Below are 71,669 nucleotides of genomic sequence, written 5' to 3'. Positions count from 1 at the left end.
CTGGACTCTCATTTGGCCTAATGCTTTCAAGATATCACCCATGTAGTTGTATACATGAGTAGTTTATTCCTTTGTATTGCGGAGTAGTATTCTATTTACCACAGTTTGTTTATCTATTCACCAGTTTTGGACATTGGGGTTGTTTCTAGTTTGGGACTATATGAATCAAGCTGTACTTGGGTGTAAGTCTTTATGCAACCAGAAGCTTTCGTTTTTCTAGGAGTTCCACCTAGGAGTAGAATTTCTGGTTGTGTGGCAAGAGCATGTTTGACTTTACAAAAAGCTGCAAAACTGCTTTCCAAAGCAGTTGTACCATTTTGCATTTCTACCAGCAACATATGAGAGCTGCAGTTTCTCCAAACCTTCTCCAACATTTAGTATGGCCAATCTTTTTAATTTTAGCCATTCTAGTATGTGCGTAATGGTATCTCATTGTGGTTCAACTGAAACTTTGATGATGAAACTAAACAGATTAAGAGTATATATGTAAGACAACAAAAGCAAGCTATGTCCCAGTAATACATGGGTTGTTTAACGTTACAAAATCTATAAGTATAATTGAAATAAGCACATTATTTCAATAAATGCAGAAAAACATATGGTAAAAATCAATATAATTATAAAACAAACAAAAACAAAAACAAAACAAAACCTCTTTGCAAACAACAGAGAACTTCCTTACCCTGATAAGCTGTATTTTCAACAAATATCATATGTAATGTAAAATGTTAGAATCATTCTCTTTCAAATTAGACAAGAATATCACTATCATCACTTTTATGTCATCGAGTCCCTAAGTGCACCAAGACAAGAAAAAAAAGAGGTATCAGAATTAGAATGAAAAACTACAAAACTGTCAATATTCACAGGCTATATGCTCATCCTCATAGAAAATCCAAAGGAACATTATGTAGCAAAGTTACTAGATACAAGACCAACATATGTAAATCAATAATAGTACAATACATTTAATTTAAATTTAAATTTAAGAATGTCTCAAAAGTTAGCATTAAAAAAGTGAAAAGTCCAGGTGCGGTGGCTCACGCCTGTAATCTCAGCACTTTGGGAGGCCGAGGCGGGTGGATCACAAGGTCAGGAGATCGAGACCATCCTGGCTAACATGGTGAAACCCTGTCTCTACTAAAAATACAAAAATTAGCCGGGCGTGGTGGCGGGCACCTGTAGTCCCAGCTACTTGGGAGGCTGAGGCAGGAGAATGGCGTGAACCTGGGAGGCAGAGTGCAGTGAGCCGAGATCGCGCCACTGCACTCCAGCCTGGGTGACAGAGCCAGACTCCGTCTCAAAAAAAAAAAAAAATAGTGAAAAGATTGGGAGGCTGAGGTGGGTGGATCACTTGAGGTCAGGAGTTCGAGACCAGCCTCGCCAACATGGTGAAACCCCATCTCTACTAAAAACACAAAAAATTAGCCAGGCATGGTGGTGAGCGCCTGTAATCCTAGCTACTCAGGAGGCTGAGGCAGGAGAATCGCTTGAATCTGGGAGGCGGAGGTTGCAGTGAGCCAAGATCACGCCACTGCACTCCAGCCTGGGAAACAAGAGCAAGACTCCGTCTCAAAAAAAAGGAAAGAAAAAAGAAAAGAAAAACTGTAGACTGTGCAGAACGTTTCAGCACATACATATGGCAAAATATTAATATCCACAACACCTCAAGAACTCCTATAGATGAATAAGAAAGAAGATGAAGAATCCAATAGAAAAAAAAATGGGAAAAAGACATGAACAGGCGTTTCACAGAAAAGGGAAGAGAAAAATAGCCAAACATAAAAAGATACCCCATATCACCGGCAATCATAGAAATGCCAGTTGAGATGACAATGGAATATCATTTGATTCTCACTGTGATTGATAAAAATTAAGATATGTGACAATACCAAATGTTGGTGAGGATATGAAGGCATGAGAATTCTTACATACTGCAGGTGGTAGAACTACATTGAAAAAAAATGGCATTGCCTAGCAGAATAAAGCCCATTTCACCCCTCAAACACCCCCCAATACAGGGATCATGTTATTGCCACCGTTTAACATTTTTACTGAATGAGACTCAGAAAGCTCAAGTGTCTTGTCAGAGTTCACATAAGCTACAATGTTCCCGATTCTTTTCTTTTTTCTACTCTCTTAACAGGCAGCGATTCTCTGAGTGGCTTTGCAGCAGGAATGGGAACCCTAAATCTGCCCTTAATTGGCCCCAAGCCGGGGAGCTCTGTCCTGGCTGTGCCTTCAGGCTCTTCAGGACTCTGGGCCGCACCACCATGTTCAACCGACAGGGGGCGACCTCTTCCCTGGTTGGGCATTGCCCCTTAGCTCCAGGAAGACAGCTCCAGGAAACTCCTTAATTTTAAAAAGAGGAATGATCATTATGTCATTAAATAAAAAAGTTGTGCATATGTTGTTTTTTTTTTTTTTGAGACAGAGTCTCACCCTGTCACCCAGGCTGGAGTGCAGTGGTGCGATCTCGGTTCACTGCAACTTCTGCCTCCAGAGTTCAAGTGATTCTCCTGCCTCAGGCTCGGACCACGCCTGGCTAATTTTTGCACTTTTAGTAGAGACGGGGTTTCACCACGTTGGTCAGGCTGGTCTTGAACTCCTGGCCTCAGGTGATCTGCCCGCCTCGGCCTCCCAAAGTGCTGGGATTACAGGCGTGAGCCACCGCACCCGGCCATGCATATGTATTAAAAAAAATCGAGGAAAAGAAACTAAAGTAGAAAGGATAGACACATTCATCCACAATCCTATTATCAAAGCAACTATTATTAATATTTGTACACTCATCATCCCACATTTTAAAAGATTCTTTTTTAGGAATTAGCAAACAAACTATTGATGCTTTGTATCCCAACATTTTGTTGTTGTTGTCGTTTAACATTACCTTGCCACATTTTCCGTCAATGACTACATAATAGTCCCTTGAGTGGGTAAACCATAGTTCCTATAACTCCTCTTTGCAGAGAGGCATGTTGGTGGCTTTGAGCACTGTGCTATTATCAACAACAGTGAATCAACATTTTTGTGTATTTTGTACTTGTGTTTATATTTTTTTAGTAGCAATTCCCAGAGGTAGAATCACTGGAACCAAGAGAGATGAAAATGCTTAACGTTCAACCAAATTGCTTTCCAAAAGAGTGAAATACTTTTATGCTCCTGCCAGCAGAGAATGGAAGTTATTGTTTCAGAGGTGAAATTTTTTAAATAATTAAACTTTTGATTTTGAGATACTGTAGATTCACATGCAGTTGTTGGAAATATACTGGGAGACTCAATGTAGTTTTTTACCCAGTTTCACCCAATGGCAACATCTTGCAAAATTATAGTACAAAGGGATATCCTGGTAACCAAGATGCTGACATTGATATAGTCAAGGATATAGAAAATTTCCATCATAACAAGGATCCCTCGTGTTGCCCCCCCGCCTTTTTTTTTTTGAGACAGAGTCTCGCTCTGTCCCCCAGGCTGGAGTGCAATGGCGCTATCTCGGCTCACTGCAATCTCCGCCTCCCAGGTTCAAGCAATTCTCCTGTCTCAGCCTCCCGAGCAGCTGGGATTACAGGTACATGCCACCATGCCTGGCTACTTTTTTGTATTTTTAGTAGAGACAGGGTTTCGCCATGTTGGCCAGGCTGGTCTCAAACTCCTGACCTCAGGTGATGCAGCTGCCTCAGCCTCTCAAAGTACTGGGATTACAGGTGTGAGCCACCACACCTGGCCTCGTGTTGTCCCTTTATAGCCACACTGGCCTCTTCCTCTCTCCCCTCTCTGTCCCTGACCCTAACAACCACTAATCTGTTCTCCATTTCTTTATTTTTGTCATTGCAAGAATGTTATATAAGTGGAATCATGAAGTGAAGTTTTAAAGAAAATTATCATCAAAAACAAACATCAATAGAAGAAATATAGAAAACACATTTTTATTTCAATTTTTAAGTTTTTTTTTTTTTTTTTTTTTGATAAGGTCTCACTCTGTCACCCAGGCTGGAGTGCAGGGACACTACTGCCTCCTCCTCCCCGTGGGCTCGAGGGATCCTCCTACCTAGCCTCTCAAGTAGCTGGGACTACAAATGCATGGGCTAATCTTTAGATTTTTTGTAGAGACAAGGTTTCACTATATTACCCAGGCTGGTCTTGAACTCCCAACCTCAAGCGATCCTCCCACCTTGGCCTCCCAAAGTGCTGGGATTATAGGCATGAGCCACCTTGCCTGGCCTGAGAACACAATTTTAAACTGGCTGGTCCGTACACCAGCACTGTCCAGTAGGAATGTAATGCAAGCCACATGATGTAACTGAAAGTTTTTTATAGCCACTCTAAAAAAGTATAAAGACACAGGTTAAATTAATTTTAATAATATATTTTATTTAGCCTAATTTGCCATTTCAACATGCGATCAATGTTTTTTAAATCACTGAGATAGTTTACATTCTTTATTCATACTACATCTTAGAAATCTGGGGTATGTGTTCATACTTACTGCATGTCTCACTTTGGACTTACCACGTTTCCAGTGCCCAAGAACTACCTGTGGCTGGCTAGTGGCCGCCGTGTTGGGAAGTTCCGCTCTAGTCCAGAGTAAACCAAAATCAGATCATGAGTGCGTGGTCTGCATATCTTTAGGCCTGTGGGGGACCTCACGTTGGCTAGTGGCTCTTAGCCTTGGCTGCACATTAGAATCAACTGAGAGTTTTAAAAAACACTAACATCAGGTCCCAGCCCACTCCATCCCACCCCCAGAAGATCACATATAGTTGGTCTCAGAAGCAACTCAGCATTGGGATTATTTTAAATCCCCCCAGATGACACTCATGGGCAGCGGGGATTAAGGACCATTGATATATGGGTTTGGGGTTGGGTTCTATCCAATCCTGTCTGGGCATGGGCTCCTGGGAGAGGTCATGGGCACACCATGCCTTTTCTCCTCTCAGTTCCTTACCTGACTTCTTGGAAAGCAGACACTTTCCTCTCTAGCAGCTTCTGGGAGGTTCTGGGCTTTCTGGCCTTGCAACATCCTGCACCTCCCCGGCCCACCCCAAATCTCTGCCTCCTTCACCTAGAGGCAGTGAACAAGGCTGGTTTTAGACTGGGGTGTGCACAAGCTTCCCCACCCATTGCTCCCAACCCATGAGCACCATCTTCTGAGGCCCAGTATTTTCCACCCTGGGCTCAGCCGGCCTGGTGGTCAACCTTGCCTCCTTTCTGGACCCGGGAGTGAAGACGGCCATTTGATGACAGCCCAGGGCCTACATCCTCATAGCAGCTCTGCAGAGGGGCGGCCATTCCTGTATTATTGATAAGGCTCTGAGTGGCTGAGTGAGTTCCCCGATGGCCCCAGCTCCTCAACTCGCAGGACTAAGAGTCCCAGGCCTGGGCCTCCCCCACCCGCCACGCTCTCCCCAGCACCTCTGCATCTGCCTGATGGGATCTCCAGCTGAGCGGCAAGCAGGAGGGGTGGCATGAGCCAGGCTGAGGTTAACGCTTGTCCTGCCTTGCACTTGTTTTTCCAGACCAGTGCTCTCCGATGCCCAGCAGCACGTTGCTGGCTGAGGAACAGAGCAAGCTGCAGCCTCCTCCCTCCCCCCACCTTCTCACCAACTGTCTCCCAGGGGCCCCCTGAAGAGTGAAATCTCCCCCTCCAATAGGCAGTGGGGTCCCTCCCCAGGCCTCTTATTCTGCCTTCCAGTCAGGAGATAGTAACCACTCTTTAAAGTGACTCTTGAGAGATGAATTCAAGATACTCACAATGTTCTTTAAAGAGAGGTGGTCAAGCTGTGAATACCTTGAATTCATCACTCAAGGGTCACCAGTCATCTGCCAAGGCACAGCCTTGTGGTGACAGCAACTGCACCCTCCAAGGGCCACCTTCCAGGGCCATGAGAAGCGATGGCCTTTGCTGTGGCTCCTATATGACCTTGGGCTTCCTCACTCGTAGGGACATGCTTCAACCCAGGCAGCCAGGCGCTCAGCTGTGCTCAGACACCTTTTCATCTGAAGTCACGGGGGCAGAGATGGGGAGGAGAAAACACCAGGTTGAGAACTGATTCCTCTGAGAAATACATCATCCATTGTAAAGTTTTTTTCTCTCCTTCTGCATCTAGTTCAAGAGCCTCGCCCTGAAGTAGCTGGTACATCATTTCTCTTTTTGTACTCACTTTTGGGGGGTTAGAACTCAGGGCTTATGGCTGTTGTGTCTGGACCCCCAGCAACCTGTCTAGTTCCTCTGTTTGACTCAGCTTTGGGGGAGAAGCAGAGGGATAGAGTGTGGTGGAGGGAAGGAGAGGTTTGGGTATGTGTCCTACATATCATTAGAATCCTGGTTTACAGTAAAATGTGCTGGAGGCAGGAAAACGATGCTAGGAGGAGGTATTTATAGAAGCGCATCACAGTGCTTTGTAACCTGGCAGGGCCTTATTTGGTTGTCTTGTGAGAATCCTCCTTGGGCAGCACCGTGTTTCTCTTGAGGGGCGTGTCTTCTGCACGGCGCCGAGGCTGGCTCCAAGAACATCCTAGAGAGCTTTGCTAAAGCCAGATGGGTTTCCCTCCCCAGGCTTCTCCAATCCCTTCTTCCTCCCTTCACCCCAAAGGAAGAATCAGCAGAAAAATACATTTTCTCTTAAAACAGAAATACTAGCTCTAATCATGGAGGGGGCTGGGCATGATCAAGAATAACTCAGTGTCCAGCAAGAAACACTCGGTTACTTTCTCCCCTCTCCCTCCTTCTTCTCCTCCCCCTTCCCCTCTTCTCTCCTTCTCCACCCTCTCCTTCCTCCCTTCTTCCTTCTTCTCCACCTCTTCCATAATCACTATTTTGTAAGGAAAATGCTGGGTTCGTCCATCCACCTGCATGATGCAAAGGCCCAGGAGAAAAGGACTTGAATCTTTAGCTCACTTATCTTAGGCAAGAAGCTGATACTGTTGAGAAAAATCAGGTCAGAGTTTCCATTTGCCATTCAGGAATCTCTGTTTTTCAGAAGTGAGAGTTTTCAAGGTGGTGAGCTAAGCATTCTGTCCAAGCTTACCTATGCAACCCCATGAGAACCAGGCTGAGAGGTGAATGAGAGACAGTTTAGTATAGCAGATAACTGGGCTAGATTGCTGGGTTCAAATCCCAGCTCCCCCAGTTTCTAGATGGGTGACCTTGGGCAAAAAGCTTTACCATTCTGTGTCCCAACTTCCTTATCTGTAAAGTGGGGACAATAAGCTTGATGAAGATGAGCTATGCCATACCCAGACACATCATAGTCAAAATGTCAAAAGACAAAGATAAAATCTTGAAAGCTCGGAGAGAAATGTGGTTCATCACACACAAGGGAACTCCCCTATAAGAGTAAGAACTGACTTCTCATCAAACACACTGGAGTCAAGAAGGCAGTGGGTCCGTCTATTTAAAGTGCTGGAAGAAAAAAAAATATTGTCAGCTGAGAATCTTATAGCAACAAAACGATCCTCCAGAAATGAAGATGGAATGAAAATACCCCAGATAAACAGAAACTGAGAGAATGTGTTGCTGGAAGAGCCACTTGACAAAAAAAAAAAAAAAAAAAAAAGCTAAAAGAAGGTCTTCAGACTGAAAGCAAGTGACATCAGACATTAATTTGAATTCTCATAAAAAACAGAGAGGACCAGTGAAGATAATTATGTAGATCAAGCTTGTCCAACTCATGGCCCACGGGCTGCATGTGGCCCAGGACAGCTTTGAATGCAGCCCAACACAAATATGTAAACTTTCCTAAAACATTATAAGACTTTCTTGACTTTTTTTTTTTTTTTTTAGCTCATCAGCTATCATTAATGTTAGTGTATTTTATGTGTGGCCCAAGACAATTCTTCCAATGTGGCACAGGGAAGCCAACCCTGATGTAGATAATTGGGTAAAAAAGTAATCATATATAATACATAAGCATGTTATATATTGTGCACATGCATGCACACACACACAACAGAAGTACAATTGCATATTTCTTCTTGACAGATATAAAAAGCCATTGTATAAAAATATGTATATAATTGAATTGTTGGGCTTATCACATATGGAATTGTAATATATTTGACAATAACAGCACAAAGGAGTTGGGAGAAGGAGAAGCCAAGCTGTATTGAAGTAAGGAAATGACATCAAGTGGTAACTCACATACACAGGAAGAAATGGGGAGAACCAGAATAATTAATTAAAAGGTTAATGTAACACATTTGTTTTAAAAGAAGACCTATGTGCACTTACCATGTGCCAGGCTAGAGTCTCTATTTTAAGCTTGTTACATGTGTTACCTCGTAACCCTTTAAAGAAGATGCCATTGTTATCCCTGTTTTAATCATAGTGCCTACTGCAAAACGTTGTTGGGAGATGGTGTGAATTAATATGTGTAAATTGCTAGAACAGTGTCTGGCACGTGGTCCTGGTCCAATAAATGTCCTCCTGCTGGAATAGGGGTGCAGACATACATGGGTGAGGGAGGCTGAGGAAGGGTGAAAAGGCCCTGGCCTGGCTTCCTTGCAGGCTTCTGAAGCCTGGGTCTGATAGATGACCAGTGTCACTAGAATTAGATCAAGTCTGAACATTGTTTCTGTCTACAAATATTAACACACAGGGTACCAAATTGCTTTCCATTTCTCGCTGGCTCTTATTGCACCTGGTAGCCGTGGGGGCAGTGAACATTGGGTGTTCAGCTGGAGCTGCCAGAGGTGGTGGCCCGAGCAGGCTCGGGTAATTGCCAATAGTTAAGACTTCACGTCACTGAATTATGAAGTTTGCAACCCCCATTGCCACTATGTTTAAGTGGAATCTAAGGAAGAAGAAAGCATGCAATCCTGCCTTTTCTAAAGGGTGTTTTGCTTTCTGCAAATGCTGAAAAATAAAAATCAATTTCTGGTGTGGGAGTTGGGTGGTGGCTCCCTTCATCTTGGGGCTGATCTTTGGGCTGGAGTGTTTCTCCTCCTGCTGAGGTCCCTGGTGTGCCCTATGGCTGAGTTGTGACTTGGCATGGCAGAGAGTTGGGTTGTATCTGCAGGGCATGGCTGATGGTGGGACCGGGAGTGATTCGAGTCATTAGTTGGAGGAGCAGAAAGCCCCAAGAAGCAGAAATATTTGCTCAAGAACTCATCTCTATGTTGTTGGAAAAAGGCAGAATTTTTTAAATGTATGGATTAAATGGAAGAGAAAGCTGGTCTCTATCTCTTCATAGGTACAGGTGTTGGGGAGACGTGAATAGGGTCTGTGCTTGGGGGCTACACACGCCCAGCTATGAATCCAATCCAGCTTGTGTCACTTACAAGTGTCACAATCCAGCTTGTGTCACTTACAAGCTGCCTTAGAGAGCTCTCTGTCTCTCTGTATATATGTGTGTGTGTGCACACACGCACACGTGTGTATGCGAAAGTGCACATACATAAACACATATATATAATATATAAAATGCTTATGTAGCATATATGATTACTTTTTTACCCAAGAATATCACACTTCCCACATTGAGCATATGGAACTTCCTCATATGTAATAGTTACAGAATATTCCATTATATGGTTGAATCCTAATTTATTTAATGAGCATCGCCCGCCCCCCTCCCCAGCATTGGTCATTGAAGCAGCAGAGATATGCTTCCACACGCATCTTAGCATAGTTTTCTCAATATAGCCGTAAAGTACATTCGTAGCTATGGAATTACTAGGTCATAGAATAATTACATGTTTAATTTTGGTGGATTCCACCAAATAGATATGTACACTCACTCCTACCAAGAGTATATGAGAGTGCTGTGTCTTACAACCTTGTCTGCCAGCATATTCTCTCTCTCTCTCTCTCTCTCTCTCGGTGTGTGTGTGTGTGTGTGTGTGTGTGTCTCAGAAGGGGTTTACCAGTTCTACTGGTGGATATTGTATGTTTGTTTTTTATTCATTAATTTCTGCTGTCTTATTATTTCTTTTCTCCTATTATGGGGTTTATTTGCATTCTTTTTCCACTTTCTTGGGCTAGGTACTTAGATGGTTTACTTCTAGCCCTTCTTTTTTTTCTAATATATGCTCTTAAGGTTATAATTTTCCTTCTAAGCTAACTTTGCTTTACCCAACAAGTTTTGATAAGTTATGTGTCTATCATTATTCAGTTCAACAGACAAAGAGAACATCTTAAATTTAGTCAGAGAACAAAAGGCACATTAACTTCAAAGTAATTCTACATATAGTTCAAACCCACAAGATAATATTATTATTCCTTTTTCCTTTTCACACTCACTGTTTTTTTTGTTGTTGTTGTTATTGTTGTTGTTGCTGTTGTTGTTGTTGTTTTGAGATGGAGTCTCACTTTGTCACCCAGGCTGGAGTGCAATGGCGCCATCTTGGCTCACTGCAACCTCCGCCTCCTGGGTTCAAGCAATTCTCCTACCTCAACCTCCCAGATAGCTGAAAATACAAGCATGCACCACCATGCCCAGCTAATTTTTGTATTTTTAGTAGAGTCAAGGTTTCACCATGTTGACCAGGCTGGTCTCAAACTCCTGACCTCAGGTGATCTGCCCACCTCATCCTCCCAAAGCGCTGGGATTACAGGCATGAGCCACCATCCCTGGCCTACACTCACTATTTATTGAGATTTATACACATAATCACTCTTTTCATTGCTTCTCTTCTCTTCTGCATTTCTATGCTTCAATGCTGATCATTCTGCCTGAAGACTCTGTTTAGTAATTTTTTTGATTCAAGTCTGCTGATAACAACTTTCCTCCATTTTTGTTTGTCTGAAAATATTTCTATGTTGCCTTCAATGTTGAAGGATATTTTTACTGGACAGGACATTCTAAGTGGATGATTACTTTCTTAAAGCATATTAAAGGTGTTTTCATGTTATGTTCTGGCATTCATCATTCCTGTGTCTGATGTTTTCATGCCTCTTGATATGTCCGGTAACTTTTGATTGAATGCTAGACATCTATGTGGAAAACAATAGAAGTTTTGGCATTGTCATCTTCCCCAAGGTAGGATTCACTTTTGCTGTTAGAATCCTACCTTGGGGAATCTGTTAGATATCCTGTTAGAATCCTGTTGGCAATCTGTTAGATAGCAGAAGGTTGCCTATATCCAGTCATGAATTGAGCTGATTTGAAGATGAGTTTCAGTCTTTGTGAAGGCGGATCTATTACTTGCTCACCTAGAGTAGGAGTCTTCCCAGACCCCCATTTGAAAGATTGAGCTATTTACGAGACCTGTCCTCTTTGGCAAGCTCTCAACTCCAATGTTGAGTCCATAGCATCATAAGATTGCTGTACCATCTGCACAACCTTTTGTTCTGCCTCTCAGACTCTCATTCTGTGTGAACTGACACATACCTCAACTGCAGAGGTTGTACAAAATGTAAGTCTTGTCTCAATGCATTTCCTTCATCTTCAGTTATTGACCTCTAAACTATTGGTTTCCTTGATTGCTCTCCAATGTCTTCAAATAGATTTAATCCAACTGTTTCAATTATTTTCAGCAAGAAGCTTGGTCCATGCTACATAAGCTAGTTCATTATCACCAGAAATGGAAGTCTGAACTCTCTTATTTCCATTGATTGATTTATTTTTTCATCAGCATCAAACTGTTTTAATTTTTGTAGCTGCTCAATAAGCATGAATAGCTGGTAGTTCCCACTCATTTATGTTCATCTTTAAAAGAAATATCCTGGTTATTCTAAAATGTATTCTTTAGACTAACCCCAGAACCATGTGTCCTCTTCTAAACCAAACTCATTGCATTGAATTCACAGGTTAATTTAAAGAATAGTTGATATTTTTATAACATTGTATTCCTATTTTAAAATGTGATATTTTATTTATCAGTCTTGTTTTATGTTCATCAATATATATTTTTAAGGTGAGGTCTCACTATGTTGCCCAGGCTAGTCTTGAATTACTGAACTCAAGCCATCCTCCCGCCTCAGCCTCCCAAGTGTTGAGATTACAGGCATGAGCCACCATGCCTTGGTCGTTCAACAGTAGTTTCAAGGTTTTCTTTATGTAGCACCGGCATATAACTTATTAAGTTTATTTCCAATAGTTTACCATTTTGTTACTATATAGATATTATTTTTTAATGCATTACATTTTCCAACTGGCTATTTGTGTGTAGCTGTTTATTTTTTAATGTTATTTTTGTGCACAGCCATTTATCTCAACTCTTGTACTATTTTTATGTGTTTTTTTCAGCTGGTTTTGATTTGAGCATGCATATGTTTACAGTGTGGCACAAGTGGTGATGATGCACCCCAGAAAGTTTCAAATCGCTGATGTAAGACATTCTGCTTTACATAGGAGGTCTTGGAATTTTCTGGAGTATCATCAATAGTATAGAGCTCTCAGTCTAGCAAATCATGTAGCTACAGCAAACAGAGCTGAGCAGAGCCCAGGTTCCAAATTCTCAGTAGAAATAGGGACTCTTCTGTTGTGGGGTTGTTTCAAATTCTCTCTGTCTATGTAGCAGGACATTTGTTGTACCTCAGGCATCGGGGTAAAAATGCCTTTAAAATCTTTCAAATCAAGTCTGACAAATTTTTTTTTTTTTTTTTTTTTGAGACAGAGTCTCGCTCTGTCACCCAGGCTGCAGTGTAGTGGCGCGATCTCAGCTCACTGCAAGTTCCACCTCCTGGGTTCATGCCATTCTCCTGCATCAGCCTCCCGAGTAGCTGGGACTACAGGCGCCCACCACCATGCCCGGCTAATTTTTTTTTTTTTTTTTTTTTTTGTATTTTTAGTAGAGACGGGGTTTCACTGTGTTAGCCAGGATGGTCTCGATCTCCTGACCTTGTGATCCATCCACCTCAGCCTCCCAAAGTGCTGGGATTACAGGCATGAGCCACTGCACCCGGCCAAGTCTGACAAAATTTGTAAGAATGCTAAAACAATTCATATTGTTTAATCCAGGAATTCCACTTAATTACACTTGCAGAATTTATCCTGAGAAAATTCTTGCAGATGCCCACACATATTTAGCTGTAAGTATGGTTATTTACTGTAGATTACAATAGAGGAAATTTTGGAAAAAACCTAGATGTTCTAGAGTAGAGAAATGGCTACATCAATTTTGGTATATGCAAATCAGAGACTATATATATTCTGCAGCTACTAAAAACAGTGCAGAAAATATTTATGCTATTAAGTAAAATAAAACTAGGCCCCACTATGGATGGTATGTGCAGTATGGTCCCTTTTTTAAATATTTTTTTGACAGGATCTTGCTCCGTCGCCCAGGCTGGAATGCAGTGGTGTGATCATAGCATAACCTTGAACTCCTGGGCTCAGGTGATCTTCTCGCTTCAGTCTCCCAAAGCACTGGGATTATAGCACTCCACCACACCTTACCTTCCATTTTATTTTATTTTAAATTTTATTTTATTTTAAGTTCCAGTATACATGTGCAAGGTTTGTAGGTTTGTTAACCTAGGTAAATGTGTGTCATGGTGGTTTGCCACACCTATCAACCCATAACCTAGGTATTAAGCCCTGCATGCTTTAGCTATTTGTCCTGATGTTCTCCCTCCCTCTACCCCCTGCCCCTCACACTGACAGGCCCTGGTGTGTGTGTTTCCCCTCCCTGTGTCCATGTGTTCTCATTGTTCAGCTCCCACTTATGAGTGAAGACGTGCAGTATTTGGTTTTCTCTTCCTGTGTTAGTTTGCTGAGGATGATGGCTTCCAGCTTCATCCATGTCCCTGCAAATGACATGATCTCATTCCTTTTTAAGGCTGCATAGTATTCCATGGTGTATGTACTACATTTTCTTTATCCAGTCTATCATTGATGGGCATTTGAGTTGATTCCATGTCTTTGCTCTTGTGAATAGTGCTGCAATAAACATATGTATGCATGTATCTTTATAATAGAATGATTTATATTCCTTTGGGTATATACCCAGTAATGGCATTCTTGGGTCAAATGGTATTTCTGGTTCTAGATCCCTGAGGAATATCCATACTGTCTTCCAAAATGGTTGAACTAATTTACATTCCCACCAACAGTGTAAAAGCACTCCTATTTCTACACAGCCTTGCCAGCATCTATTGTTTCTTGACTTTTTAATAATCACCATTCTGACTGACATGAGATGGTATCTCATTGTGGTTTTGATTTGTATTTCTCTAGTGATCAGTGATGTTGAGCTTTTTTTCATATGTTTGTTGGCCAAATAAATGTCTTCTTTTGAGAAGCGTCTGTTCATGTCCTTTGCCTACCTTTTTATGGGGTTGTTTGTTTTTTTCTTGTAAATTTGTTTAAGTTCCTTGTAAATTCTGGATATTAGACCTTTGTCAGATGGGTAGATTGTAAAAACTTTCTCCCATTCTGTTGGCTGTCTGTTCACTTCGATGATAGTTTCTTTTGCTGTGCAGAACCTCTTTAGTTTGATTAGATCCCATTTGTCAATTTTTGCTTTTGTTGCAATTGCTTTTGGTGATTTCATCATAAAATTTTTGCCCATGCCTGTCCTGAATGGTATTGGCTTGTCCTGAATGGTAATGTCCTGAATGGTATTGGCTTGTCCTGAATGGTATTGTCCTGAATGCCCATGCTTGTCCTGAATGGTATTGGCTATATTTTCTTCTAGAGTTTTTATGGTTTAGGGTTTTACATTTAAATCTTTAATCCATCTTGAGTTAATTTTTGTATAAGGTGTAAGGAAGCGGTCCAGTTTCAGTTTTCTGCATATGGCTAGCCAGTTTTCCAAGCACCGTTTATTAAATAAGGAATCCTTTCCCCATCGCTTGTTTTTGTCAGGTTTGTTGAAGATCAGATGGTTGTAGATGTGTGATCTTATTTCTGAGATATCTATTCTGTTACATTGATCTATGTGTCTGTTTGCGTACCAGTGCCATGCTGTTTTGATTACTGTAGCCTTGTAGTATAGTTTGAAGTCATGTAGCATGATGCCTTCAGCTTCGTTCTTTTTGCTTAGGATTGACCTTCCATTTTAAATGCATAGAAAATTTCTGCAAAGAAAACAATGATATAATTGCTATTATCACTACTTGATTAGTGCTACCTGGTTAGACAGCGCTCCTACTTGGTGTTTATGTCCATGCCTTTGGGGAAGTATTGTGATATTTATGAGACATCTTGTTGGACTTTCAGTAAAGGCACTGTCAGCTCTCTCTCCAGCTGGACTTCTTCTTTTGTTAAGAGCAGTGACCCTTGCTGGGTGCCTGTCATGCCCCTTGGTCCCTACGGAAACTGGACCTTCAGTTACCTCCTGCCAAACCAAGGATGAGAGGAGTTGTATTAGACACTGACCTCCACTCCGGGAAGTTTTGGAATGCAGTGTGGCAGGGGTGTGCCAGAGCTCTGTATCCTCATCTCTGTAGCCTGGACTCCTGGCAGACAGGCTAGCTGTGGCTTTGCTTTTAGTCTTGGGGCAGAGAGAGCCTCACACTCCAAAAGCATAATCCTGGGGTTTTGTTTTTGTCAAAGGACAGGAATCCCTGCCTGGCAATGCTTACTCTCCAAAGGGCCTCAACAGTGTGGCAGAGAGAGTTTGGTGGGGTCAGCAGGGAAAACAGGCCACTCATCAGGACCTCCATCCCTCATTAGCTGGCAGCTTCATGACCACTTGTTGGGGGCCAGTGTCTCTAACTAAAAGGATCCCAGGTTGGAAGAGCAGGACTGTAATGACACCTAGAGGTCTCCATTCTCCAGGTGACACATCCCCTTCTGATGCTGAGTCCCTGCTGTGCTTGACATGTCCTTAGTACACACTTGACCCATGTTTGCTAACATCATATTTATTCTTCGTCTACTGAGATGCCACTGTGCCCACCATGAAGACACCTTTTATATCATTAAACAGAGCATTTTATCTCCTCACATCAGAAAAAACTAAAATCTCTCCAATTTGTTGATATGGAGATGAGAGAGGAGACAGGAGGGCTGAAATTTGCCAGCGATGGAAAATAAAATTCTGCAGGGAGCAAATGCCATGGAAGTTGGAGAGCTGGACAAAGAAGAGAAAGTCTGAGCCATTTTGCCCTTTTCAGGGGCAAATTTACCTTATTAAATCTGTCTTGTTTATTGTTCTTTGGGTATCAGGTTGTGCTTCTTTCTTTCTTTCTTTCTTTTTTCTTTTTGAGATGGAGTCTCGCTCTGTCATCCAGGTTGGAGTATAATGGTGCAATCTTGGCTCACTGCAACCTCCGCCTCCCAGGTTCTAGTGATTCTTCTGCCTCAGTCTCCCAAGTAGCTGGGATTACAGGTGTGTGCCATCATGCCAGGCTAATTTTTGTATTTTTAATAGAAACAGGGTTTCACCAAGTTGGCCAGGCTGGTCTCAAACTCCTGACCTCAAATGATTTCCCTGACTCGGCCTCTCAAAGTGCTGGGATTACAGGTGTGAGCCACCTTGCCTGGCCAGGTTGTGCTACTTTATGATTGCAGCATTGTACTGAGATGGCATGAGGTAGCCCAGACTTACTTGATAAGTCTTTCATAAGTCTTCACAATAACTCTTACGAAGTTATCCCTGTTTTACAGATGAAGAGACTGAGGTTCAGAGTGGCCATGTGACTGGCCCAGGATGGTACATGGGAGAGCCAGGATTACATCCCAGATTTGCCTACTTCCATGTGCCATTCACTCCCCCATGTAGCTGTAAACTCCAGGGACTAAACTATGACCCTCAAGCCCTCTGTCACTGTCACATTCTGGACAAGGCCATGCCTGGAATTTATATCACATCTAGGTAGTGAGAAGGAGCTAAGTAAGTGAATAAAGAAGTTATTTTGGTAACTTCTGTTGTGTATCAAATTATGTTGAAACATAATGGTATAAGGCTGGGCGCGGTGGCTCATGCCTGTAATCCCAGCACTTTGGGAGGCCGAGGTGGGTGGATCACGAGGTCAAGAGATTGAGACCATCCTGGCCAACATGGTGAAACCCCGTCTTTACTAAAAATACCAAAACTTAGCTGGGCGTGGTGGCAGGCTCCTGTAATCCTGGCTACTTGGGAGGCTGAGGCAGGAGAATCACTTGAACCCAGGAGGCAGAGGTTGCAGTGAGCCGAGATTGCGCCACTGCACTCCAGCCTGGGCAAAAAGAGTGAAACTCCATCTCAAAAAAAAAGAAAAAGTGTAAAAGAAAGATAATGGTATAAAACAACAACTGTTTTATTGTGCTCATGATTTTGTGGGTGTGGAATTTGGGAAGTGCTCAACTAGGCAGTTTTTACATGGAGTTTCTCATGTAGGTGCAGTCAGATGTTGGCTGGGGCTGCTGTTATCCGAAGGCTCGACTGGGCTGGACATCCATCCAAGATGGCCCAATCCCATGGCTGGCAGCTAGTGCTGGCCACTGGCTGGAAGTGTAGTTGGGCTGTCAAGCAGAGCACCTGCACATACTCTCTAAACAAGTGGTTCTCAACCGGAGGTGGTTTTCCCCTCAAAGGGACAATTTTGTCTGTCACAACTAGAGTGCTACCAACATCTGGTGGATAGAGGCTAAGGATGCTATAAAACAACCTTCAATGCACGTGATAGCCCCCAGCAACAAAGAAATATTCAGCCACAAATGTCCATAGGGCCGAGGTGGAGAAACCCTGTTCTAAAGCATGGTGGTCCCAGGGTGTCAGGTTTCTTACATGAGGCTGGCTTCCCCTGAGTTAACGCCAGAGAAAACCAGGTGGAACCTACATCTGCTCTTGTGACCCAGCCTCAGAAGTCACATAGCGCCAGGTGTGGTGGCTCACACCTATAATCCCAACACTTTGAGAGGCCGAGGCAGGTGAATCACTTGAGGTCAGGAGTTCAAGACCAGCCTGGCTGACCTGGTGAAACCCCATCTCTATTTAAAAATACAAAAATTAGCTGGGTGTGGTGTTGGGCACCTGCAATCCCAGCTACTTGGGAGGCTGAGGCAGGAGAATTGCTCGAACCTGGGAGGCAGAGTTTGCAGTGAGCGGAGATCATGCCATTGCACCTCCAGCCTGGATGACAGGGTGAAACTCCATCTCAAAAAAAAAAAAAAAGTCACATAGCATCACTTCTGTGTACTTTATTTGTCAAAGCAGTCACAACGCTGCCTAGACTCAAGGACAGGAGACAGGGCCCCCGCCTCTCAGTGAGAGGAGTGTCAAAGATTTTGCGGTCATTTTTTCACAACCAAGGAAGATAATGGGGATTAGCATGGTGGGAAGCAGGCAGGGCCAGAGAAGCACTGGGGGTTTTCCTCTGGTCACCAGCCCATCCTGCTGGACACTGGCCACGCTGACACTGAGTCACTGGACAAGCTCCCAGGAGCAGCTCTTGTCACTGGCTCCAAAGCTTTGTCAAGAACCCCTACACCATGAACCCTTTATCAAAGCACTCTGAGTTTTCTCTGAGCCAGTAGGAAACTGAGATCAGGGTGTCTGCATTTGACTCTCTTTCCACTTCCTTCCTCCTTCTCTCCAATTAAACCCCATCCATCCTTCCCAGCAATTGATAACTGGGCTCTCACTTGCTCCTCTAACCTCACCTACCTCTGGGCACCTAAGCACTTCATTGCAAGTCCTTTTATTATTGGCTTGAGCAGGGGAATGTGCCATTAATGATTTAATCTCCACAAGACATTTCTCCCTAATTGCTAGTCATGGATGATAATTAGCGACTGTTAATTCCTGATAATTAACAAGCTAATACTTAGAGGTAATGGCGCCTGGGTAATCATCTTAAAAAGCTCCCGTCTCTACTAAAAATACAAAAAAATTAGCCGGGCGTGGTGGCAGGCACCTGTAGTCCCAGCTACTCAGGAGGCTGAGGCAGGAGAATGGCGTGCACCTGGGAGGCGGAGCTTGCAGTGAGCCAAGATCGCACCACGGCATTCCAGCCTGGGTGACAGAGCGAGACTCCGTCTCAAAAAGAAAACAAACAAACAAACAAAAAACTCAAGAAGGCTGCCTGCTTCCGGAACCCAGCCCTCAAAAGATGACACTACATGTTGGCATCTCTAGCCCAGGAGTTTAGCTGGAGCCCTGCACTTTTGTATACGAGGACAGTGATTGGAGAATAGATCACTCTAATCTTTAATTTAGTTTTCTTCTCTGATTCTGGAAACAATACATGTTCTTTGAGAAGCTTTGTTGAGCACAGAGAAGTATTTTAAAAACCATGCATAACCTAATTACCTGGAAGCAGCCATCATCAACATTTTGGGTTATTTCTTTCCAGTCTGTGAATTTTGTATACGCTTGAGTCTAAGTTAAAAGTGTGATGTTGCATTCAACTTCATTAATTTACTATTATAGTGTAAACATTTTCTCTTGTGATAGCAACTTATAAAAAATGGCTCGTCTCCTATAAGAAAAATCAAATGAACATGAGATTCATGGGATAGAGAAGGAACCATGTAAAAGCAGAAGCTCGAAGAAGGGTCTAGGAATACAGTTCAGACTAGGGTGTCTTCAAGGGCCTTCCTGTCCCTACTGAAGACACTGGGTGAGAGAATATGTACACACATGCACAACTACGTAGGAAAAAAGACTAAAAGGCAATGAATTAAGATATTAATGATGATGGTGTTCTCAGAGTGGGAAAGTGCAGGTAATTTTCATTTTCTGTGTTATATAATTTTCTGCGCAATACAGAAGGAAAAAGCACTGGGTCAGGATCTAAACTATTGCTGGTGCACACTTTTATCTTTTCAAGTAACTGTTTGGGTTATCCCAGGCACTTCTCCCCTCCGGATCTCGATTTCGTGTGTGTGGTTTGAGGAAAGTATTAGTCCTGCCACCCCACTAGGTGGGTTTCAGAAGTAGAAATCCTGGGTCATAGTGCACCTCCAAGAAGCTACTAGAAGATATGACTGGATGACTCCCAACAATATGCCCTGTAGTATCAAACGAGAAGCCTTTATGTGACACTTGACCACTTCTAAAGAAACATTTCTGAATACCGTGTCTCGTACATTTCTAGATTGCCTGAGTGACCTACTTTGCATTATTTTCCTTCTTCCCGACACTCTTTGAGCCCATATTTCTTCAGTAGGGAGATGATGTTGTCCAAGCATAGACTTTGGAGTTAGACCTGGGTTTAAAACCAGCCCACGGCTCACCTATGGTTTCCTGTAAGCTACTCCACATCTCTAACCCTGCATTTCTCCATCCACAAAGTGGGGCCGATCCCACCTACTCACAGGGTTATCGTGAGGTCCTGATGAAACCCTGTACATGAAAGGTTTTGCACAGTGCCTGGGAGCTAACCCTACTCGGTCAATAATATGATTTATTTATAAATAAATAGGATTACATAATAGAAGCATAGATATAAATTTGTAATGAATAAGATTGCTATTTTCCACCCCAGGTAGCATTCCATAAATGTATTACATACTGTGGAAATAGATGAAACTTTTTGGTTTTCCTAGGTATATTCCAGGCTTTAGGATCTGCTATTGTAGAGTTTGGCAGGCAAGATCACTTTCAGCCTCTTTTATTTCTCGCTTTTGTAGATTAAGATCCAATCTCCTCTCCACTTTCATCTTTCCCAGTCTCCAAGACATGAATCTTTTTCATCTCCCTGCCAAGCTTAACATTAAGATTGGCTGCTCAGCTTCGACCAGGCAACAGCAGTCGTGCTTCAGAAGCTCTGATCCATTCTGTCTGCAAGACTCAGGGGCTTAGTCCACTGTTGCTTAATAACAATACCTTATGCCAGGATCATGCTTTAGACTTTTTTCAAAGCATAGTCATATCTGCTGTCGTGTTTAATCACACCAGCAATTTTGTGGAGTGAGCAAGGCAGGTCTTCCTATTCTTCCTGGCAGGCAGTGTGGTTCCCAAAGTGGGTTTCACAGAACGTGATGTCTTTTTTTTTTCTTTGCTCAAATAAGTTTGGAAAATACAGAAATAAGCAAAGCTAAGCAGGCTTTTCAAAGCCTTTACCATAATGTGCAATGCGGTTCTGCAAGAGCTAGGTGCAGTGCTTCTCACAAGCTGTTTTTTTTTTTTTTTTTCCTTTTAACCAGAGTCACTTTTTCTAGAATATTCCATGGAATTATTGCTCCATGGACCCCACTTTGGATAAACTCATGGGGTAGGAGTTTGAGAATGCAAGCCTTGAAAAAGGGCTTGGGAGTGGGGCAAGGTAAGGTTCAAATGCAGGCACCAACATTTGCCAGCTGAGTGCTCTTGTGCAAGCTTCTTAACCTCTCTGATCCTCGGTTTGCTCACCTGTAAAATGGGTGTGGTAATAGAATAGCCAGGATTAAAATGGGGAGTAAGGTGCCTAACAGGATGCCTAACAATGATAAACGTTCAATGAACTTTGGTGTTTATTATTAGTCTCTTCCTCCATGTTATCCAGGAGAAAATCAGGCTTCAGAGAGTGTCTTAGTTTGTTCTGTGTTGCTATAAGAGAATACCTGAGACTGGATAATTTATAAAGAAAAGAGGTTTATTTAGCTCTTGGTTCTGCAGGCTGAGACGTTCAAGGCCATATCCCTGGCCTGTGATGAGGGCTTTCATATGGCATCACGACAGAGCAGAGAAGGGCAAGAAGGAAACGGAGGAAACCTGAGGCTTTATAACAACTGTCTCAAGGGAACTAATTCATTCCTTCAAACTAATCCAGTCTTCGAGGGTGAGAACTCACCACCATGAAAACAGCACCAAGCCATTCCTGAGGGATTCCATGATCCCAGACACCTTCTGCTAGGCCCAGCTCCCAACACTGCCACATTGAGGATCAAATTTCAACATGAGCTTTGGTGGGGGCAAACAAACCACCTTATCTGAACCATAGCAGAGAGGTTAATTTCCCAACCTTACATGGATCTTTAGTGGCACGGTTGAGTGTAAGTTCAAGGCTCTGTTTGCCTTTGGGAGCCATATCCCTTTGTTCTCCACTGCTCCCCTTACTCCTGCTAACCATCCTCGGTGTTTCAATTCCATTTCCTTTGGCAGATGTTGGGACTTTATGAGCTTCAAGTGTAAATGACAGGGTTTGGCTAACTACTATTAATATAAAAATACTATCATTACAACGTCACTAGCACTTCCCACCAGTCGGCAGCAGCCTTGCTCTGGGCCTCTGCTGGGAGTCGGCTTCTCTTCCCCAGGACCTGGGTTCTGCCTGTTATGATGCTACCCCACCTTCAGTCAGAATGGGATGCTGTGGTTTCCCATTTTTCCAGCTCGCAAACTCTGCAAGCGGCAACACCTCTGATTTTGTTGCCTCTTCCTCAGCTGCAAGCACAGGGCTTATAGGCGCTTTACTAGATACTCACGCTAGATGCAAACTGTCCTGCTCCCCTCTGCCCACGCTGTTGCATGGAGAATGACTTGGCTGGGTGGAGAGGGCTGTTTGGCGTTTCATTTCTCCCTCCTTTGTCAAAGCCAACACAGGAAGGATCATTGTGGCTTAAAGCCCTGTGCTGTTCAGCCTTGCAAACATGGACATAGACTCACACATGCCTCCAGGAAGCCAATGTGTGGCTCACTCTGTAGATCAATCAACTTTCCTATGATCAACTGCTAGAGCAGGGCCGGTGCTGTGGAATCAGGGCCAGTGTGCACCCCTCAACCCCTTCTCACAAAGAGGCTCTAAACTCTCCCACTCTCCTCCTACAGTCAACTCAGACTCTGCAGACAAATCTGGCTTCTGTCCATTTTCAGCTGTCTCAATACCCACCTGTGCCTCAAATCTCAACTGGAACATGATACCATCCCTGGGGCAGGGCCCTAGGACTCCACTGGAGCCCTGATATTGGTGGACTGCACCGAAGCACTGCTGCACCTCTTTCCCAAACATCACTAACATCCAGTTTCAAAAGTTCTGACTTTGCAATATTGCAAGGTGCCAGTGAAAGATGCTGACAGGGTAGCAAACTTGCAGCCAAGGCTGGCTTGGGTGACACAACCTTTCTGAGTTGCCCCAGGCCTCATCCTCTTCTAGAGATGGCTCTGCCTGCCCCTTCCAGCCCCACTGGATGACCCCTTCTGGGCCCTTGTCATATCCTGGGCTTTCCCCATCATAGCAGTTGCTACATTACAATGCCATCACCTGTTTGCTTGGCACAGCACCTCTCAGATTTTAGTAGGCAGACAACTCACCAGGATCCTGTTAAAATGCAGATTTCAATTTAGGATGTTGGAGAGGCCAGAGAGTCTACTTTTCTAACCAGCTGCGTGATGATGCCTACATGGCTGGTCCATGGACCATACTTTGAGTAGCAAAGACCAATTGTTTTGAACTTTGGCTACACATTAGAATCACCTGTCAGAATTTTAAAAATACCATTGCCCAGGCCCCACTTGAGCTCAATTGTATCAGAATCTCTTGGAGCAGCACCAGGGTATCAGGGATTTTTAGACACTTCCTAGGTGATTCTAGATTACAGCCAGAGCACAGAAGCCCTGAGACTGGCTATGGGCTCCACAGGGGCTGGCATCCATCTGCCTTGCTCTCCACTGTCCAGTGTCCACTGTCCATTGTCCACTGCCCAGTGCCTGACCCTGGCAGATATCAGCAGGTGGGGCTTGTGGTTGACCTTGCTTAGACACTTAGCTTCTCTTTTTCTCGTTCATTGCTGGCCCCTGCCGATACAGTGTGCTGAGCACGTAAGAGTCAGCCCATTTCTGATTAGGTGGATTTAGGAGGCTGTTGCACTTGGACTGTGGTGTGGCTTCTTTACTTGTGTTGACCAAGTCCTGCAACTTATTAGAGTCACATGAGGAGGACACTTTCCTCCAAGAAATCTTCCCTGCCTCTCTACTCCTTCCCAAGGCTGCTGCCATTTTCCTGTCTGGAGCTGGCATCTCTCACAGAGTCTATTTGAGCCTCAGAATCCTTTTCAACACAGAGAAGCTCACCCAGCAGAGTTCTCTCCTCCATTCTTCCTCTCTACTTCCTGGACAGGTCTCTACCACAGCCCTCAATGGGTCGCATTTAATTGCTTTGGGGGTGCCTTTGTTCTTCTAGATGGGAAACCCTTCAATGGCAAGGATAGTGTCATGTTCATTTTTGTATCTCCCATGTCTGGCACAATGGGTTGCTGAATGAATAAATGAATGAATGAATGGCAGTACCCAGCAAGGGGACTCCCAGAGAGGACAAGGGGGTCCTTGCAGTGGCATGCCAAGAACGCTCTGAATTGCTGTGGGGTTAGGGGGAGGGTGGCACCTCTGTTGCGGTGACCTGGTGTCCAGGGGGTTGCCTGGTGGTCTTTACTCATCCATTGAGCCAGGTTGGGGGTTGACTTTAGTTACTGGCTCCTCATCTTGGTCTTCTCAGAGCCGTGGGTACTGCCACCTGCTCACCCACTCTCCCTAGCCCCAGAGCGCAGTCCGTGCTGGTGGGAGCGTGGCGACTGGTTGCGCAGCAACGGTCCAGGAAGATGAGTGCCTGCGGGAGGAAGGCCCTGACCCTGCTGAGCAGCGTCTTTGCTGTCTGTGGCTTGGGCCTCCTGGGTATCGCGGTCAGCACCGACTACTGGCTGTACCTGGAGGAGGGTGTGATTGTGCCCCAGAACCAGAGCACCGAGATCAAGATGTCCCTGCACTCAGGCCTCTGGCGGGTCTGCTTCCTTGCAGGTAAGGGTGCCCAGGGTTGGGGACAGCCCTGCCTCCTGACATCACCTGCCCCAAGAGGTCCCTCCCTGGGGAGAGATGGCCAAGAGATGCTGGAAGGAGACCGTTCACCACGGATGATCCCTATATATGGCGGGTGGTGCTCCCTGCAGTGACTGGGACCCCATTCCAAACTCAAGTCCTGATTCTCGATGTCCATTTGAGCCAGTCTTTTCACCTCCCAGGTCTTCCTTCCTGAAAGATGAATGTAACTATGCCTTCCCCACACTCTGCTCCCAGGACTGGATGCAAATGACACTGCACAGATCTCAAATGTTCATGCATGCTTTAGCTCATTGAAGTATTGATCCCATATAATTCTCCCAACAGTACTGCAAGACAGGACTTGTTATTTCCACTTTGCAAATGCAGAAATGAAGATTCAAAGAGGTTCAGTCTCCTTAACTCAGCTTCCTTGCATCCACTAGTTTATAGATTAGAAAATACTTGGCAGTTTCTCTGTTCCTCCCTCCATAAAATGGCACAGAGGAAACACATGAGCAGGAAGAGGAAACACATGCTATGAGAGGAAACATGCTACCAGCTCTGCAGCATGGTAGAGGTTTTGACCCCACTTATCTGGGCCTGCCTTTTTACTCACTAGGGCTTCCCTGTAACCCTTCAAGTTACCACTCCAAGAATTCTATCCTTTATCCCTTTATCATGACCCAAGACCAGCCTACACAAGAAAAGCATTTCCAAGTCATACAAGAATAGCTGCAAGCTGGGCTGGCCTGGATTGCCACAGTGTGGTCACTGGGCTTTTCTTGGTAGGGGCTTGTAACTTATGTGTGCACTGGGAAGAGACACAGTTTGGCTCTCCCAGCCTTTTTCCTCCCAGCTTGATAGTACAGCTTTGGGGGATGGAGTGGGTATTTGTTCCTACCAGTATTTAGCAGAGAAGACACCTCAAGGTGTTGAGTCTGCCATGGGAATGACATCCAAATCTGGCTTCTTCTGCCCCAGACTGCGTGGCATTGGTCTGTGCTTAAATCTGGAGTTTGAAGTCACTAGGATCTGATTTCCAGGGTGGTTGACAGGGCTTTTGGAGTTTTGCTCCATGACACCCACACTGGAGAATCTAAGTCAGCTATGCACCATTGTCAGCCCCATCTGGCCAAACGCAGTGAGATGGCACCAGATGTTCACTCAGCATGGAGAGTTTGCAATACCAACCTCTTTTCATGTGACTCTTGGTGCTTGGGTCCATCCTCACACAGGCGCTTCTCCAGGAAGGTTGTCATGTCAGGACATGCCTCCACCTCTGCTGTGGGCTATGAGCCAGGGACAGGACCCCCATAGGGTTTGGATCCAGCTCAGGTGCAAAGACACAGCAGGTCAAAGATCCTAAAAACACACTTGGAAATACCATTTGTATGGACTAACTTCAAATCCATGTTCAAGAGGTACCTGGAAATGTGATTCTTGTCTCCACAGGTGAGGAGCGGGGGCGTTGCTTCACCATAGAATATGTGATGCCCATGAACACTCAGCTGACATCCGAGTCCACGGTCAATGTTCTAAGTAAGTGCCTTGAGTCTGGCAACCTGGGCCACTGGCTGGACAGAGAGGAGCAAGGCAGAGGGAAGAGTCAGTGTGCCAGCATATTTCTCAAGAGGAATGCCCTTAGACTCAGCTGGGTGTGCTGTCCTGTTAATTAGAGATGATCCACTAGAGCTTAATTTTCCAGTAGTGAAAACAGGTTGCTGGAGTCTCCCAGTCTACTGACCCAGGCATCAATCAGGGAACTGAGCTCTCTGGACCCCAGGGAGCCTGACTTCATGGCCTTGACCTCAACAGAGTCGGTTCTGCCCCCAGTATGAATTTGCAATATTGCAATGCAATTCTGATGCTAATCACCTGGAGTTAACAGAGACTCCACAGGTTTAAGGTCTCAGTCCCCAACGAGACTACCCTTATTTCAGATGCCAGCTGCAAGTTCAGAGGTCCCTGGCCTCCTGCACTTCTGACCAATTAGCTCCAAATATGGGAGCTCCCATAACTCCATCAGGTTCAATAATTGCAAAAATGACTCACAGAACTCGGGCAAGTGCTATACTTACCATTCCAATTTTATTACAAAGGACACAAATCAGGACCAGCCAGATGAAGAGACACATAGGGCAAGGTCTGGGGGTGGGTCCTGAATGTGGACCTTCAGACTCTTCTCTCCATGGAATCAGGTTGTGTCACCATCTTCACACACTGATGTGTTCATCAACCAGGAAGCTCAACTGAGCTTTGGTGTCCAGAGTTTTTATTGGGGTTCATTACATAGGCATGATTGATTACATTATTGATCATGTGATTGAACTCACCCTCTAGCCCCTTACCTTGCCTAGAGGCCAGGCTGATATCACCTGGCTCAAAACCCCAATATTCTAATCCCATGGTTGGTGTTTCTAGCCCCCATCCTGAGTCACCTGGTTAGCAAAAACTCAGGTGTGGTTGAGAGACCCACCATGAATAACAAAGACACTCCCATCCTTGGAAAATTCCAAGAATTTAGAGGTGATCTCTCAGGAACCAGGGACAAAGACTAGCCCCAACAGAATTGCTCCCCAAGTAATTATAAGTTGAAGAAAACAGAGGCTGTAACTGTCCCCTGTACCATTCAGAGCAACCCCTTGCCCAAGGAAATGGTGAATCTGCCTGGAAGAGGAAGCAAGATGGAATGACCTGGCCCTTCCACAGCTGCCATATTTGCAGGTGGTATGGACTCCATATTGGCAGACAGTGTGGACTCCCAGCAGGGTAGTAGCTTATGCCTGGAGGAAATGACAGAGGCCCTGAAGATGCTGGCACTTGAAGTCAGACCTTCCAGGCCCACCTCAGGGACAAAAGTCCTGCTAGTAATGGGAGATCCCTAGGCCACCTGATGGGGGTAGAGTCTGGGGAACCCCTGCAGGGTGGGGCTTTGAGGACCTGTTGGTAGACACTGCCAGGAACACTCAACTCGGGATGATGAGGAATGAATCAGGCCTGGAGGCTGACAGGCCACCCTTTTGTCCCGTTAATTAGAGATGATCCGCTCAGCCACACCATTCCCTCTGGTCAGCCTCTTCTTCATGTTCATTGGGTTTATCCTGAACAACATCGGACACATCCGTCCCCACCGGACGATACTGGCCTTTGTCTCTGGCATCTTCTTTATCCTCTCAGGTAAGTTGTGTTGTTTTCTTTTCTTGCACCCTGGAATTTTTTTTTTTTTTTTTTTTTTTGAGACAGAGTCTTGCTCTGGCACCCACGCTGGAGTGCAGTGGTGCGATCTTGGCTCACTGCAACCTCCACCTCCCGGATTCAAGCAATTCTCCTGCCTCAGCCTCCCAAGTAGCTGAGATTACAGGTGCCTGCCACCATACCTGGCTAATTTTTGTGTTTTTAGTAAAGATGGGGTTTTTCCATGTTGGCCAGGTTGATCTTGATCTCTGAGCTCAAGCAATCCAACTGCCCTGGCCTCCCAAAGTTCTGGGATTACAGGCATGAGCCACTGTGCCCAGCCACCCTGGACTTTTGCTGTTTAACTCCTAAAAGGCTCTGCATTGGAAAGTCCCGGAATTAGGATAGGCTGAGTCAGTTATTCAGACAGAATTGAGTCAGAGATGGAGGAAACATCTGAGGACCCTGGGCCCATTATTACCTTCCAGAAGAGCAACAGAGGCTCCACAGGAGGGGTGACTGCACAGACTCCCCTCTGGCAAATCTGGGATTGGAACCCAGGGTTCCTTCCTCACTCCACACATCACTGCACCTAATGACTTTTTAATTCCCACCATCTTGAGTATTCCTATTTTTGAAGGGGCTATGTCTTCATATTTGTGCATGAATATTAAACACAATCTGCCTTTGGAATAATGGGTCCTTCACCCCCCATCCCCCAGCTGTCCTCAGGAGACTCCTGCTGTCTCCTTCCCTCTCCAGTCACACCCCACACCATAAACCCTCCTAGACCACTTCAACATGGACTTGTCTTCCTGGACCGATGCCAGGTTGTACTTCATTCTTTCTTCTTTTTATTCATTCATGATATCTACCAGGCCTTATTCTGGCTGCTGGCATCACTGCCTACAAAAAGGGCAGTGCAATGGGAGATACAAACAGTAGACAGAAGATAGGAACCCAGTGTGAATAGGACTATGAATGGTGGCCAGCAAGGACTGCAAGGGGGCCAAGACCAGTGACTGAAACTCAGGGCAAATGTTGGTCATGGAAGACTACCAGGAGGAGGCAAGCTAAAGGATGAGTAAGAATTAGGCAAAGAAGTGAGGTTGGGGGTGGGGGTGGAAAATGGGCCTGGAGGAAAGTGGGAGGATGAAGCACTGGAGGAACTGAGTGTAATCATTGCTCATCATGGCAGGTGCAAGGAAAAATGTAGTGAGAAGAGAGACTGGGGAAGGCATCTGAGGTCGTCTTATGGATTCGGGACTTTAGGAGAAGACTTAGATGGCTTTTGAGCCAAGGGATGACACGATTGGGTTTGGATTTTAGAATGACCATGCTGGGGAATGGAGGGAGGGAGGGAAGTAAGACAGGAGGCAGGGAGACTAGGCAAGAGGCTATTCCAATAGTAGAGGCGATGGCCCAAACAGGGGGTTGATGGTGGAGAAGAGAGAAATGAGAGGGTTCGAGTGACATTTGAGAAGTAAACTCAACAGAACTAGGATGAGGCTTCCAGGGAAGAGTCAAGGTAAGTGTCAATTTCTTGCTTGAGCACTGGGTGGATGGCATATCACATCATTGATTCAGGGATCACAGGAGGAACAGATTTGGGCAGATCATGAGTTTAGTGTGGGAAATGCTGAGTTTGAGGTGTCCTTATGACATCTGGGAGGAGGTGTCCAGAAGGCTGCCAGAGGTCAGTGTCTGGGGCTCATGGGAGTGACTTGGACCAAAGATAGAGATTGGAGAGCTATCAGCCTAGGGAGTGGGAGAGGAATCCATGGACATGGATGAGATTACTCATGGCTGGTGTGTAGAGTGAGAAGGAGAAAGAAAACAGCAAATAAAGGTGGGCTCTTTCTCCTTTTCAAGGTGACCTGTGCATTTTCATGGAGACCTTTTCTTTTGGAGATAATGACTTGGGCCAAAGGAGTGGCTCTCGGGGCATGTAATTTAGGTGCCCCAGACTGACTGACTGGTTAGGGATCCTGGGGAGAAGATGCTTGGATGGAAAATGGATGGGTGAATGACTTGAATAATTGATAGATGGATGGATGGATGGGTGAGTGGATGGGCGGATGGGAAGAAAGGAAAAACAGCTATTGGATACCAAGCATTCTGATTACCACCTGACTCCTAAGTAATTTTAGGATCCTTTTCCCAGTATTTTCTTGTCAACGTAGATTGGGAGCCAGGTGGCAGTCAGAAAGTCTGATGTCCAAGAGCCACTCTTTCTTTCTCCATCCATCCATCCATCCATCCATCCATCCATCAATCCATCCATCCACACACCTACCCACTCTTCTTTCCATCCATCTGTCCATCCATTTTTCGATCTACCACCAACCCATCATCCATCCATTCTTCCATCTATCAACCCATCCTTCCACCCTTCCATGCATTAACCCAACACGTATTTATTGAGCACCAGGAATGTCATCAGCCCAGCTTTTGCATGGTGATATTTCCACGAAGTCTATGAGGTACAGACTCAGGGTTAGTTAAGCTTTTTATTTTTCCTTCTGTGAACTTCACGATAGCCAAAGCTATAAACAGTAGCTTTGACATACGTGAGGTTTTTCAGCAGTGGGCTACCAGATCAGAAATCTAGGATTGAGATGGGCCACATGAAGTCATTTCAATGATAACAATAAAGAGGGTTCATTTAGTGCACCAATGATTCAAACATAAGTACTAGGAAGGTTTCGGTCACACCAATTTTCCTTTGGCATTCATCCTTCCAGATGCCCTAGTTTCATAAAATAATGTGAGTGGAATTAAACCTGAACAACTCAAAAGAGAGTAATTAATTATGTCTTGATTCAATTACAGCTACTAATTGATAGAACTGATGCCTGAGGCAGTCATTTGCACAATGGCAGTAGGAGGTCGGTCCCCCTGGCCTCCTGATTTAAAGTTTGCCAACATCTGGACAAAATCCCTTTACCTCCCCTACCTAAAGATCTCAGACAGGCCACACCTTGTGGTCAGGTGGGTTGGACAGACCATGGGCCACATGAGGGAACTTCGCAATGATAGATGCCACCTACCACCTTGGCTATCTCTGCCCACGGGGCGTATTTTACCCTTCAGTTCTGTAAAAGCCACTTTCTAGCTCAGTGGTTCACAGCCCTCTTAAGAAAATGCAGTGCCAGGCGCAGTGGCTCACACCTGTAATCCCAGCACTTTGGGAGGCCGAGGCTGGCGATCACTTGCGGTTAGGAGTTCGAGACCAACCTTGCCAACATGGAGAAACCTTGTCTCTACTAAACACACAAAATTAGCTGGGCATGGTGGCAGGCACCTGTAATCCCAGCTACTCAGGAGGCTGAGGCAGGAGAATCACTTGAACCCGGGAGGCAGACGTTGCAGTGAGCCGAGATCGCGCCATTGCCCTCCAGCCTAGGCGACAAGAGTGAAAATCCACCTCAAAAAAAGAAAAAAAAAAAGAAGAAGAAAATACAGTGCCAGGTCCCATCCCAGGCCAGGTGTATCAGAATGTCCAGAGCTGGGGCTCAGGCCTGTGTGACAGATATGCACAGCAGGGTGAGAACCACCGGGCTTAGCCCATGGCTTAGGAGGGCAGCTATATAGGAGCTTCTTCCCTCAAACTATCTGCTGTCTAGAAGGTGCTGGTCTACACAGGGTGCTTGGGAGGAAAGTTTCTGCTCTCCTTTGAACTCCACTGAGAGCATTGTTACCCCAAGGCTGGTGGCTTTGCTCCTGAATTGCAAAGGGAGGTGGGTGCCACCTCAGCAAACTTCCTGGGCCTCTGGGCTGAGCATCCCCTCTCCCCTGCTGCCCGACCAGGCCTCTCTCTCGTGGTGGGCCTGGTGCTCTACATCTCCAGCATCAACGATGAGATGCTCAACAGGACCAAGGATGCAGAGACCTACTTCAACTACAAGTATGGGTGGTCGTTTGCCTTCGCCGCCATCTCCTTCCTTTTAACGGAGGTAAAGCCCGTCACCCTAAGTATGGATAGGCTGGGCCTGGGCACTGCCCCACTGAGCCGGGGAGAGTGGGGATGGGGGAGAGGGGAGATTCCACAACCATTTTGGACCCCGGACCACCCACTCTACTTCCCTTCCTCATCCCAGAATGTGTCACTGTCTTACCTTTCTGGGTCTCCTCCGGCCAGGATGTCCCCAGGGCCCTGCTCCTGTCCCCACGTCCACTTCCCACCCCACTCGAGCTGTGTCCTGTGCAGACCCCAGCCAAGGGAGATGAGGCAGGCCCCAGCAGCGAGCCCATTCTCTGTTGTCTTCTCCCTGTAGAGTGCCGGGGTGATGTCTGTGTACCTGTTTATGAAGCGGTACACCGCGGAGGACATGTACAGGCCCCACCCTGGCTTCTACCGCCCTCGGCTGAGCAACTGCTCCGATTACTCAGGCCAGTTCCTACACCCAGACGCCTGGGTCAGGGGCCGCAGCCCCTCCGACATCTCCAGCGAGGCCTCCCTGCAGATGAACAGCAACTACCCCGCCTTGCTCAAGTGCCCCGACTATGACCAGATGTCCTCTTCGCCCTGCTGAGCCTCGGCCACCCCCATCCCTGGACTGTGGGTGGCCAGACAACCCTTCCTGTTCTCTCCAGGTGACCCCTGAGCCCCAGGCCTGTGCTTGACAGGCCCAGGCCACCCATGCTTAGCTGTTGTCACTTGACCCCAGTCCTCTCCCTGCTTCTCCAGAAGGGCTCTAACTGCCCCAGCGTGGGTGTGGGAGTCTGGAGTCTGTGGGCAAGCTGATTGTCTGGGAACATGGGAGAAGCCCCGCCCATGTGAGTGCCAATCACAGCAGTGGCTCCAGGAAGCCAGCAGCTCCCCCCAAGCCCAGGAGACACCGATGTTCCCTTTGTATATTCTTCCTGCACCCCCCCAACTTCATGGCCCTGGGCCAGGGCCAGCTCTGAGATGCCAAGCTCCTTACACAGATGCAGCTGGACTCGTGCACTTGCCAACTGGCCTGGCCATTCACATTCAAGATCTGCACCATCTGGCCGAAAGGTGACTCTGATATAGATGTCTGGCTGACTTAGACATGTCAAGCTGTCAGTGTTCCTTCTGAACTCCTTTCTCCTTGTCACCCATGTCCCTCCACATGACACACCTGTCCACGCTCTTCCCTCCCTGACACAGGCTGTGAACTTTTTCTCCTTTCCTCACACCAGAACTCAGCTGCCCTGGGCCCTGGCACTAAGGGACTAAGGGTGGCTCTGAGGCCACACTGATGAAGTCACAAAGAGGTGTTAATGGCTGAAGACATCCTAATATGTATGGCCCTTTGATAACATATTTTACAGGAGCCTTTTATGCCTTAACCCAAATAACTGATTCTGACAATGAGAATTTTAGAATTGGTCTGGTCTGAGTTCCTATTATCAGACACTGTTTCTGGTCCTGGGGATACTGTCCCCTTACAAGGGTAATATTTCCAGACCAAGGCCCTAAGATGGAATCTTGTAGACATCTGTCTAAACCACCTAAGTGGAAGGTTGCCTTCGAACAGGCTGCCTGGGAGTGGGAGCTGGATTTGATGACACCTGGTGCATCTTGAGTTCAAACAAAGGCAGACTTGGAATAATCCAGCTGCTCTCCAAAGGCTGCCTGTGAACATTGGGGGTTGCCAATTTAATCCTAATATAGAGGAGTGTCTGCTTCCTGGGTGTAGGACAGATGTGGGCAAATCAGATTTTTCCAGAAGACCAGGCAGTGTGACACCCATTCTTCTGGTGGGAAACCGGAGCCAGGAGGGTTTCAATTACCCTCCGTAAGTCCACAGAAGCCACTGCAAGCCATGCCCCCCTTCAGCTCTCCAAGTGTCAGCTTAGCTTAGATGTTTTTGGTTTTGAGATTTTGAGTAGCAAAACAATGCTGTGTGTCGCTGCTGTGCCCGCTCTCTTCTTGCCCTCTTTAAGACGCTGTTAGGTTCTGAGAACAGAAAGCCATGGTGGCGACACGTGGGCTCCAGCACGTAGTCCAGAAAGCTGCACGTCTGGTGTGCGCAGCCTTGGAGGGGCGGTGTGTTAGGCAGCCGGGCTGCCGCAATGAACTACCACAGACTGAGTGGCTTAAATAACACACATGAATTTTCCTACAGTTCTGGGTACTGGAGTCCAAGATCAAGGTGTTGGCAGGATTGGTTTCTTCTGAGGCCTCTGTCCTTGGCTTGCAGACGGCTACCTTCCTGCTGTGTCCTCATGTGGTCTGTGTGCCCGTGTCCCTGGTGTCCCTCAGCGTGTCCAAATTCCCTCTCCTGGTGTCCAAGGACACCAGTCAGATTGGATTCGGGTCCATCCCCAATTAATTGGTGGTTAATTTTCATGAAATAACCTCTTTAAAGGCTCTATCTCCAAATACAGTCATATTCTGAGGTACTGAGGGTCATTCTACAAATGAATTTAGGGAAGACAGAGTTTAGCCCATGACAGGTATTTTGTTGCTGGATTCTTCCATTTGTCTCACAGCATGGTGGAGGAGAAGGATAAGAGAAGCCAGTTCTGGTCCCAATTCAGCCACTCATTCACCACGAATCCTTGGGCAACACCTCCACTCTGAGGGGCTTGGCCTAAATGGTTTCCTAAGCCCACTCGCCTCCCACCCACCCACAACTCCAATGACTCAGCCTCCTGTGGGAGGCTCTCTGTTGCTTTTGTATGTGACTTTTCAATCCTTGCCTATAAACTGATAGCAACTGCGAGGCCCCCCTCCCTCTCCACTGGCACCCTTGCAATGACTGTTGTATTCTTCAGTTACTGTTTACAGAATAATACCAAAACCATGTTCTCCTCACCGCAAAGTAAAGGAATCAGTTTTTGTGCTTGGAGACAGATAGCGTTTCCAAACTGGACAATCATTTAGGTAAGCGCTATTCCAATTTTTATCAATGTAATTAGCTCCTAATTGCACTTTTCTCTCTCTAGAACACTCTTTCTCTGTCACTGTGCCAGGCTTGTTTTTGGTGCACCTGGAAAAAGTAGAATCCACTCCTAAATACAAGCTGATTGTGGACTCAGACATCACTAGGTTCGGTCTTCACTGGCCCTGATGCTGAGCTGCTAAATGAAGGAGCCCTTAGCCTGGGAAGATGTGGTTTACACGCATCTTAGGAACAGGTTCTCGGTCATTTTTTCCCCCATCGGGGGTGGGTGCATGTGTCAATAATCACATCACCATCACAATTTCCTTTCTGTCTATAAATTCATCTCAGAATCAGGGGCTAGTTGCAGCCTCTCCTCAATCAGGAGATTTTTACCAAACGTTAACATATACAAACTCAACTCAGAAATCATAAATTAGGGTCTCTTCTTCAGTATGCATTCTGATCTTTTGTCTCCTCAAGCACTGTAAAAAAATGGGAGGGGTAGACTAATAAACCCAAGTGTCATGAATTATGGAATAAAATGACTTGGGGTAATCAGTCATTAACAGGGAACAATCTGACATTGGTTCCCCCACACCTGGAACTTATCACCCTACTTTTTTTTTTTTTTTTGAGACGATGTCTTGCTCTGTCACCCAGGCTGGAGTGCATGTAAGAGTTAAAGAAAGAGGAGGCCTGGCACAGTGGCTCACGCCTGTAATCCCAGCACTTTGGGAGGCCGAGGTGGGCAGATCACGAGGTCAGGAGATCAGGACCATCCTGGCTAACATGGTGAAACCCCGTCTCTACTAAAAATACAAAAAAATAGCCGGGCGTGGTGGTAGGAGCCTGTAGTCCCAGCTACTCGGGAGGCTGAGGCAGGAGAATGGTGTGAACCCGGGAGGCGGAGCTTGCAGTGAGCCGAGATCACAACACTGCACTCCAGCCTGGGCGACAGAGCGAGACTCCGTCTCAAAAAAAAAAAAAAAAAAAAAAAAAAAAAAAAAAAAAAAAAAAGAATTAAAGAAAGAGGAAAGAACCATGAAAAGTGGCTCAATAGTCAAAGACAGGTTTATTTTGGAGAATAAACCTGAGAGGGGCTTCTGGACGATTTCAGTCAAAAGCACTCTCCCTTACAGACTAAGAGTATTTATTGGTGAGAGAGCTTGGAATGTTTCTGTGTGGGGGAGAAGTTTATGGCAGGGTTGGAAAGTCTCTGGTCAGAGAAAAGGTTATCTTGGGGCTGACATCTCTCTGGTTGGGGAGGAGTGTGGAATGTTTCTGGTCAGAGATGTCATTTGTGGTTTATGGTCATGCTGACCTTAGCCATTAGGCTGATGCCCTTTGAATTTAGGTGGTTTTTGATCAAGGTGAACTTTAAAATGGCAGTGCTTGTGCAAGATGGTGAAGCTCCTGCTCTGTCAGTGCAGTGGTGTGATCTCAGCTCACTGCAACCTCTGCCTCCTGGGTTCAAGCAATTCTCTTGCCTCAGCCTCCCAAGTATCTGGGATCACAGGCATGCACCATCATGCCCAGCTAATTTTTAAATTTTTAGTAGAGATGGGGTTTCCCCATGTTGGCCAGGTTGGTCTTGAACTCCTGACCTCAAGTGATCCTCCTGCCTTGGCCTCCCAACGTGCTGGGATTACAGGCATGAGCCACTGTGCCCATCCCCTACCCTCTTTCTTGTCCCATGGGTGAGTCAATGATGTCCTCCCAGCCCCACCAGTGACCTTCAGAAGAATCATGTGTTACCAGGGCTGCATGCAGAGCTGGGGTGGGGGCGTGGGGGAAATCCATAGGTGCTGCAGGCTTATCAGTGATGTCCCTAGAGAACCACATGTAGGGGGCACCCCTCCTTAATGTTTCAGTAACTCTCCCTTCTCCCTAGATACAGGTGGTCTATCAGGGTTCTCCAGAGAAACAGAATCAACAGGATGAATACATAGAGAGAAAGATTTATTTTAAGGAATTAGCTCAAGAAGTTGTGGAGACTTGGTGAGTACAACCAAAATCTGATGGCAGAGGCTGGTTGGGCTGGAGACCCGGTGAGGACTTGCAGTTCAAGTCCAAACTTGCAGTCTCCTGGCAGAAATCCTGGCTGCTCAGGGGAGGTCAGCCTTTGTTCTATACAGGCTTTCAGTGCAGTGGTTGAGGCCCACCGACATTAGCAAAGGTAATTGCTTTACTCAGTGTCCACTGATTTAAATGTTAGTGTCATCCAAAACACACCTTCACAGGACAGTTAGAAAAATGTTCGGCCAAATATTTGGGCAGCACCATGGCCCAGCCACACTGACGTGTAAAACTAACCATTGTAAGTGGAGAAAGGACAGCGGAGGCCGGGAGAGCCACATTCCACCTAAGGCCTGCACAAATTGGCACTTGGGCTCTGTTCCTTCACCAGCTGCCTGGATTTTGGGTATGAGGGCCCGCCCATTGGCAGCTCTCTAAGTCTTGACTTTCTCCCCACACTCAGTGAACCACTTTCATATGCTCGTGTGACACTTGGAAGTTAACCTGCCTTTGGAACACAGCACTCTGCCTAGGGAGTGGGTGCACAAGTGGATGGATGAGTGGATTCTGTCTAATGCACCTGTGCCTGGGGCCCAGCTAGCACTGTGAGTGTGGGTTCATCCATGGCAGCAGCGGCTGCTCCAGTGTGCCATAGAAGAGACGAGGCTCAGTGGTCACCACTACAGGGGGTGGAGGGTGGTACGCTGGAGCCAGTCAGAGCCCCCACCAGGGCTGCTTTTGCTCTTTGGGTTCCAGGCATGCAGATGAGTGAATAGGAACTGGGCAGGTGCCTCTCTAGCATCCACGTCTCCCAGGACAGGTGCTAGGGCCTCAAGTCCTTGGTACTGGCAGAGCTGAGGTCTCTGGAGTCTCACATCCCTGAACCAGGATCCTGGACCTCTGCTCTGTGACCTTGGACATATCACATCCTTCTGGGCCTGCCTCCACCTTCTGGTGTGTGAAGCCAGGACTCCCTGTGTGCTCACTGTGGGGCTAAGATTTTCTGCCCGGGTGGCCCCATCCTTGAAGGTTTGCATGCATGGGCTCTCTGTCCTGCTGGTTCAGAGGCCTGAGTTCTCATCAGGTGCTGCTGCACCCTCTGTGTGTTACCAGCAGCCCTCGGAACTTCTGTCTTTTCATTCCTGTAATGGGGGGTTGTAGATAAAATCACCTCATCAGGCTCTATCCCCAGACTCTATACCCAACTCTAGAGGCTGTAAGTTTTACAAGCAAAATGCAACCAAGCTCAAGTAGTAGACTCCTTCCAGCCCCTGCCTCCTAATGGAGGCACCCAGATGACAACACTCCAAAGAATGTGGAATTTAGCTAAGAGATCAGATACTTGCAGCACCCCAAGGAAGAATAAGATTTATGCATAATGGAGTGCACATGGCAGGCAGTAGCAGTGGGGAGACAGTTGGAGGAAGGCAGAATTCTACTGCCTTTATCCACGAGTTGGTAGCAAGATGGCAACAGTGATTCCAAACATCCTATCAAGATGCAACAGCATCAGAGGGAAGAGAAGGGTGGTCTTTTTCTCTATGTTTTTCTGAGGAACAAAGACAACTTTCCCAGAAGCAACCCCAGCAGACTTCATGTCATGTCTCATTGGCCAAAACCAAGTCACATGCCCATTCCTAAACCACAATCTGGCAAGGGGAACAGGGTGACCATGTGCTCCAGTTATTTATTAATATACAAGCAATTGCCCCAAAACTTAGTAACTTAAGACAGCAACAATCATATCATGATTATTTCTGACAGCTTTAGGGGTTGGCTGGGCTCAGCAAGGCGGTTCTCACTCGGGATCTCCCAGGCAGTTGGAGTCAGACAGTGGCTGTCATTTCAAAGGCTTCCCTGCTTATTGGTGTGGCAATTGTATCCACTGAGACTTCAGCTAAGGTTGTCACTAGAACATCTTTGCACACGGTCTGTTCTTAAGGCCTGGTCTTCCTCGTAGGGTGACAGCTTGGTTTTAAGAGTGAGGGTCCCAAGAGCCAGGCAGAAGCTTCATTGCCTTTCTGGAAGCAGCCTTTGAAGTTACCTGATGTCATTCCCATCATAATCCCCAGACTACCTAGGTTTATAGAGAAGAGAACATAGATCCCACCATCTCAGATGTGAGGAGTGTCAGAGTTCCATTGTGAGGAACACATGAGAGATGGGATCTATGGTAGCAAGCACCTTTGAGAAACACAATCTGCTATACCATGACTGGCTTTGACCAGTCAGTTATTCTCCCAGCCTGGAGATTCTGAAGTTACTCTGGGGTGGGCCCTGAGGGTCTGTTTCTCTAAAAAGCTTCCAGGCAATGTCAAGGCCATGATATGCTCTAGGCTCTAGGGGTTTAGTCCCAGATCTCTGAAATTTGTTTAAAGCTCTCCAGATGGTTCTAATGTGAAACCAGGGTTGAGAACCACTGGCTTAGACCCACTGGGATTTATCACTGTAGCTGGGGATAAGGCCACCTTCTGAGTCTGGCTGGGGAGTGGTGGCATCCCAAACAAAATGCAAGAAAAGAGGGGAGAATTGTGCTGGGTGGACTCCTGAGGAGGTGGAAGCCCCAGGGACCCCCCACCCCTTGCTCTGTCTCAGCCTGCACCAGCCCCACCTCCTCCGACAAGGCTGTGCCTGGGGCAAGATGCCAAATTCATGGGCTCATGCCCAGCCCTTCTGCCTCTGAGTCCTTTCCCCAAGGAGCTGATATTCACTGGTATGCAGCTAGAGCCTGCCCCTGGAAAGAGGATAGAGAACATCCTGGAGCCAACGTGTCCTCCAGCCCACTGTCAGGGCCAAGCAAGCAGGGATGCAAGCAGGGATGATAAATCCTCAGAAATGATCTCATAGTGTTGGGCTCTGACTATCAAGTTCAGGTCAATCTTTGTCACTGGTCTTTGAATAATTCATTTTGTGCTCAGCAGTTGTGAAAAAGAACAAAGCTCAAAGGCTTTAGAGGTTTCTGATTAGGCAATAAAGGAACCACGTATCACAACGTTCCCAGCAGACTAACTTGGGCCAATTTTTACTTTAAATCCACCCACACTCATACACCTCCCACCCTATTTCAGATACAACAATGTGTGTGAAAACACCATGTAAACTGTAAAGTCCTCTTTGGATTAAGTTATTTTCATTAACAAAATGTTGAAGAGACTAAATTAAACCACATAAGGTGAGTAGCAGCTATTCAATCCACAGCAATTCTCAGTGTCCTAAATGATCAATTCTGGAGAGCATCCTACAAGGTCCGTTCACAGGCTTGGGATTCGCCCAAGAATGGATTCACCATCTTCAACCCAGACACAGTCTCTTGCAAATGTCGATTTAGATACTACGACTTCAGCTTCAACCCCAGCAGGTCATCACCAACATCATGACCACCAACATGCATCTAAAGTCCTTATCAGAGTCCTTGGCACATAATAGGTATTTTGCAAGCATTATCTCATGTAACCCTTTCCATCCTGTACGTAGAATACTGAGACCTAAAGAAGTTTAGGGACTTGCTCATGACCGCACAGCTGGTAATATTTGCACTGCTCTGCTCTGCAAGTCCTGTTTCAAGTGCACCCCCAAGAGCATGGCACGTACAGTCCCAAAAGTTCTGCATGGTAAGTGTACCCTCTTCTATAATCAGAGAAATAATCCAGGTTCCCATCCAAAGATAAATGGGGGAAGGAAAGGTCTAAATGCAAACAACGGCGATGTGTCGTTTCCTGAAAGCCTCTACACATTAATCCTGACTCCTTCTCTCCCATCTCTACTCATGATGCCAACCAATGTTGGAAATGGCTCCAGGAAAACTCTGGATTTTCCTAACTGTGGTCAGCCAGTGGTGGAACCTCACCACACTCTTGTTCTGGATAAATTGAAGCAACTGGAGAAAGACTCATGACACAAGTTTGGCCATGGAACATGTTTGGAGTGTGTGGTTAGGGGTCATCTGATGCATCCTACCAACGTGACCCCAAGGAAAGTGCTGGAGGAATTGGGCTCAGATCCTAGAGATGAGCTCATGTCAGACTCTGGCCTCCAGATTCCATTTTCCTGGCTGACTCCCAGGGCACCATGGAGCAAATGGCCAGTGGGTGTGCCATGGGAGGTGAGACCCCCCCTCCGGCATTCTGAAGCCCTTCAGCTGGAGAGGAGGAAGAGATGTTTCATTTGTTCACAATGTTTCCTGAAGCACTGGAAGCGTGAACTCCTGAGTTGATGGCTGTGTGGGGTGCAAAGAAAAAAAAAGTGTAGTGAGAACGAATTTTACTTAGATGCAAGAAGTGTCACCTTGTTGTGTTAAATCAAATTAAATCTGTCTGAGCCCCTATTCACCTTGGTGGTGAGAAATTCAGTGTTCCCCAGGGTTGCATGGGAATCCAACGGGGAGGGAATGGCAGTGGCTGCCAGGCTGGAAATCCAAAGTCCAGCGGTGTAGGTGCCAGGGTTCTTGACACCTGGTGTCCTGTGTCCTCGTAAACACCATCCTGCCACCCCTCTCAGGCCCTGCCAAGGACTCTGCTCACTGCTGCTCTAGGAACCCATCAATTGCACCTCCTCACTCATTTCCTTCCAGGTGTGGGGACTGTCCCCATGCGTTGACTGCTCTCCCCGACCTCCAAGGACTCCTTTCAATCTGCCACCCCCTTGGGAGGATCCTGCACATCCTTCCTCAGTGGATCCTTAGAAACTCAATGGTGGGCTTTTTTGCCTGGATTGGGGGAAGAAAAAGAGATGGGGAAAATGAAGTACTCATAATAATTTACCCTGTGATCCTATTAATAATAAATTAGTACTAATATATTATTTTGGTTATTGCTACTATTTCTTTAGCACCTACTATATAACAGCTTCTGTCCTGGGCTGTTTCTCCGGTGTGATTTCATTTTATTTGCTTTGAATCCTAGTGCAGAATCTGAGTTAGTTACCCTCTCCAGTTCACGATGTACAGCCATTATTGGTTCACATAAGGCCTGGCTCTTGATTTTTTATTCATTCATTCTTTTTTTTTCCTTCCCCCTCCACCCCATGAGCAACCATTCAGATGTGTTTAATATATATATTTTTGTTTCTATGTGCTCCTTTTAAATGTATATTGTTTTCTGGCATGTGTATTTTAATTTAAATAAAGGGTACTGCATTATATATGCATCTCTCTTTCTCACTTTTTCATCCAGCACTGCTTTTACAATCTTCTGCTTTCCTCCACGAACATATAGTTCATTGCTCCTAACTGCTCCAAGCACTCCACAGCCTTTACTTTTTGCCTAAACCCCAGTGAAAATCTCAGTAATTAACACCAGGAAAGTGGGATTTGGAGGCCAGAGTCTGACATGACTCATGTTTAGGATCTGACACCAATTCCCCCAGCACTTCTCTTAGGTAGGGTTGCTTCCAACTCCCCTACAACACACGCACCAAACAGCACTGCTGAAAATACAGCTGTCCGTCTCCCCTTACAGATCTGGCAACCATTTCTTGGGGCTACACCGAGGGGTGGATGTAATGCATCGCAGGCTATGTTTGCACTTAATTTAATCCAACACGCTCTCATTGTTCTTCAGCAAAGATGCTCCAGTTCATACTCCCCGTGTCCCCCATCCCCGCTAAAACAGCCCAAAATTCCTCAGTCTCAACACTACTGACATTTTGAGCCAGAACATTCTTTGTTGTGGGTGCTAATCTTTGCATTGCAGGAAAGTTCAGCAGCATCTCTAGCCCCTACTCATGGGATGCCAGTAGCACCCGTATCCTCGCTTGTGGCAACCAAAATCTCCAAATGTCCCCTGAGCGGAAAACTGTCTCCAGCTGTGAGCTACCTAGGCTTCCCCAGTTTTCTCCTTTTTGTCAGTGTAGTGGGTTCCACCCTACATTTCCAGCAATCCTACAGCCACACTACCCTCAAAACCCCTGATCTCAGAAGTGAAGCAGGGTCAGGCCTGGTTAGTACCCGGCCGGGAGAAGATGGTACAACGAACTCCCTGGTACCCATCACTCAGCTTCCACGAGGACCAACTCATGTCTGACCCCAGATTCTTTAGAAACAAATCCCAAACATCATATCACTTCTTCTGCAATGATTTCCCACTGTATCGGCAAAAAATCAGGATTCTTTTAAAATCACAGTGCCAATAATACACTTAAAACAATAATTTCTTGATATCCTCAAATGTCCAGTTCAATGTTTAGATTTTCCTTATTATTATTATTATTATTATTATTATTATTATTATTTTTAGATGGAGTCTCACTGTCGCCCAGGCTGGAGTGCAGCGGTGCGATCTTGGCTCACTGCAACCTCCGCCTTCCGGGTTCAAGCAATTCTCTGCCTCAGCCTCCCGAGTAGCTGGGATTACAGGCACCCGCCACCATACCCGGCTAATTTTTGTATTTTTAGTAGAGACGGGGTTTCGCCATATTGGCCAGGCTGGTCTTGAACTGCTGACCTCGTGATCCACCCGCCTCAGCCTCCCAAAGTGCTGGAATTACAGGTGTGAGCCACTGAGCCTGGCCTATTTTCCTAGTTATTATCTAAAACATGCATATGTGTCGGTGCTTTACTGTTTATCAAGACCCATATAATATCCTGGCCTCACAATTGCTTTCAGGTCTCTTACATTTCATCCTTGAGTTTCTCAGCCTTACCCACTATCAGTCGGCCCATAGCCCAGAATGTTCTGACTGTAACACCCTGGGGTTGGTGAATGTTTCCTTCCATTGCATTTCCTGTGAATTGGTAGGCGGATCTAGAAGCTTGATTGGTTGCAGGTCTGACCTGTTGACAGTGAAACTCCTTCAGGAGACATGTGACACCTGGCCATCTGGCTGTCTCTTTTTTTTTTTTTTTTTGAGACGGAGTCTCGGTCTGTCACCCAGGCTGGAGTGCAGTGGCGTCATCTCGGCTCACTGCAACCTCCACCTTCCGGGTTCAAGCAATTCTCCTGCCTCAGCCTCCCAAGTAGCTGGGATTACAGATGGCCACACAACACCCAGCTAATTTTTGTATTTTTAGTAGAGACAGGGTTTCACCATGTTGGACAGGCTGGTCTCGAACTCCTGACCTCAAGTGATCCTCCCGCCTCAGCCTCCCAAAGTGCTGAGATTATAGGCATAAGCCACCGCGCCCGGCCGTGGCTATCTGTCTTCCGGGAAGTTAGCAGTCATTAATAGTCACAGCCCAGGTTCATTACGCTGTTAGTGGTTGCGCAGAGGTGATGTTCTAACACCATTCTTTCTTCATTATGAGCTGGAGTACTGCTGTTCTGACAAACCTCCCTTCAACTGCTCTCAAGTTTCTCTGCTTTGGTCCTCATTCCACCCTGTGGCTGCACACAACTGCCCTACAGATGCACCCAGGCCCCAGTGCATGGACATGGGGACCGTTTCCAGCAAAAACATCCACCTGTAACATTCTGCCAGCCCCCTATCCTCAGAAGTCACTCTCATCTTCATTTTTCACAAATCTCCAAGTCGTGAATATTTGTGTCCTTATCCTTTCTGGCTCCTATGTTTTTCTTCTGCTTCAAGGCCATGAAACAACCACATTGAGACGTCTCCTCTAAGAAATCTGCTCTGATTCAATGTCTCGAGAATGGCCACTTCTTTGCCAGGTTTTGGAGAGGCCCAGGGCAAGGCTGGAGGCCATTCCCAGGGAGGCTGGGAGGGTGTCAAGTTTGCCTTGGCACAGAGCAATGTTGCCGGGAGCTAACACCCCCACTTCTGCTCCCACGTGGAGAGGGGCCTTTCCTGGAGGCCCCCACCAGCTGTGAGTCACCAGTTCCTGAGCCCCAAACCCCATAGAAGAAATACAAATGGATTCTGGTGAACAGAGAACTCAAGCCACCTCCGTGTGGGAGAGGATGTTATAATATCAGGCTGTCGGCAAATTAACGTTATTAAACAAATGCACCAAAATAGCAGCCATAATTATTCCCATACAGTAGCTCAATCTGGAACTTTCAGGGTGTTTTTCTTTCCCCCCCTAAACACAAGGCTGTCAGTGCTCCTGTGGTCCTTCCTCCTTCCTTCTCTGCAAGATGCTGCAGAGCAAAGAGGCCTCAAGCAAGCTCCCAGAACCTCTTTGTTTCCCTGGGAAATAAAATCATGGGAGCCAAGATTTCTTCAACACCTAAGTGCCAGGCCCTTTATGTATGAAACTCGATTTACAACCTAATGAAGGAAATGCTGTTGTTCCCATTGGACAGATTAGCAAGCTGAGTCCAACAGAGGCCATGTAACTTGCCTTGCAGTCACTGGGCTTGAGGATATGAACGCCTGGGCTTGAGCAACCTCTGACCTTTGCCCTTTGCTCTGACTTGCTGCTCCAAATGTTCCTCTCCCCAGTATCTTCCTCTGTCTCTCTAGAGACGCTTCACCTCAAAGTACCTGCCCATGGCACCATGGCTTTTGAAGGCTGCTCTGTTCCAGGGAGCTCCGTATCTCCCTGCTCGGGGTGGCCTGTGCCCAGGGCCAGGTTTGGGCCAGGGTCCCTTGCAGGAGAGCAGAACAGTGGGGATCGAGGAGGGGTGAGGTGCCAGCAGAGGCCAGCTTCTTGGCAAGTTGGCGTGAGGACACAAGGTCATGGGGGAGGTGAGAGGCCCAGGAAGGGGGTGCCCCAAGCACAGATCTGAGCATCACTCCAGCCAGGCTGGCCAGGCTGGGCACATGATTGCAGGAGCCTGTGTCCTGCAGCAAACCGGGCCTGTCCTGGCAGCAGCCCGCTCCTCGCTCTGACAGGCGGATCAGTCCCCCTCTCTGAGCCTCCATCTCCGCATGATGCCTGCCTCTGTGTCAGGCTATCAACATCACACGTTATGCAAAGGATGCATGTGACAGGTGCCCATTAGGGATATCACTGGGGCTACAGCCATAAAGGGCCTTCCCAGGAGCCACATTCTGGGCTGGAACTGGGTGGAGACAGCAGTCAAGCCCAGGTCTTGCCCGTTTGTCCTCAAGAAGCTGTCCAGGGAGCAGAGAAGCCATGATTCTGCTGTCGATGACTCCCGTGATCACCATGCGGTGGATGCTGTGAGCCCACCCGGATGTCCCTGCTGTCAAGGCCATGTCACTCTGGGCTACTGGGAGGCCTGTCCTCAGGTGACCCTCAGCCATCAGCCCTTACCCTGGGAGCTGCCTCAGCTGCAGAGCGCCACCTCGCCCTTGGTCATGCCCTGCCCTGGGCAGCCCACATCCAGGGACCAGTGGGCTGGAAACAAAGTCGTGGCAATCTCAGGCAACTCAGGATAACTCTGAAGGGCTGGTCTGCCTCCAGCACACCCTAGGAGTGGGGCCTGCTCTGCAGCCGGGATCCCCCCACCCTCCACCCATCACTCCTCCCACCCTTCCTTTCCCAAGTGCCTGGCTCCAGGACATCCCCAATCCCCTGCCAGCTCTCTCTCCTTGCCCGCTTTCTGAAGAATCCAACCTGCAACATATTATCACTATAATTATATAAGTGCGGGTGATGTCGCCCAGGATTGCTTGCAGGTGAGCCTAAGTTGAGAGAAATTGCAGGCAGCCGCAGGAGCATGTCATAAGGAACAACTTTAGTTTTTGCCTGCCCAAGGGCCACTCTCCCCTTCTTCTGGCCAAGGAGTGAGGAAAGGACTCAGGCTGGGTTATAGTTCCTCATCCCGGCTCTGCTGATGAGGGGTAGGGTTGGGCAGCTCATGCAGTGCCAGGCACCAGGTCAGGCCTTTCGTGAACATGACTGCACCTAAGCACATCAATCATGGGTCCCCATCTCACAGGATTAAAGAGATCACTTGTCCAAGGTTACACAGCTAATGAGTGGTGGGGCTGGGATTCAATGTTTTTCACACGAGGCTCCGAGGGGCCCTGGGACATTCATGGGGTCCCTGGAGGGAAGAGTGTGAGGAGGAGGTGAAGAGGAGGCTGAGAAGAGGAGGCTGAGTAGGGGAGGCTGAGTAGGGGAGGCTGCGTAGGTGGTGCTCCCCAGCCTTCAACAGCGGCAACTCAACCTGCACGGATTTCACATGCCAGGCAGATGCCGCCCTGTGCCTTCATCTCAGGCAGCCTGTGCTTGATGTTCCCAATGTCATGTTGACTTTTCCACGCAGAAGTGGTTCTGGAATCAGACAGCTCCAAGCAGCTGACCTTTCCTGCATGCAATTCTGTCTGCCTCAAGTCACTTCAATCTACTGATTTTGCTCTGCCCTTAGGAACCACACCAAATAGACCCTGCTTTTCAACTTAGCCCCTAAGAGTAGTTACCTGTCCTCACTGAGTGGCCAACCATGTCCCCTCCCTCTTTTTCCTCCTGTGGGTGATGTGCTTCAGGGATGTTTCATCATCCTGCTCACTGTCTTCTGTAGAACCTCCAGATTGCAATGTCTCTTTAAAGTATAATTTCCAGAATTGATTAAAAACTCCAGCACCAAATGCCAGGGACTATTATGTTTCTTGACGTGGGCTTCGTGTATTTGCTCATTTTGTTTGTTAAGAAAATGTCCTAAACCTGTAATCTCCAATGCACAGGTGCTCTGCAGGTCAGCAGTGCCTAAGCTGTCTTCACCAGCCTGTGCATGGAAAATTGGTTTGGGGAGCCAGAAGTCAATACTTTACATTTACCCCTTTACCAAATTATACATTTGACCATTGAACATAGAACTTGCACCCGCGAAGAGTCATTTTTTCCCCCAAATTCATATGCTTACCCAATTTTATCAGGGAAAAAAGCTAACAATTCTGCCCTCTTATGGCCAATTTATTATTTTCCTCTTCTTTAACATATTTTCCTGGAACAGAATGGGACAAGCGATTCCATACATAGTTTGGACATTGTGTAGCACACATTTTCTTTAGGATAACTCCCATCTGCTGGTGGAAATGGAGAAGAACCTATAATAAGGTGGCCGGTGAGGGTAGTTTCAGGAGCCTGCCTCCTTAGCCTTAGCTGTCCACCCACCATGCTTGGCAACTGTGGCTGCCCTGGAAGGCAGAAGAAACTTCTATCTAAAAAGGACTAGAAATCAGCCTCCAGTGCTTCCTATTTAATTTTGAAATAATCCTATAGAAACAAACTTACAGAAAAGTTGCAAGTCCAGAAAATGAACTCTTTTGTAAAGGAGGGCTCCCAGGCTTTTATGGTAAATGGCACCCTCAGGTCTCAGAAACTTCTTCACAGCACTCCTAGGCCAAAAGCACCCAACAATTCTATTTATCAAGTACAAACAGGCCCCGACTTGCGTTGGTTCACTTATGATTTCTCTGCTTTACGATGGTGCTGTGAAAGTGATACACATTCAGTCAAAACCATACTTGGAATTTTGAATTTTGATCTTTTCCCTGGCTAGGGATGCACAGCGCAATACTCCCACATGAGATATTCAGCACTTAATCATAACACAGGCTTTGTATTAGATGATGTTGCCCATCTGTAGGCTAATGTAAGTGCTCTGAGCATGTTTAAGGCAGGCTAGGCTAAACAATGATGCTCAACAAATTAGGTGTATTAAATACATTTTCAGCAGGGCGTGGTGGCTCACGTCTGTAATCCCAGCACTTTGGGAGGCCGTGGCGGGAGGACCACTTGAGCTCAGGAGTTCAAGACCAGCCTGGGCAACATAGTGAGACCCTGTCCCTAATTAACAATTTATTAAAAGGATAAATAATAAAAATGCATTTCGACATATGATATTTTCAACTTACAACAGGTTTATTGGGACATAATCCCATAGTAAGACAAGGAGCATCTGTAGTTAGGATTCTGTGCCTCGGTCCTCATTCCACCCTGGAGCTGCACAGGCTCTGCTGTGTGGAAGGACCCAGGCCCCAGTGTAGGGTCACGGGGATCGTTTCCGGCAATAACATCCACATGTAGCATCTGCCCACCCCCCTCCAGAGGCCACTCTTTCATCTTCCTTTTTTGGACACAAATCTGGAAGTCGTGAATATTCATGTTGTTATTCTTCTGGCCCCTGTGCGTTCCCTCTGCTCCAAAGCCATGAAACAACCACATCACACATTCCCCTCTATGCAGTCTGCCCTGATTAAATGACTTGAGAATGGCCACTTCTTTGTCAGGTTTTGGAGAGGCCATTCTCAAGGAGGCTGAATAGTGGTAGGCTGGTAGATGTTGCTGTGTTTCCGTCAAACATTTAAAGTATTCTGGCCGGGCACAGTGGCTCATGCCTGTAATCCCAGCACTTTGGGAGGCCAAGGTGGGTGGATCATGAGGTCAGGAGATCGAGACCATCCTGGCCAACATGGTGAAACCCCATCTCTACTAAATATACAAAAATTAGCTGGGCATGGTGGTGTGTGCCTGTAATCCCAGCTACTCTGGAGGCTGAAGCAGGAGAATCGCTCAAACCCAGGAGGCGGAGGTTGCAGTGAGAGCTGAGATTGCACCACTGCACTCCAGCCTGGGCGACAGAGCGAGACTCTGTCTCAAAATAAAATAAAATAATAAAATAAAGTATCCTATAGCACTTCTGAGAGTTTGCTGTAGTGCCCTGGGGCACCTCGAAACATGGCTTGGGAACCGTGGTTCTGGGCTAGTAAGTTGCCAGCTTGGTGCCCCATTATCCTTAAATTCTTTAGTGTGTGTTTCCTGCAAAAGGACATTCTCCTACACAGCCTAACACATTCATCCCCACCAGAATCCACAACAATGCATCGCTACCATTCAAGGGCCACAGTGGAGGTCGGTACTGAGACTGACAGTGGACCAAAGGAGGGAGTGACCAGCAGGACTGATGGGACTCTTTGCAAAGGGAAAAGATGAATGGGAGTTTCCCAGGTGGGAGGGGACACTATGCCGTGCCACACAGGTTTAGGGAAACTTGGCGTGTTTGGGAATGCAAAGTTCACTAAGGCTGGAGCTTAAAGACCAGAGACATATGCTGGGGCCAGAGACAAAAGACCCTTGAACTCCAGACGAAGGATTGTGAACCTCATCCAAAAGGCAATAGGGAGCCAAAAGACATTTCAGGCAGAGGTCAGGCAAGCCAGCTTCATTTCTGAGAAAAGTCTGCTGAGCGGTAGTACAGATGGTGGAAGGAGTAGGGAGAGAGGCTGGGCTGGGACAGGAGTCAGGGCCACTCAGGAGCCCAGGTGGGGCCAGGGGGCTGGAGGGCAGCCCCCTAAGGCCAGGGCCTGCTAATTCTCAATCCACACGAGACTGTGAAGATGGAGACCAGCCCTCTGCTTCATCTGCATCAACCCTGCACCTCATCGTGTATTGTAATATAGCATAGTGTAGGCAATCTCAAAGCAGATCCGTCCAAACACAGGTGTGAGAAACTGACCGAAGCCACATGAGGTTCAGCTCTCAGGACACAGCACATCTCTCAGTTAATTCTGGAAGCTCTGAAGTCAGAGGACTGGACTTGGTTTAAGGCTCTGCCATGTGCTAGCTCTGGGGTCCCAGCTACTCACCTCACCTCTCTCTTCCTCCTAACTTAACAAAAGGATAATAAAAATCAACTTTATGAGCTGCATGAGAATTCAAGGAAGACAGCCCTATAAGATTCTTAGCCAGTGCCCAGCACAGAGTAAGAGTAAAGTAAATGTCAGCTAATACCTTCACAGTTCTTGAAAGGTCTGTGTCTCAACAGAGGAGTTTCTTTCATCACAGACCAAGCCAAGGACCAACAGTTTGTGTAATCGGCAAATTATTAAGAAGCAATATGCTGGGGCTGGGAACTCGAGATGAAGATGGAGATGCAGTTGGAGCAGGGTGGGTGTATTAGCCTGTTTTCATACTGCTATAAAGGACTGCCCAAGACGGGGTAATTTATAAAGGAAAGAGGTCTAATTGACTCACAGTTCAGCATGGCTGGGGAGGCCTCAGGAAACCTACAGTCATGGTGGAAGGCAAAGGGGAAGCAAGGCACCTTCTTCACAAGGCGGCAGGAAGGAGAAGTGCCAAGCAAGGGGGAAGAGCCCCTTATAAAACCATCATATCTCGCGAGAATTCACTCACTATCAGAGAACAGCATGGGGGAAACCGCCCCCATGATTCGATTACCTCCACCTGGTCTCTCCCTTGACAGGTGAGGATTATGGGGATTACAATTCAAGATGAGATTTGAGTGGGGACATAAAGCCTAATCACATCAAGGCTTTCAGGCTGCAGAATGGGAAGCTGGAAAGGAAATCCAGAATCCAGCAGGACGCTTTGACTCAAAGAACTGGGCAAGAGCAGAGACTAAGCAGAGGCCATAGGGTGGATGGATGGATGGTGGAGGGGAGTCAGGAAACGTTCTGGAGCTGGCAGGTGTGGAGCAGAGGGCAGGGATGGCATGAAGCAGCGTCACCTGCCTCTGCCCACTCAGAACACAGAAGCCCCGCCCGCCGATTCCTGGTGTCCTCAAAAGGCAGAGGGAGGCAATGGCAGCATTCACGGCCAGGCTCAGAGGCCACACCCTAGGGAGTCTGGGGAGAGGGGAATCATCCCCGGGACAATCTTGGCCCAGCTCCTGGGGGCAGCAGTGAGGGCAGAGGGGAGGGATGCAAGTCAGCCGGCATGGACCCACACATAGACGCCTTGACAGAAAGAGAGGCCATTCCTACATTGCTTCTTGGTTGCAGTCATTGGTACGTGCTCTATGAGAGAAGGGGATTTCCTCTGGGAAAGGAGCCTGCAATGGACTGAATGTGAATGTCCCTGCAATATTCCTGTGTTGAAATCCTAACCCCTGGTGTGACGGTGTTAGGAGATGGAGCCTTTAGCAGGCAACTGGGTCACGAATGGGGTTACTGCCCTTATTAAAGCGACCCCAAAGATGGACCCCTCTTTCCATCATGTGGGAATACAAAGAGAAGCCAGCCGTCTTTAGCCCGAAAGAGGGCCCTTAGCAGCCCCGGACCATGCAGGCACCCTGATCTCAGACTTCCAGCCTCCAGAACTGTGAGAAACAATGTCTGTTGTTTAGATACCACCCAGACTATGGTACTGTGTTACAGCAGTGCCAGTGGACTAACAGAAGCCCCAAAGATGATTAAAATTAACCAAAGATAATTAAAATTAAATAGATTTTTTTAAAAGAAGAAACACCAAAAACCCACTGCAGTTCAAACACACTTACCTGGACAGAAAATTTTTAGGGAAAAAAAAAAGATAGCTGCAATACACACACACACACACACACACACACACACACACAACCCAAATGCCAAGCTTCCGAATGCAGAGCAGGTGTGTCCCACCGGGAGGACATTGCCATCAGGAGGCTCTGGCTGATAATTAAGCTACAAACATGTACAGAAGCATGGCTGTAGCCAGAGAACATTGTAGATCATTATGAAATTTCACCATCTCTAGCTAAGGAGAAGAAAAATGTGGAGAATCTAGCAATCGCCTCCAAAAGCTTTCGCTTAGTGCCAGTACAATCTAAGAACAAGGAAGGGGTCAGAGAAGGGCCATGACAGAAGGAGAGGCCAGGAGGGGGCAGGCCCCGGGCACAGGGTTTGAGCCCCTGTGTCTGGGACTGTGGGAGAGGACTCGCTGATAGCAAGTTACTGCTGGCAGAGTTCCCATTTTTTCAGCTCTTGCCCCTGGATCTGGGAATGTGCTGCTCACTTCCTGTAGTCTTTCTGCCTTTGAGAATGAATTTCTAAACAGTAAAGATACAGCTCTATGAATTCACCAGCCATGACTTCAAAACAAGTTTCCCGACTTCAGAGAGGCACACCTGTCATTGACTTGGGGGGCCATTTAGGGAATCAAGTGCCCCTCACTAGGGCCCAGCTGGTTGGCATGGAAACCCTCAGTGCACAGATGCAGGCTCTGGCAGGTTCTGGCATATTCTGGGGCAGAGCAAACTCCCCCGCTGTCCTGATGCAGCCCATCTTCACGCTCTGGAGCCTGTCCATGGCTAAAAGCCAAACCACGTCAACGTTGAGATATTTTCCACCAGCACGTTATCACTCAACAAATAATGGGAATGCTAGACATTGAGTAAATAAATACGAATTTGAACAGGGGACCTAAAGGGGTTGCTGACCAGTGGGGTCTGTGGTCAGGGAAGGCTTCCCTGAGGAAATGATGCTTAAGCCCAGTCCTCGATGAATGCGTGAGGGCTCCCCAAGGAAAGGTTTTGGACAGAGGATTTCATGGGACTGTCATGGGAAAGGCTCTGAGGTGGCCTTGAGAAACTAAGAGGAGCCCAGGATAGCAAGCAGGAGAGTGGAAGAACATAAGGGGTGGAGGCTATGGTTGGGGTGAAAATGCAGGCGATAACTGTTGTGCACATTACTTGGCATTTTTTAAAGGGGGCAGGGGTGATGAGCACGATTTTTCATAAAAACAGTCAACTCCTGTCAGGTGTGGTGGCTCATGCCTGTAATCCCAGCGCTTTGGGAGGGCGAGGCAGGCAGATCACCTAAGGTCGGGAGTTCGAGATCAGCCTGGCCAGCATGGTGAAACCCCGTCTCTACTAAAAATACAAAAATTAGCCAGGGGTGGTGGCAGGTGCCTGTAATCCCAGCTACTTGGGAAGCTGAGGCAAGATAATGGTTTGAACCCAGGAGGTGGAGGTTGCAGTGAGCCAAGATCGCACCATTGCACTCCAGCCTGGGCGACAGAGTGAGACTCTGTCTCAAAGAAAACAACAACAACAACAACAACAACAAAAAAAAACGGTCAACTCCAAACTTTTCCCAATCCAGACAGACCAGTTCACAAGGGCCTAAAGTCTTTCTCTACCAGGTAGAGAACGGCCTGATGAAACAGTGGCTATTTTCCCCAACTGCTTACATGAGAACACAGAGTCTTGGAGAATCCAAATAACTTGCCCCAAACCAGGAGGCCAACATGTGAAGGATCCTCAGATTTGGAATAAGATTTGTCTGACCTATTTTCCGTCCTGGCACAATTTGCATGCCGCCTGCAACTGAGTTTTCGTTGAAGGGTCACTCACTCCGCCATTGAGTGATATTTATTGAGTGGCTACTGCATGCCAGAGGCTGTTCTAGGCAGAGCCCCGGCCCTTGAGGAGCTTATCTTCTGGAGTGGGGATGAGAGGATGGAACGCAAGAACCGCAGAACACACACCCATCACAGGCGTAGTGCAATGATGAAGATGCAATAGGATCAGGTGGAGGAGACTCAGGGGAGGCCTGAGGACGTGACGTTTGGGTTGAGACATGAATGGCAGGGGACATTTGTGGATTCCATTAACAATAAGGGTTGTGATTAGGTTCAGAAAATGGCGGCTTAATTCACATGCATGTGAAATGTGGCACGGAGCCATGGTCAAGGTCGCCTCCTCAGACTCAAAGGGAGAAGCTCCCTCTGGTGTCCAGATCCAGCAATTGCATGGATTGAGCAGGCAGAAACTCAAAACTCGGGGTGTATTCCACATCCGCAGATACACGAGAGAGATACAATTCCTTGTATAACCCCCTGCAATTCAGAGGCAGTACGATGAGTGTTCTTAAGCCATAAATCAGTAAACATCCCCTAAATAAATAAATAAATATATCTAAACTTCACGTAGACCCGTCTATGCCCGCACATGCCATATTTTTTGCAACATCTAGGTATCACTTGTGATCTTAATATTAATCTTTTTCCTGTAAATCAACTTGTTTGCTAAAATACATTTCATTTAAAAGAAAAATCGTTTGCCACCTCCTACAGTAAATGGAAATCCAATATCATGCACCAAAAAAGTAGAAGATAGCCATAAGACAAATCCACACAACACCAAATCACATGGTTTGATTTCTTCTGGACCTCAGGCCTGGCTCTGTGTTTGTTACAAGGGGGAGATCAGAAAGTATGGCTGGGGTATGAGAGATAAAAAAGCAAGACTGAGGCTTGCCTTAATTAAAGGGAGTGAAAGACACTGAGAGGATAATAATTTTCTCATTGGGAGATTGGATATTATTTAAGGTCATGCTCTTGGGCCCCTAAAGTTCTGGGGTGCAACGCCCTGGGGACTCCAAAAACTCAAGACTATGCATGTTTCCTTGTCCAGGCACAGAGTTGACAAGGAAGACTGGAAAATGGCCCTGGTGACCATAAACCAACTCCCACCCCTCACTCCCCCTCGGGCCCAGAGTGGTTAATTGAGTATTAAAGGATCACACAAGGAATGATAAACCTGAAGAGAAATGAGGTCTCCTGATTCCCACTCCAGTGCTCTTTCTCTGCACCTGGGGAGGCCAGTGTCATCCATTAAATGCAATAAAATCCTCCTTTTTTTTTTTCTGAGATGGAGTCTCTCTGTTACCCAGGCTGGAGTGCAGCGGCGTCACCTCCACTTCCTGGGTTCAAGTGATTCTCCTGTAGCCTCCCGAGTAGCTGGGACTGTAGGCGCACACCACCATGCCCAGCTAATTTTTGTATTTTTAGTAGAGATGGGGTTTCACTGGTCTTGAACTCCTGACCTCAGGTGATCCACCCACCTCAGGTGATCCACCTGCCACCCAAAGTGCTAGGATTACAGGCATGAGCCACTGCACCCAGCCATTTTCTTTTTTTTTCCCCTTTTTTCTTTTCAGACAGGGTCTTGGTTGCCCAGGCTGGAGTGCAGTGGCATGATCTCGGCTCACTGCAACCTCTGCTTCCCGGGTTCAAGCAACTTTCCCACTTCAGCCTTTTGAGTAGCTGGGACCACAGGTGCATGCCACCATGCCTGGCTAATTTTTGTATTTTTTGGTAGAGATGGGGTTTCACTATGTTGGCCAGGCTGGTCTTGAACTCCCAACCTCAAGTGACCAGCCTGCCTCAGCCTCCCAAAGTGCTGGGATTACAGGCATAAGCCACCGCACCCGGCCAAAATCCTCCTTTCATACAACTATGTTTCATCCTTTGAAAGCTACTTCACAACAAATCTGAGTTATACGTATGACTCTGAGTACTTCTTACTAAGTTTGTGCATCATGATTTAGTAGTCAAGGGGGAAATAATGGAGAAGTGATTATACAAACATAACTTCCCAAAGTAGAATTTTCAGAGAAGTTACCATGTGCAATTGTTCTCCAGAATTCATCTCATGGCCTAATTCCTCATCAGTCTGGAGAAACAGGTCTTTTTCTGATCCACTTGGAGACTTGAGACTGGATGGTGGCTGGAGGAGGCTGACCAGACGGTGACCAGGACCAGGATGGGATTTCATAGCAGGCAGATGTAACTCACCAACATGCTGCCAGTGCCAAATGTCCCTAATCAGTCACTTGCCAATTGCCATTTTTAGCCCAGACTATACATTTCCAAATGCTAAGGACCTGCTTATAAAACCTGATTGGAAATGAGATCAGGAAGAGCAGACACAATGTAAGAAATTGGGAAGCTCAAGCTGGGATTCCCAAGACTGAAGAAAGCCAGGTTGCTTTTCTGAGCATGGGGACACCATCCGGACCAAGAGTGGCTCCTTCCCACCTTCCCTGGGACCCCTCCATGGGAGACAGTGGAAATCAGCAGCTGGCAGCCTGGATAATGAGATTTCCACATCTCCCCAGCTTCATCTGCTCTTCTGTCTGCTGAAGCTCTCAGCTGGAAACACAGACCCTAAAGGGACAGTGGCCTTGACTTCCTGGTGGGGAAAAGGGTGAAAGGCCTGGTTAAGAGATTGCTTTGCTACAACGTCTGGACCAGAGCTTTTGAGCTTTCTGAACTTAGAAGGTGCAGACCTTGTTCTTACAAGGCCCACATCCAAGCGATTATATGGTTAGTAGGTGCTGCTTGAGAACACACAAAACCCATTAAAATTTACTATTGGATTTCATTGGACTGTGGAATAAATGTGTAGTTTATTCATCACAACAGCTTCTACCCAACTGTGAAAACAGTAATCTGTGCACATTTGAGATGCAGGGTTATGCTCTGTCTGTGGGGGCAGCTTGTCCACGTGAACTCTGAGACTCTGACAGCTGGTCACTGTCCCTTTGGAGTCTGTGGTCCACTTCCTGGGAGTCTCTTCTGCTTTAGATCATTCATACAAATAGCATCTATAATGCAGAGACATGGGGACTGGGCTCCACACCCCACCATCAGCAGTCATTGATGTTTGAGCTTAAGTGATAGTCTCTTTTTTCAACTCAGGGTTTGTGGCTCCAGAATTTTAGATGAAGCAATTGTTTTGGATTCATGCAACCTAAAGAGGTTCCCTCCAATGACCTGGGGTTAGGTGTTCATCTCCCCTCCACCACCTCTGCCCAGACTGAGCAGATAATTGAGGTGAGCGGGTCTTGGGTCAGGTTGGCGGGGACAGAGGAATGGTGAGTTTGCCCAGATATACAAGACCTTTGCTTTATAAATTTACAAGGGAATTGCCTGATTTGAGAATTTAAGTGGATTCCAACCCTTTGCCCTTTCACTCTGTCAAAAATACTGTTAACTCTTACTTTGCATAATAATGTTTAATTGTGTGCCGCACATTTCAGAGCATACTGAACCTGCATCTCAGGGCAGAGGATGGCGTGTGCAAAGCAGGAATTTTGCACTTATTAGACACATTCAATTATGTTCAAGGGTAAATCTCATCAAGCTGCATTTTCTCCTTAGATGTTAACTTTTAGATCCTGACCCCTGAGAAAGGGGTTAACGTTGCAGTATGAGAGCAGGGAGGGGTAGACTTCTATCACAGCATTGAGGGCGACAAAAATGAATGATGATAATTGCGGAAACTTTTAGTGACACTGGGAGACAGCTCTACAGCACTGGGGATTATGTTGTGAATGGTGCTCACGTATTTAGTTTCACATTTTTAACTTCTTCAAGTGGGAATTTAATTTTTTTTTTTTTTTGACGGAATCTCGCTCTGCCTCCCAGGCTGGAGTGCAGTGGTGTGATCTTGGCTCACTGCAACCTACACCTCCCTGGTTCAAGCGATTCTCCTGCCTCAGCCTCCTGAGTAGCTGGGATTACAGTCATGTGCCACCATGCCTGGCTAATTTTTGTATTTTTAGCAGGCTGGTCTCGAACTCCTGACCTCAGGTGATCCACCCACCTCGGCCTCCCAAAGTGCTAGGATTACAGGTGTGAGCCACTGCACCTGGACAAGAATTTAATATTAAATTGCCCAAAATTTAATTATTTAAAACTGCTACAGATACAAAAGATTGAAAACCATTAAATGGAAATTTTGAGGCCAAAAATCGGTTCATTCATTATTCATTCAACAGATATGGATTACACTAACGTGCAACCAGTGTGTGTCAGGCCCTTTGTTAGAGGTGGGACAGCCCTTGGCACCCCCTTGCTAAGCTGCAAGGTCCCAGAATCTAGATGCTTGCATCCGGGCTATCACGGGGCAGAGGGCACCAAGGATGCTCAAACTGTTACATGTGCCTCACGCGCACCTGTGGACACCAGTGGGTGAAGAGTGGGTTTGACTGTCCCAGAGCTTTAGTAAGGCAGCTTCATGGTGTCTCGGAAAAAGAACTCAGGTCTGGGAGCAAGGAGCTCCAGTTTCTCACCCCAGCTCCGTGCAGCTCTTGCGTAGTTTGCACGCAGTGGTCCATGCCTGGACTCCCGCCCCTGTACCCAGGCTCTGCCTCTCACCTCTGCACACTCACCGGGCACACCTCCAGCCCTGCTGAACTCACCACCTTGCGGTCATAGCCGGGGCCGCCAATGGGTCCTCAGAGCTGCTGGTGGTCGGGCTCTGTGTCTCAGCCTGTTCAGCCCCCGGCCACCTGGTCACTAGCTTGGACTTTTCTCTTCTGGCCTCAAGCCCCCAACACCTTCTCCATCTCAGCAGATTGATCTCCCTGTTCCTTCACTGAGGAAATTGAAGCAGCCACCTCTCTGCTGACATCCGTGTCACCTGTGCCATCATCCCTCCTGTCACTGAGGATAGCCTGTTCATGTCCCCCTCCTGTTTCCTGGATCCCCAGACCCCACTCAAGGCCTCGGCCCCAGCCACCCTTCCCTCTTCCCCGTATCGCTGAGTTTCCCTCTGCTAGACTCTTCTTGCATGGTTCGTTTCCCATCTCAAAAAGGAACAGAGCAGAATAAAAGCTTTTCTGGCCCCTCGAACCCTCCTGCTACTGCCCAGTTTTATATTCACTGCCTAGGGCTCCTTCCCTCCCATCCTCTTTTTTTTTTTTTTTTTTGAGATGGGGTCTCACTCTGTTGCCCAGGCTGGAGTGCAGTGGCACGATCTCGGCTCACTGCAACTTCTGCCTCCCGGGTTCACGCCATTCTCTTGGCTCAGCCTCCCAAGCGGCTGGTACTACAGGCGCCCACCACCACTCCCAGCTAATTTTTTGTATTTTTAGTAGAGACAGGGTTTCACCATGTTAGCCAGGATGGTCTCGATCTCCTGGCCTCGTGATGTGCCCTCCTCAGCCTCCCAAAGTGCTGGGATTACAGGCGTGAGCCACCGTGCCTGGCCCCCCACCCATCCTCTTTTTAACCTGTCCATCAGACTTTTGCCTCAACCACTGCACTGAAACTGCTGTCATCGGCGTCACCAGTAGTCCCCACATTGCTAAATTCAATGCCGGCCCTCAGGACAGTTTTTGTTTTTGTTTGTTTGTTTGTTTTTTTGAGAGAGGGGCTCACTCTGTCACCCAGGCTGGAGTGCAGTGGCGCAATCACAGTTCACTGCACCCTTGACCTCTTGGGCTCAACCAATGCTCCCGCCTCAGTCTCCTGAGTAGCCGGGACTACAAGTGTGCCACCATCATGCCTGGCTAATTTGTGTATTTTTGGTAGAGATGGGGTTTTCCCATGTTGCTCAGGCTGGTCTTGAACTTCTGGACTCAAGTGATCCACCAATCTCAGCCTCCCAAAGTGCTGGGATTACAGGCATGAACCATTGTGCCTGGCCAGGATGGTCTTTTTTGACCTACCTGCCATCAGATACAGTTGATTAATTCCTCCTCCTCGAAACATGACCTTCATCTGTCCTTCAGGATACATCCCTCCCAGACACTCACTCTCCAGCCCCTTCCCTGACTCCTCCTCATCGAAGGCTTCCAGGGCTCAGTTCCTAGACGTTTTCTCTCCTCTGTACTTGTTCCTTGGGGAGTCCATCCGATCTCATGGTTTACATACCACACACATGTCTACACCGACACATCCCAAACATACATCTCCACCGAGACCCTGCCCCTGAGCTCCAAACCCCAGCTGGCTGGTTGACTTCTCCACCAGAAGAACTAATAGACATCACTCATTTAACTTCTGGAACTGAACTTCTGACTCCACCCAAAGGCCACTCCCCGTCAGTCTTCCTAACTCTCATAATGACTGTGCCATTCTTCATTGCTCTGAGCAAACCTCTTAGGATCTTTTTCAGCTCTTTGCTTCTTCCCACCTTCTCCCAACCCAATCATCTTGGCTCTACCTTCAAAATACATCCAGAATCCACATCCACTGATAGATGAATGGATAAACAGAATGTGGCTTAGTCACACAATGGAATATTGTTCAGCCTTTAAAACGAAGGCAATTCTGCCACATGCTGCCACATGGATGGGCCTTGAAGACACTAGACTAGGTGAAATAAGCCAGGCACAAAAGGAAAAATACTGCACAACTTCAATTATATGAAGTACTTGGAATAGTCAAATTCCTACAGACAGAAAGAAGAAGAGGGGTTGCCAGGAGCTAGGGGAGTGGGAGATGGAGAGTGAGTGTTTAATGAAGACAAGGTTACAGTTTTGCAGGATGAAGAGTTCTGTGGAAGGGAGGTGGCAGTGGTTGCATAGCAGTGTGAATGTATGTAAGGCTACTACTGAACTCTGCACTGAAAAATGGTTAAGATGGGGCTGGGCATGGTGGCTCATGCCCCTAATCCCAGCGCTTTGGGAGACTGAGGTAGGTGGATCACTTGAGGTCAGGAGTTCAAGACCAACCCGGCCAACATGGTGAAACACCTACTAAAAATACAAAACTTAGCCAGGCGTGGTAGCACGCCTGTAGTCCCAGCTACTTGGGAGGCTGAGGCAGGTTGAACCTGGGACACGGAGGTTGCAATGAGCCAAGATCGTGCCACTGCACTCCAGCCTGGGGTGACAGAGTGGGATCCCGTCTCAAATAAATAAATAAATAAATAAAATGTTTAAGATGATAAATTTTATGTCTTGTGTATTATACCACAGTTAAAATAAATTTTTAAAAAACACTGGGCCGGGCGCAGTGGCTCACGCCTGTAATCCCAGTACTTTGGGAGGCTGAGGAGGGAGGATCACAAGGTCAGGAGATGGAGACCATCCTGGCCAACATGGTGAAACCCTTTCTCTACTAAAAATATAAAAATCAGCTGGGCATGGTGGCACGTGCCTGTAATCCCAGCTACTTGGGAGGCTGAGGCAGGAGAATCGCTTGAACCAGGGAGTTGGAGGTTGCAGTGAGCCGAGATTGTGCCACTGCACTCCAGCCTGGAGACAGAGTGAGACTCCATCTCAAAAACAAAACAAAACAAAACAGAAAAACCCACCTAGAATCTGATCCCTTCTTACCCACTTTATTGCTACCATCCCCGTCCAAGCCACAGACAACTCTCACTGGAATTATTGATGTGGTCCGTGGTCTCCGCCAGCAGCCAGGGGGATCTCGAGAAATCCAAGTTTCACCACTTCTTACCTCTGCTTCGAGCCCTCCACAGCTCCCGTCTCACCCTCTGGGTTACAGCAGCCTTACAACATCAGTGGGCTCAGCTGCTGGCTGTCTCCAAATGAGGCAAAGAGAAGGTCAGGGCCGAAGTCCTGGGTCTGCACTAGAGGCTGCGTGCTTTCCTGGCCTCACCTCTCACTTCTTCCCCCTCCGTGGATCCCCCCAGCATGCTTCCCTGCCCCAGGGCAGCTGCTTCCTACCCCTGAAACTCTCTTGTTTTCTTTCTCTTTTTTTTTTTTTTTTTTTTTTGAGACTGGATCTCTCTTTATCGCCCAGGCTGGAGTGTAGTGGCAAGATCACAGCTCACTGCAGCCTCAACCTCTGGGCTCAAGCAATCCCCCCACCTTAGCTCCCTAAAGTAGCTGAGACTACAGATGCACACCACTATGTCTGGCTAATTTCTGTATTTTTTTGTAGAGACGGGGTCTCACTGTATTGTCCAGGTTGGTCTCAAACTCCCGAGCTCAAGTGATCTACCCTCCTTGGGCTCCCAAAGTGCTGGGATTATGGGTGTGGGCCACCTCGCCTGGACCTGAAACTCTCTTCTGATCAATATCTGCTTGGCTACCCCTGTCACCCCTTCAGTCTTTTCTGACCTTCTTGGCCAGGCCTTCCCTTGCTGGACCATTGAACATTGCAACTCCAGCCAAGCACCCCCTACCTCTCTTCCTGGACTATTTCCCTCCACCTGCAAACACCCGACACACTTAGCATTCTGGTGTGTTCTTCACTCTGTATCTCCCTCACTAGAACATAAGCTCACGAGGGCAGGGATTTTTGTCTACTCTGATCGCTGACATATCCACAGTGCCTAAACCAGGGCGTGGCAGATATCAGGTGGTCAATAAATCTTTGGTGCATGGAAAAGTGAGGGAATCCATGGCCAAGTTATTTCACCCCATGATGCTTCTGTGAGGCCATCCAGGACGGTGCTTTACAAACTTTAGAATGTGTCAGAATGACACAGAAAGCTGGTCGAGCGGATAGCTGGACTCTGCCCCAGAGATTCTGCTTTGGGGTCTCGGGAGGAGGTGAGATGCACTGTTTCTAAGAAGCCCTGGGTCTTGCTGATGCTGCGGCTGGTCCAGTATTTCACTGTTGTTCAGGGGTTAGATGAAACCCTGGGGCAGGGAGAGGGAGGTAGGCACCTACCAGGGACAGTGGTGTGATGAGAGCCTCCCTTGTGCCAGTGGAGCTCCCACTGGCTTTGCCAGCCCAGGAGGGGGAGCCTCTGCCTGCTGGAAGCTCTGCAGAAGTGGGAGGTGGAAGGGAGGCTGGCAGGAGCCGCCCCGGAAATCAGCTCTGGGGCAGCACTCAGCCCCCCTTCCTGCCAGGGCGTCCAGCCCAGACTTGACCCACTGGCCAGAAAATAGCAGGAGATGTGTCCTTGGTGCACAAGCAGCCTGGAAAACCCCCTTTGCCCCCGAAAACCAGTTGTCTTCACTTTAAGGAAGCACTTATAGACCCCACGCAGGTCCTGAGCCGCACCCAGTCACACAGGTGCTGATCTCACCTGCATTCTCTCTGTTCATTTGTAATTCCGCCCCCTCCTCCCCATCTTCCTCTCCCTTCTCTCTCTCTCTCTCACACACACATGTACGCGCGCACACACACACACACACACGATCATCCCTCCTAATTCCTCCACCTCACACACAGAAGGCATGCATCCCTCGTCCCACCCACAGAAGTCCACACGCAAGTGCACCCCTCACATCTTACACTCCTACCTCTCCCACAAGCATGCACACGTGTGTGCCTGCAGCTCATATACGCAGAAAGGCCCAAAGGGTCTCTGCCAATCTCCTCACACACACACACCTCGAACGTACCTCTCTCCAGAAAGACACATATGCAAGCCCAGAGCCTCACCCATACCCATGCCCGACACACACACACACACATGCACACAGGCACACACACTCACATTCTTGAGCACATGCATGCACGCACACACAGCATGCACACACAGGCGTATGCACACACGGGCATGCACAGACACACGCACGTGCACAGGTGCACACACGCACACACCACCCCTTCTTCCCCTAAGTCTTCTCTAGGAGTTTCTGGTCCTAGCTTTGCTCTGCCATCTTGAAGACACGCCCCACAGGGTATGGCTTCCGTCACGCCCAAATGCCTGTCCTGAGCCTTGATCTGCCCACCCTCAGGCCCACCTCCAGGAGAGGAGATGCATGCTCAGGATACTCTCCAGGAGCAGTTAGGAGGCGGCATTCTAGCATCAACACCACTCATTTCTGCAGGTGCTGGGGAATCATCATCCTGCTAGCAAGCAAAGGCACCTGTAGTCTGCTGGGCGCTGTTCAGACCCCAGGAAATGAGAAATAAGAAGCTTCACGCCCTGCCTTTAAAGAGCTCACAATCCAGGCAAGAGAGTAGAGGGGCAGCTCTGGATGTTAGGTGCTATTATATGGTTACTGGAGACCCTGGGGACCCAGATGGGAGTTGTCAGACCTGCTTGGATGGACTACAAAGAGGGGGATGGTTGGGCAGGGCCTTAAAGAGTGAGCAGGCATTTGGCCAGGCAGGCAAGGAGCCTAAGACACTCCAGGCAGCAGAGAAAGGACAGAGACCTAAGTGAGCTTGCCCCCCTTGGGGAGCTACCAATCGTTTTGTGTGATCACAGCAAGGCAGGGAGGTGGAGGGCAAGTGGAGGATGCGAAGCTGGAGAGGTAAAGGGACCTCATCACTAAGGAGCTGGTGCAAGACTATGGTGCTTGGGCAGCGTTATTGTTTGGGTGATGGAGAGCTGTTGGAAGTCACTAGATTTGTGTTACATGGGGGTCACGCTGGTGGAGACAGGAAGGAGTGGGAATGGTACTAGAGATAGAAAGGCCCAGAGGCACCCATGGATATAGCATAGGATTAGATTTGGCTACAAAAAATCCAAAATAATAGTAGCTTAACAAGATAAAATTCTTAATTCTCTCTCATATCCAAGAAGCGGGGAGGTATGGCTTGTGTGGCTCTCATGGTATCAGGGACCCAGGCTTTCTATCTTGTTGTTGTGACACAAGGGGATTCCATTCCTATAATCATGTGATCCAAAGTGGCTACTGGAGCTCCAGGCATCACATCTACGTTCCAGTTAGGGGGAAAAGGGAAAAGAAAACAATACCTTCTATTTAAGGACAATTCCTGAAAGTTACCTATACAAATTCTCTTACATAGTTTAGGGTGGGATGTAGTCATATGGGTCTCACTTTGCTACAAAGAGAGGCTATGAAATGCAGTCTTTATTCAAGGTGGCCAGGTGCCCAGCCAAACACTAAGGGTTCTGTGACTATGGCACAGAACCATATGTGGAGTGGTCGTGAGCCTGGCTTTAGCTGGGAGGCTTCTACACTACATTACTTTGACCAAAGGCAGACACATGAACACACCCACCTTCCTCCCTCAGACGATATTCTCTCCAAACTGAGCTGCAGACTCCAACCTCTTCTCCGATGATGTGCCGGACATCATAGGGAACATGAGAGAGACGTAAGACGGTCTGCAAAGCTTACAGTTTCCTTCAAGAGCCCAAAAAAAGGCACAAAATAGACAATAGAAACTAACAAGAAACAAGCACCCCCCAACATGGATACAATCCGTGTAAAACAGATGGTTCTGGGCATAAGCACCCACGATGGTTCCAAAGGGGAAAGGTCAGTGGGGACCCCAGAGTCAAGGAGATGGGACCCACAAAGACCCAAAGAAAGCTGGTCCCAAGAGGAAAAAGAAAACTTTCACTCTCTCTTTACTATATTATTATTATTACATTGGCTAATAGGGCATAGCAAGCCAAAGGTGCAGGGTAGCGTGCAAAGAAGTTGCCAGTCAGAATAAGGGCTCACTTTGAGCCTGGTCATTCTTTTTTTTTTTTTTTTTTGAGACGGAGTCTCGCTCTGTTGCCCAGGCTGGAGTGCAGTGGCATGATCTCAGCTCACTGCAACCTCCCACTCCCAGGTTCACACCATTGTCCTGCCTCAGCCTCCTGAGTAGCTGGGACTACAGGCGTCCACCACCACGCCCGGCTAATTTTTTTGTATTTTTAGTAGAGGCGGGGTTTCAACGTGTTAGCGAGGATGGTCTCAATCTCCTGACCTCGTGATCCACCCGCCTCAGCCTCCTAGAGCCTGGTCATTCTTAAACAGTGGGCAGAATCTCTTGAGAGTCTTTGCTCAACTGAGAGCATTTAGAGGCCCATGTGGTGGGCAGGATGGAGTGATCCTCCAATGGACTTTTCTGAACCGCCTTGGACTCTTGCCCATCGGCTGCTACGTCCCCACGGTCAGGCTGCAGGCACCCGCTAGTCCTCAACCCCTGCGGAGCTTCCCTGGCTCTGCTATGTGACCCTCACCAGTGGCTCCTCCACCTTTCTTTGCCCTCCTGGTGGGCCCCCTCCCATCCTGCTCTCTCTGGTTGGGACCCTTTGCCTTTGGCCTGTCTTTTGCCTTCTTGCCCGTCAGCCCTATCCTTATGTCGGGGGGCACTGGTCTTATTGCTGCTGCTGCTGTGTTTCTGTGTTCGTTTTTAAGCTATCCCTTTATTCCAAGCCCAAAAGCCTTGTTATAGCTCCTGCTCCTTGAACCCCAGGCTGACCCAGAGACCAGGTCCAGCTCGGGAAGGGAACTGGGACCTTCTTCCTGTTCCTCCCTGCTAGGGCATTAGCATTTCCCCAAGATAGTTTTGAAGACTTTGCTTGGCTTGGGAGGCCAGCGCAGTGAGCCCCACCACCAATGATCTGATGGTAGCAAGGGGCTCACTGATAAGGGTTTGAAGGATACCTTTCTGGGGTGGACATGGCTCCTGCATTTCCAATTGTCTGCCCCAGTAGGCCGCCAAAGCGTTGCTCAGTCTTGCTGGAGGCCTGGGTGGGCGGGAGTGGTCGGGAGGAGAGGGGAGGGGAACACAAGATCAGAAAAGAAGAGACTGGGCTCTGAGAGGACCTCTGGGCAAGGACGGGAATGATTAGAAGGGACGTTGGGGAGTGCCCACTGAGCTGGCACAGAGCAATTTCCTGAGGAGCCCAGTGGTGCCTGGATGGAGAAGTCACAATGGGACACGTCCAAAGGCTGTGCTTGTGCTTCCCTCCGACAACATGGACTAGCTAACAACGCAGAAGGCAGCCACCGGCGGAGCAGCAGTGCTCGGGGATGGAAATGGTCCTGGTGGCATTTGGGTCTTTGTAAAGATGCAGCTATCCCCGAGTTTCCAGCTACATCCCTGCACTTCCCACAGCTAGTTCTTCAACTCACCCAACAAACCAAATACATTCCTTTTGGCTTAACGTTGATTGAGTGCTTCTGTCACTTACAATCAAAAGAATTCTGACTCAAATCCACTCATCTGCATAATACACTCCCCTGGGTGTCCCAGGTGAAATGCATAACTGCCCCTTCTTCTTTTTTTTTTTTTTTTTTTTGAGACAGAGTCTCACTCTGTCGCCCAGGCTGGTGCAATCTTGGCTCACTGCAACCTCTGCCTCCCTGGTTCAAGCGATTCTCCTGCCTCAGCCTCCCGAGTACCTGGGACTAAAGGTATGAGCAACCATGCCTGGCTAATTTTTGTATTTTTAGTAGAGATAGGGTTTTGCCATGTTGGCCAGGCCAGTCTTGAACTCCCGACCTCAAGTGATCCACCCGCCTCGGCCTCCCGAAGTGCTGGGATTACAGGCATGAGCCACCACGCCCGGCCAAGTCCACGCTTTTTAACCACTGTGGACAGTCCTGCCCACGGCACTTCACAGGCCCAGAAGATGAAAAAGCCCACATCCCTTCATTCCTCCTGACCAGCCTCTTCTGCTCTGACTTGCAAGGAACTCAAGCTGTTCTGCATTCCAGGGCCAGGAGAAGACCAGGACAAGGCGAGAGCATTCCTGGGCATTGCTTTCTTTGCATTTCATGAGATGCTGTGAGCTCTTCAGAGGGAGTGATAGGCTGGTTTCCAGATGGCACACCTGTGGCCACACATTCGTGGTCCTGCTTTGATGAGTGGCTGCCTCTGAAAGTGCAGGGCAGGGAGAGAGATGCAGACAGCAGGTGCAGGTTCTGCTCCAAGCACCACCTTCTCCCTGAAGGAGGAAGGCTCCTGGGACTAAGTCATTGATTTTTTTTCTAATAAATAAAAATCTAAAGTAAACCAAAATCTTCACAGGTATCCTGTGTTCTGTTCTTAGAGATGAAAAGATTTGAAGCATGCTCTCTCTCTCTCTCTCTCTCACACACACACACACACACACACACACACACACACACACACACACACACATACCCCTTCCCTAGCCTCCTCTCCTGCTGGCCTCCTCTTCTCTCTGAAGCTTGTTTGTGAAGCTCAGCCTAGCAAGTCTGTCTTCTGGAGCGTCAAGACTCGGTATCAGTGGCAGCATCAAAGAAATGTGTTCTTTTCATATGCTTGTCTGCTTGTGTCTAAATCCAGAGTAATGATTTTCTCCTAAATGAATAGCTCTTCGCTGCTTTCCCTCTCCCATATAAAGTGGAGCAGCGAGCAGTTTGCTAGTACTGGATCAGACCACACCCCGTGACAACTCAGCATATTGTCTGTTCATCTTAGAAGAAACCTTTCTTTGCTTTCATGTGAATTTGCGTCTGAACGATTTGCTGATGCCATGTGACATATCATGACAGGGGAAGAATAACAAAGCTTATTAGTGGGGTTGGTAGGAGGAGCATGGGGTTGTGTGAGCTCTATTCCTTCTTCCACAAATATCTCCTGAGCAGCTACTGTGTGCCTGGCATTCTGAGTGCATGAAATTGTATCCTAGCGAGATGTGCGTCCCTCTCCCTGACTGGGAGCAAAGACCATGCACCTAACGCAGTGCTTGGCATAAACTAAATCTCTGTCACATAAATGGGTCTTTGGTATTATTATGTGGTGGATTGCATAAAGCACAAGGATATTTTGCAGCTCCTTCCAGTAAGAGATGAAGTCATCGATTTCACCACCCTTTGAATCTGGGCTGGGCTTGTCTTGCATTGGCCAATGGAATACCATGAAACTGACATGTGATTGCTAATCATAAGCGTCAAGAGGCCCTGCACCTTCCCTTCTTGCTGCTCTGGGAACCCTGAGCCATCATGTGAAGGAGTCCGGACCAGCCTGCTGGGTGACGGTGATGAAAGACACATGTTACCCCCAGCATCACAGCCAGCAGCCAGCTGACTTCCAGAGGCAGCGCCACCGAGCTGACTGGCAACTGAATACAGACACATGGGTGAGCCCAGCCAAGATCAGCTAAGTCTGGCTCAGACCAGAAGAACCACTTAGATGAGCCCAGTCTAAACTGCCAACTCACAAAACTGTGGGCTAAAGAAATCATCATTGGTTTTTAATCTTTAATAATGTTTTTTGCCCAATTTTTCAGTTAATACGGTGATACGTATTTTATATAATGTTTTGAAAATACATACTACTACTCTTAACATTCAGTATTCTTTGTTTTATGCATACAAAGATATCTACTATGTATAGATTCTGACGTGATAGGAAAAAAACAACAAACTCTTTTTTCCTTTGTATTCTGAGATATTGGAAAAACCAAAGTGGTTTTTCCACTCTCTACTTGATATGGTTTGGCTGTGTCCCCACCCAAATCTCATCATGAATTGTAACTCCCGCAATTCCCAGGTGCTGTGGAAGGAACCTGGTGGGAGGTGATTGAATTAGGGGGTGGGTCTTTCCTGCGCTGTTCTCGTGATAGTGAATGAGTCTCATGAGATCTGATGGTTTTTAAAATGGGAGTTTCCCTGCACAAGCTCTCTCTCTCTCTTTGCCTGCTGCCATCTATGTAAGACATGACTTGCCCCTCCTTGCCTTTCACCATGACTATGAGGCCTCTCCAGCCATGTGGAACTGTAAGTCCATTAAACCTCTTTTTCTTCTCAGTCTTGGGTATGTCTTTATCAGCAGCAGCATGAAAACGGACTAATACACTACTCAACACAACACTTCCAACACCTGCTATGTTGGGGTTGTTTCTCCACATACCAAGCAATTCTCCAGCAGACTCTAGCTGGGTGTCCTCTTATTATATTCAACTCTGACCATGTCTACCTGGAGATAGTGTATGATCCCATAGGTTGAGGACTCAGTCCCACAAGACTACCCCCCGCCTCAGATGCCAGTCGCAAATAGCAGGTTGTCACCTATACTTCTGGCCAACCTGCTATAAGTTGGAGTTCCCAAGACCCCCTCTTGGGTTCAATCAACTTTCTAGAGTGGCTCACAGAACTCAGGGAAACACTTTACTACCCATTTGTGATTAAAAAAACAAACAAACAAACAACAACAAAAAAAACATTATGAAGGATACAAACGAATGGCCAGATGGAAGAGATGCATAGGGCAAGCTGTAGGGGCAAGGAGTGTAGAACCTCCATGCCTTCTCTGGGCATGCCACCCTCCAAGAACCTCCATTGTGTTTAGCTATCTGGAGGCTCTCTTAACCCTTTCCTTTGGGATTTTTATTGAGGCTTCATTACATAGGCACGATTGATTACATTATTGACCAATGGTGATCAACTTAACCTTCAGTTCCTCTCCCTCCCAAGAGGTTGGGGGATGGGGCTAAAAGTTCCAACCTCCTAATCATACTTTAGTCTTCCCAGTAACCAACCCCCATCCTGAAGCTACCTAGGGAACCTCCTGGCCACCAGTCATTTGTTATCATACAAAGGATATTTTTATCACTCTGGAGACTCCAAAGGTTTTTGGAGCTGTATGACAGGGAAGAGGAGGAAGACCAAATATTTTTTTCACAATATTGCATAGATGTTCATGTACAACATTGCACAATATTGCATAGAGAGTAATAATAACCTCCAGTAGGTTCTTAGTTGCAAAGGACCCCTGTTACAAAGGATAGATTAACAAGAGAAAAACAAGCAGAAATTTATTAACATGTATATTTCATATATGCATGGGAGACAACCAGAGAATGAATAGTTCTCAAAGAGGTGGCTTTGAATTCTAACTTCTATGGCATCTTCAACAAAGAACAATAAATCTTTTTATTATTATTATACTTTAAGTTCTGGGATACATGTGCAGAACGTGCAGGTTTGTTGCATAGGTATACACATGCCATGGTGGTTTGCTGCACTTATCAACCCATCATCTACATTAGGTATTTCTCCTAATGCTATCCTTCTCCCAGCCCCTGACTCCCCAACAGGCCCTGGTGTGTGATGTTCCCCTCCCTGTGTCCATGTGTTCTCATTGTTCAATTCCCACTCATGAGTGAGAACATGTGGTGTTTGGTTCTCTGTTCCTGTGTTTGCTGAGAATTATGGTTTCTAACTTCATCCACGTCCCTGCAAAGGACATGAACTCATCCTTTATATGGCTGCATAGTATTCCATGGTATATATGTGCCACATTTTCTTTATTCAGTCTATCATTGATGGGCATTTGGGTTGGTTCCAAGTCTTTGCTCTTGTGAACAGTGCTGCAATAAACATACGTGTGCATGTGTCTTTATAGTAGAATGATTTATAATCCTTTGGGCGTATACCCAGTAATGGGATTGCTGGGTCAAATGGTATTTCTGGCTCTAGATCCTTGAGGAATCACCACACTGTCTTCCACAACGGTTGAACTAATTTACACTCCCACCAACAGTGTAAAAGCATCCCAATTCCTCCACATCGTCTCCAGCATCTGTTGTTTCCTGACTTTTTAATGATCACCATTCTAACTGGCATAAAATGATATCTCACTGTGGTTTTGATTTGCATTTCTCTAATGACCAGTGATCACGAGCTTTTTTTCATATGTTTGTTGGCCACATGAATGTCTTCTTTTGAGAAATGTCTGTTCATACCCTTCCCCCACTTTTTGATGGGGTTGTTTGCTTTTTTCTTGTAAATTTAAGTTATTTGTAGAATCTGGATATTAGCCCTTTGTCAGATGGATAGATTGCAAAAATTTTCTCCTGTTCTATAGGTTGCCTAGAAGTGTAAATCTTTAGAGAAGTGACAAAACAAAGGAAAAGGACTTTGAGTCTCTATGGGAAGCAATTTGAGGGGGTGGAGAGATAAGCAAATGGCAGATAAAAGCTAGTTTGTAAAGCTTGTTAATATAAATTCCTGTGGTGTCATCTAAAGCTGTCTTCCATGATTAACCTTTGTTCTGTCTGGTAGAGAGGGAGGCAGGATACTTGTCTTTGCAAATCTATGTCCTGCTTTCAGGCAATAGAGGGAGGATGGAACACTGTCCTGTATTTGATTCTTCTTAATTGCCTTCAATTCAACAATCTTTCACATTTTGGGAGGTATATTCTAGTCTCCCACATTCATTAAACTAAACAAAAAGGGAATAGGATCACACTCTATAGACTAAATTGTATTATACGTTTTTTAACTTAAAGAATTGTGAACACTTTTGTTGCAATGAAGTACTATCTTATAGTATTTTTTTTAGCCATATGTATTTTATTTCATTGTTGTTCATTGAAATAACCCCTTATGGATGGACATTGACACCATTTTTATATTTTGCTATTTAAATGAGATTGT

General features: G+C 47.0%; 1 protein-coding gene across 3 annotated transcripts; it reads left to right on the top strand.

The window, feature by feature from the left end:
- Window positions 1-24,226: 24,226 nt before the first annotated feature.
- Window positions 24,227-41,396, top strand: CACNG5 (calcium voltage-gated channel auxiliary subunit gamma 5). 3 transcript variants are annotated; one of them, XM_004041115.5, is made up of 5 exons: window positions 24,237-24,525; window positions 25,999-26,085; window positions 27,583-27,723; window positions 31,531-31,676; window positions 31,998-41,396. In XM_004041115.5, exons 1-5 carry the CDS (start codon window positions 24,330-24,332, stop codon window positions 32,253-32,255), a joined length of 828 nt encoding a protein of 275 aa, XP_004041163.1. In that variant the 5' UTR covers window positions 24,237-24,329; the 3' UTR covers window positions 32,256-41,396. The 3 variants fall into 3 exon arrangements, with proteins under 3 accessions (XP_030866502.1, XP_030866501.2, XP_004041163.1); XM_031010642.3 differs by lacking the exon at window positions 31,531-31,676 and having other exon boundaries at window positions 24,227-24,525; window positions 40,395-41,396; XM_031010641.3 differs by lacking the exon at window positions 31,998-41,396 and having other exon boundaries at window positions 24,227-24,525; window positions 31,531-31,997.
- Window positions 41,397-71,669: the final 30,273 nt, after the last annotated feature.

This window comes from Gorilla gorilla, chromosome 4 (genome assembly GCF_029281585.2).
Source record: "Gorilla gorilla gorilla isolate KB3781 chromosome 4, NHGRI_mGorGor1-v2.1_pri, whole genome shotgun sequence".
Lineage (NCBI taxonomy): Eukaryota > Metazoa > Chordata > Mammalia > Primates > Hominidae > Gorilla > Gorilla gorilla.
The sequence above is the reverse complement of the archived record's forward strand: the minus strand, read 5'-3'. Positions and strand labels throughout refer to the sequence as shown.

What these genes read in the sequence shown, in the direction of transcription:
- CACNG5 (XM_031010641.3), top strand. Translation starts at nt 24,330, where the DNA reads ATGAGTGCCTGCGGGAGGAAGGCCCTGACCCTGCTGAGCAGCGTCTTT. An exon ending in GCGGGTCTGCTTCCTTGCAG is followed by an intron (nt 24,526 to 25,998) that starts GTAAGGGTGCCC and finishes TTGTCTCCACAG; the next exon opens with GTGAGGAGCGGGGGCGTTGC. An exon ending in CATCTTCTTTATCCTCTCAG is followed by an intron (nt 27,724 to 31,530) that starts GTAAGTTGTGTT and finishes CTGCCCGACCAG; the next exon opens with GCCTCTCTCTCGTGGTGGGC.